The following is a 55,638-nucleotide window of genomic DNA, read 5'->3' as shown; positions in this document are numbered from 1 at the left end:
AGCAGTGTTTCTCAACCTCTAACGAATCGTCGCCCCTTCAATAAAACCGTTACGTTTTATCGCCCCCTTCACTACAAAATTCCGATGCCGAGGGACAAGGCTAACGCCAAATTTGTACTGCATTGAATAGACTAGTGACTAGTATAATGTTATTTGTTTAATTATTGTACGATATAACGAATAAAATATCTAATTATTCTTAATATAATGTTTTACTATATCGCCCAGAAAATTGTTTTTCGCCCCCAAAATATAAATTGTTACTAATCGCCTCTTCAACATGGAAAAACGTTCACATGGGGGAGATATCGCCTCCGTTGAAAAACACTGATCCATAGAGTCGACAATGAAGATGGTCGGGCAATGAGGACGAGACCCAACATATCCGAACTGTTCACACTCAAAAAATTTCTGGGGTTTTTCCACTCGTTCTCGGATTTCCATGAGCGGTGGGCTGACGTCTTAACCATCTTGGCTATCCCGCCGTCACCTAGCGTTAGTTGTAAATTTTTGTATTTAAATACTGTGTAATATAGTAATCGCTCTAATTTTACATTATGTACAGTACCGAATGCATTTCTGATCCATAAAAACAGTAGCCTCATCAAATCGTGTTAACTTGATCGCGAGTGAAACCAATGATTAATCGAATTGTGGAAACAATTCCTCCAAAATACTTGACTGTAATTAATATAATGTTTCAATTGATGTGTTAACGCAAAAATTAATATTTAGTTTGTCTTCGTTTTTCATTTCACTGTACTTCATTTGTCACGAGATTTTACCTTTTACAGCGGCGTATTTCTTCCTATCGGCGGGTTTCGAAACTAAATTTTTTTCATTGAATCTTTCCCCGTACCTTGATAATATATATAAGCACCAATTTTGTACGTCCCAATCGTTCGATAGACTTCCAGAAAATATTGAATAGAAAACAATTATTGTCAACTGCATAATAATATAAGAGTGAAAACACGGATAAAACTTTTAAGTTAGTAGAATTGGATTGTTTCTTGAATTCAACATAACAAAATCATACTTCAACTTCAAACATAAAACAGAGTTTAATACACATCTTACTTTGTAACTGTATCATAGACAGAGATAGGGCGCAGTCCATTAATTAAGTATAGTTTAAGGGGTCGCAAAAAGTACATTTATTGTAAAACATGGGGAAAAAAGTCAAAATATTGTCTACGAAGTTATTCCTTAGTGGTGTTAGTGGCATACGAATTTGTTTTTAAAAGTTCAATTACGAGGGAGGTCCGTGAGCTATTTGTTAACATAATTGAAGTAGAGAGGACTTGCCAAAAAATACACTATTGTACACAACTGGGAGGAAAGGAGTCAGAAAGTGTCAAAAACTGTATACATAATTAATGGACGGTTCCTGGAGCAATAATTGAGTTAATATTTTTAAATATTTTACATCATTTATTTTTTAAAACGACTTCTGTTTTGTTTTGAATCTTTGACATCTGCTCGAAATTTCAATAAACATCAGAAATATTGAATTTACTACATTTCTTTAGATTAAAACTTCAATTTTTTTTTATTTTCACGTTCAAAAAACTTCTATCATTCTTAATTGTAGATGAAACTGTTAGAACACTTAGGCGTAATTTATTTTCTACGAATTAATGTAAACCTTAAGTTGATGACGATTAAGAAAGTTTGACATCAGGCTCCAGAAAGGATATTATTTTGAAGATTTCTTGATTAAAGTAGATTACTGTTTTATGGAAAGTCAGGTAGAGAAATAGAAGATTACTGAAAATTAAAAAAAAATATATATATTAATAAGCAATTAAATAATTTTATCTAAGTGATTAAAACAAATTTAACAGAATTAAATTTGTTGTAAAATTAAATTCAATAATAAAAAATCACATTTCGATAAAATATCTAATTAACTTCAAACAATTAAAGATATTAAAGAATAAAAATTCATGTAAAAATTCCATGCATACAATGTTTTGTCTACTTAAATTATTATTTACAGTATATCAGGAATTCCCAACATGGTCTTAAACGACCTTAAAGAGCTCAGTAGATTTGTCTGGAAGATATATAGATTACTAGGGATCATTTGGGGGTGAGCGGACAAAATCATTTTTATTTATGATGCATAAAAATTGTTGATGCATAAAAATTTTTGCATTTTTATGCATCAACAAAAAAATTTGCTCGACATTTTCACGATAAAATTGATGAAGATGTAAAATGGCTTTGTGGATGCATAAAAATGCAAAAATTGTTTTGTTGGCCTTGCCTATTATTTTCAAATGAAATTAGTGTGTGGAATAAGAGTAGCTTTGACGATTTAAATAATTTGAGTAAAGCTCGCAAAAGACACGAAAGTCGTAAAACTCACATAAATTCTTTCGTAAAATTGTAGCAATTTGGAAATCAAAACAGAATAGAATTTAACATTAGTAAACAATATAAAATAAATATTGAAAATTATAACAAAGTTACGGCTAATAGATATATTATATCTAAATTAGTAGATGTTATCGAAGCAAGAATTGGCATTTAGAGGGCATAGGGAATCTATTGAATCTAATATAACAGAGGTAATTATATTGAACTTGCTTATTTATTAATTAAGTGCGTTAGATAATCTATTAATTAAAAATACATTTAGAGAAGTCTACGGTTTTTACTGGCTTATCGAACAAACGAATACGAATTGACCCTAGACCAACGCTGGCTGATTGCCCCTGGAAGTCGGCTTCTTACAGAAACGCAGCTTCCCTATCATCAATTGTCACGGCACGCCACTGTTCTGTGATGCTTCTCACATGAAGTGTAATACTGTCTTTCGAGGCTGCCAAATTTTTAACATCTCGATAAACCACACTGTTTAAGTGCTTCCACAAATAAACTGCTTTTTCGTTGCTTTTAGCGCTAAAAGTATCATAGTGGAGTGTTTTGGTACTAATTGCTTTTCACGGAAATTCTTTCCGAATGTCCTAAAATGTCATTATATCAGATTTGGTTACATTTGGTCTACTAAACATCTCTCTAGGCAGCTTTGAATGAGGGTATTTTATTTACATAACATAGTCTAAACTATATTTATTATACCCTAACAGTTAAGAAATTTAATTAAAATTCAACCCCCTAAATTGTCTAGAATTGGACAGTGCATTCTATTCCTAGATGCACGGAAACGTTTTTGGAAATAAAATTATAAATATTGTCGAATATTGAGCATGAGAAAGTGGCGATCGAGTTCATAAGTCGATAGTTTGAACCAGGATGTAGTAGTCAAGATTCTGATTTCGACAACGGCATCGAACACGAATGACAACGTAGCAACAGAATCAGGTTAATTATAAAAAGAGTAAATATTTCAAATGTTGTAGCTATAACCTATACGTACAGCCAATAAATGGTTTTGATAGTTCTAAACCTTAAGGTATTTCAGTTTTTACCACCAATCGTCTTCTGTTGCAAGGAAATAACCCCCCCNAACCGCTGAGAAATGTTACGTGTGTTTAACAACGGGTTCGGAAAACTTTGAAAATGTTAACAACAGGTTCGGCCGAACCTGTGCGAACCCGCTGAATATCACCACTGCTCCTTCATACCTCTAAGTTGGACAGCGGCCGGATGGCCAAGCGGTCAAGGTGGCAGCCTACTGCTCTGGGCCACCCGGGCTCGAATCTGAACGGGTCGAAAAATCCCCAGGAATTTTTCGGGGGTGGTCCGTTCGGATATGTCGGGCCCCGTCCCTCACCACCCGGCAGCCCCATTGTGGGCCTGGCCGAACCCATAATGAGCTTGCAAAAAGAGACCCTCTTAGTGCCCACAGGGCGGAAAGAGTTTAAAAAAAACCTCTAAGTTGGTAACACAGCAGGCAGTACGGTTTTATAAACAAGACAGTCCTCTCAATTATGAACTAATTAAAATATTTGGTATTGTAATTCTGTTTTCTTATTTCTGTTATTAAAACAATTAAAGATAGAAACTATTTTGTAAAAACTACTGATTTTTAATAGAAAGTCTCCCAATCTTATAATTTCTGGTTTCCTTGCCGGCGTCATTGCATAGGAAAATTAAGGCGTTGACCTCCGTTCTGGAGATCAGGGCAGGCCGAAAATCAAAGATATTTTCAGGGATGGTCTATCTCGGATACGTCGATCCCGGTCCCTCACTACCTGGCCGCTCCATTGTGGGCCTGGAAAAAATCCTCTTAATGCCCAAAGGGCAGAAAGAGTAAACAAAAGAATTTCCGGTTTCCAATGCGTATGTCAACTGTCTTAATTAATTGATCAACGTTGTCAAAGCCAGGGAAGACGAGAGGGGGGATGATGAGGTAAAATTCCCCAAGCGTGGGATTCACAGAGACCGAACACATCCCACAATTTCTTTTTTATTTTTTTACGCGCTAATTACTACTAAGGTACTATTGTAGTATAAAATGTTTAACAATAACTATTGTTTTTTTTTGTGAAAAAGCAGTACTTTGGGCCCATGTAAATTTTTCCTTTGGTCCGGCGACGTCTCTCGATCCCCCTGGTCATAGCTGACTATAAGCAGCGGCGGGGCAAGATCTAAATTTGATGTGGGCAAGGTACATTTCGCGAGGTCCTCTGGTGGCGCAAGAAGACTGATTTTATAAAATAAAAAGCAGTTGAAGCTGTCAAATTTTTATTCCTAAAAATGCAAACTATATTCTTTAACTAACATTAAAAAAAATTAAAGAAACATAAATTTCCTGCTTTTAGCCTTACCGAACTCCTTAATAATTGTATCGTAATTCAGCTTATATGCTATATATGCTTCAATAGATAAAACTGCGAAAGCTGAAAGTCTTTCCTGACCCATTGTATTTCTTAAATAATTTTTTATTACTTTTAATATTGAAAAGCTCCTTTCAGCGTAGGCAGTTCTTACCGGTATTGTTAACAAAATTCGAACAGCAATGTAAATATTTGGATAAATTTTTTCAAGTTATTTTATGTTATGTATTGGAGCAGCTGTTTCACATCTTTAATGAAGTTGGGTAAATTTGGGATCATTGTTGTAATTCTTCATAAAATTCGTAAGGTTGTAAGTCACTGCTCTCACCCACTCGCAGGACTGAATGTAAATCTTTACAGGTTTTTTAATATTTGCTCTTTTGGAATATTTTTTAACTTGCTTAGATCATAAAGAAAACCAAAATTTTCAAAATGTTGATTTACAGACATAAATCCCGAATCCATATTGCTTATTATAGAATCAATCATGGTGTTAAAAAAAATCTGTTTCATGGTGTTCTCAAAATCCGTTTGAGACTGTATAGGTTGATCGCTGCCATCATCATCGAACATCCTTTACTTTTTGACTACCCTTTCGTTTTTAAAGTCTTTTGGCTATTCATAACTGCTATTCTCAATAAATTGACGAGCGTCAGACAAGCATTTTTCGAATCCAGTTTGTCGATATTTTTTGATCCAATCACAAAATGTACGCAAATGTATCGTGCTTAAATGGACTTGTAAAGATTGTCATAATTTGCTTATGATATTAACACGCGATAACAACTCATACCATACATGTAATGATATGATAAATTCTAAACTGAGTATTTCGTTTAAAACCGAATCACAATCACTGAGTGTGTCTGATTGTTCCGTTTGATTTTTTAAGCTTTCGATGCATTCAACATCAAATTGAAATAATACGGCCTTCACTGCCTCGATTCTGCTTTCTCATCTTATGTCTGATAAAGGCTTCAAAGTAAGCTTTAATTTGCCTTTGATTAATTCCCAGCGTTTGCTGGAACTTGAAAATAGCAAATAAATTTTCTGAATAAAACCAAAAAATGTTTTTGCTGCCACAGAAGAATTAGCTGCGTCTACCAACAGCAGATTCTAGCTATGACAACCGCAAAGTGTAAAAAATGTCCTGGGATTAATATTTAATATTTGCGTTTTAACTCCACTATTTACGGGATACTTTACAGCGATACTTTGTATCAAAGTATTGATGGGGATTTCCCATTGTATTTGATACGTTACTTTCACGATTCTCAATGGCTAGAAAAGCCATTGAGAATCGTGAAAGTAACGTAAACAAACACAATGGGAAATCCCCAGCTCTGGCTGGCAAGGATTCCCCGCGATAGCAACCCAACGCCAGCAAATGTTGCTAAACAAATAAAAACAAATTTGGTATGTCAATATATTTATCGTTTTATGACGAGTAAAATTTTTTCGTTGTGTTTACGGCTTTTATGTAATGCATAAACCTCCGAAGCGCGAGGCCGTAGGCGGTCGCCCACGCCTTACGCCGCCTCTGACTATAATAGAAAATAATTTTGTGAGTTTGAGTGAACATCGTTGGTGTGCCGTATGTCCAATAACTGCATTGCCAACGACGACAAGCGCTGTAGCCGAAGTTAAAGTCGATAAATGTGTACCTGATCACGATGTCTTATGTTTTTCCACTTTAGATCGGGAAAACTGGAAGCAATGCGCTTTCTATGAAACGATGTAATAAAAGTGTTATTGAATTCACGGGGACCACGACACATTCGTACAATGCAATCTTAAAGTCCCTGCGCAGTGGGCCTCGCCCATGTGCTCACCCAAGTCATAACTTATTTTAACTATTTCGACTGTCTGCGGTCTGCTATGACATCTATCTACTCTGTTCATATGGAGTATGCAGCACCTGAGGCTATGACTCCGAGAAACGATGATGGACGCATGCGTCCGATGAGTCGGCCAAAACTTTCCTGTCTGCTTGGCCATATGTGAATGCGAGGGAATAATGCCTTCCGGGAGGTCTTTTAAGAAAAACTGTCTCTTATTTAGTTTTCCGGGTTTTCTCCACGTCATGAGAAAACCCGGAAAACTCCATGTGGCCAGCTCATCCGAGCGCAGCGCGAATCCACGACCGAACTCCCAGTGGCCAGGGCACGGAACCTCTTGGCCACTAGTGGGCTATGATATCATTACTTGGTTCCCCGCCCACTGCGGAGAGACTTTATGATTGTACTGTACATATTACATATTAACCGATATTTTGCATTTTTGCTAATGGAACTCGCTAACATTGAAATGTCTATCCTCGTGAACAGGATAGCAAATATACTTTGCATAAACTGATAACGTATTAACATATTAAGGTTTGATTGTATTTACGTCACAAAAATTCAATATAATTATTATTTAACAAAACAATATTAATAAAATATCTTGAGTTAAATTTCGAACGTAACCTAATTTAAAACATAAGAATCAGTGTAGACGTTTTGAAAAGTGTTCTGGGTGTTAGGAAAGGTGTTAGCTTCTTTGACAAGGATACGTACATTTTATTTTGACTCTCCGTCCTGTAGGTTCTAACAAGACTTTTTCATGCCCTTTGGGAATTCGTGGTTTTTAAACTCTCTCCACCCTGTGGGCAATAAGAGGACTTCTTTTAGCAAGCGCATTATGGGTTCGGCCAGGTCCACAATGAGGCGGCCGAGTGGTGAGAGACGGGACCCGACATATCCAAACGGACCATCCCTGAAAAATTCCTGAAGATTTTAAGACCCGTCCGGATTCGAACCGAACGGGTCCTCCAGAACAATAGGCTGCCACCTTAAACGTTCGGCCATCTGGCCAACCCGCCCATTGGAAATTCGGTCGGATTCTCAATGGGATCGACCGGGTGCTCAGAAATGGAGCCTATATATCCATGACTTACTTCTGAAAGAAAATTCTTGGGTGGCGGATTCGATCTCAGATCCTCCAGAGCGCTTGGCTGGCACCTAACAGGCTTGTCCTTCCGACCGTGGCAAATCTCTTTATTGTTATATGCACCAAAATTCGACTGGATAAAACCATTAAACACTAGTCGTGGATTAGCACCGGACCACGTGGAGTTTTCTGGGTTTTCTTCATACCTAAATAGGGGTCAATTTTCCGTAGAAAGTCCTCCCAGGAATCATCTTTCCCTTGGTAGATCGTGTGCCAGTCGCTGTATACAAACAGCAACATTTGAGGATGACACAAAGTTAAATAAAAGCGTTTAAAACGTGTGTTGCAACGAATAGTACATGGTATATTCGGCCTCAGGCCGAATACCGAATATTCGGCCAGGAGCGTGGCAGAATAGCCGAATATTCGGCCAAACTATTCGGCTTGATTAACGCACGTACGAAAATTGGCGCGCAAACCGCATTGTGGCAAGGACCCTGCTCTCTATTGACCCACTGTCACTACGCTTCGCCAATCGCGTTAATTCTTGACAGTTCAGACAAGAGAGTCATGGCAGTATGTGATAAGTGATGATAACTAATGTGAATAACAACGAAATGAGCTACACTGTAAATAACGGAAGAAGAACAGAGAAGGACCGCAAAGTGAAAATAAATATGAAATTGAGTTGAAAACATAATCGAACAAGTCGATTATGTTATCAACTCAATAAGCTGCCTCGAATAAGTCGAGGCAGCTTATTGGCGCGGAATTCGCGGCCGTGAATGCAAAACAATTGTTGTCATAGACTTCGGAAAGCTAAATGCTTGTAATGAAAGTCACTTAGCGTGCATGGGGTCGTTCGGGCTACCAAGCTGTTTCGAATCTGTGAAATCATAACTGTGACTTATACCGATGTATTATCTGTCTCTTTTCTCCGTTATCACCAGGCTACGAGTCACGTAATTGTAAAATGGGAAATCTACGACGGAAAAGTGACGAATCGAAAGTATCGTGAGCGCATATTATGATGTATGCATAGGCATACGTGGACTAGAGAGATGGAGGAAAGAGAAAGGGAAGAGCAAAGACGAGCGCTTAAAAAGAAGGATAGGCAGGGTCAGACTCTCAGATGTGCGACGATTCTCGAACGAATAGGTGTATACTGTACTGTACAGTACGTGTGCTGATCTTTGTAATTATAAATTGTGAATACATGTGACTAATATCATTTTCTTTTTTATGTTGTGAATGTTATAAGTTATAAATAAATATAAACAAACAACGCTAACCCGATAACATTAAATCTAAATACCAAAATGATTAATTTACTGTGTTTTTGTTATTTCTTACTCCTGTTTTTAGGTATTCTGTATTCGGCCGAATAGTGATTAAATATTCGATATTCGGCCGAATAGCAAAAAATAGGCCGAATACCGAATAGTAACCGAATATTCGTTACATCACTATTTAAAACTCGTTTATATATATTTTACTCTTTCCACCCTGTGTGCACTAAGAGAGCCTTTTAGTCAATCTATAGCAGTGTTTCTCAACCTCTAACGAATCGTCGCCCCTTCAATAAAACCGTTACGTTTTATCGCCCCCTTCACTACAAAATTCCGATGCCGAGGGACAAGGCTAACGCCAAATTTGTACTGCATTGAATAGACTAGTGACTAGTATAATGTTATTTGTTTAATTATTGTACGATATAACGAATAAAATATCTAATTATTCTTAATATAATGTTTTACTATATCGCCCAGAAAATTGTTTTTCGCCCCCAAAATATAAATTGTTACTAATCGCCTCTTCAACATGGAAAAACGTTCACATGGGGGAGATATCGCCTCCGTTGAAAAACACTGATCCATAGAGTCGACAATGAAGATGGTCGGGCAATGAGGACGAGACCCAACATATCCGAACTGTTCACACTCAAAAAATTTCTGGGGTTTTTCCACTCGTTCTCGGATTTCCATGAGCGGTGGGCTGACGTCTTAACCATCTTGGCTATCCCGCCGTCACCTAGCGTTAGTTGTAAATTTTTGTATTTAAATACTGTGTAATATAGTAATCGCTCTAATTTTACATTATGTACAGTACCGAATGCATTTCTGATCCATAAAAACAGTAGCCTCATCAAATCGTGTTAACTTGATCGCGAGTGAAACCAATGATTAATCGAATTGTGGAAACAATTCCTCCAAAATACTTGACTGTAATTAATATAATGTTTCAATTGATGTGTTAACGCAAAAATTAATATTTAGTTTGTCTTCGTTTTTCATTTCACTGTACTTCATTTGTCACGAGATTTTACCTTTTACAGCGGCGTATTTCTTCCTATCGGCGGGTTTCGAAACTAAATTTTTTTCATTGAATCTTTCCCCGTACCTTGATAATATATATAAGCACCAATTTTGTACGTCCCAATCGTTCGATAGACTTCCAGAAAATATTGAATAGAAAACAATTATTGTCAACTGCATAATAATATAAGAGTGAAAACACGGATAAAACTTTTAAGTTAGTAGAATTGGATTGTTTCTTGAATTCAACATAACAAAATCATACTTCAACTTCAAACATAAAACAGAGTTTAATACACATCTTACTTTGTAACTGTATCATAGACAGAGATAGGGCGCAGTCCATTAATTAAGTATAGTTTAAGGGGTCGCAAAAAGTACATTTATTGTAAAACATGGGGAAAAAAGTCAAAATATTGTCTACGAAGTTATTCCTTAGTGGTGTTAGTGGCATACGAATTTGTTTTTAAAAGTTCAATTACGAGGGAGGTCCGTGAGCTATTTGTTAACATAATTGAAGTAGAGAGGACTTGCCAAAAAATACACTATTGTACACAACTGGGAGGAAAGGAGTCAGAAAGTGTCAAAAACTGTATACATAATTAATGGACGGTTCCTGGAGCAATAATTGAGTTAATATTTTTAAATATTTTACATCATTTATTTTTTAAAACGACTTCTGTTTTGTTTTGAATCTTTGACATCTGCTCGAAATTTCAATAAACATCAGAAATATTGAATTTACTACATTTCTTTAGATTAAAACTTCAATTTTTTTTTATTTTCACGTTCAAAAAACTTCTATCATTCTTAATTGTAGATGAAACTGTTAGAACACTTAGGCGTAATTTATTTTCTACGAATTAATGTAAACCTTAAGTTGATGACGATTAAGAAAGTTTGACATCAGGCTCCAGAAAGGATATTATTTTGAAGATTTCTTGATTAAAGTAGATTACTGTTTTATGGAAAGTCAGGTAGAGAAATAGAAGATTACTGAAAATTAAAAAAAAATATATATATTAATAAGCAATTAAATAATTTTATCTAAGTGATTAAAACAAATTTAACAGAATTAAATTTGTTGTAAAATTAAATTCAATAATAAAAAATCACATTTCGATAAAATATCTAATTAACTTCAAACAATTAAAGATATTAAAGAATAAAAATTCATGTAAAAATTCCATGCATACAATGTTTTGTCTACTTAAATTATTATTTACAGTATATCAGGAATTCCCAACATGGTCTTAAACGACCTTAAAGAGCTCAGTAGATTTGTCTGGAAGATATATAGATTACTAGGGATCATTTGGGGGTGAGCGGACAAAATCATTTTTATTTATGATGCATAAAAATTGTTGATGCATAAAAATTTTTGCATTTTTATGCATCAACAAAAAAATTTGCTCGACATTTTCACGATAAAATTGATGAAGATGTAAAATGGCTTTGTGGATGCATAAAAATGCAAAAATTGTTTTGTTGGCCTTGCCTATTATTTTCAAATGAAATTAGTGTGTGGAATAAGAGTAGCTTTGACGATTTAAATAATTTGAGTAAAGCTCGCAAAAGACACGAAAGTCGTAAAACTCACATAAATTCTTTCGTAAAATTGTAGCAATTTGGAAATCAAAACAGAATAGAATTTAACATTAGTAAACAATATAAAATAAATATTGAAAATTATAACAAAGTTACGGCTAATAGATATATTATATCTAAATTAGTAGATGTTATCGAAGCAAGAATTGGCATTTAGAGGGCATAGGGAATCTATTGAATCTAATATAACAGAGGTAATTATATTAAACTTGCTTATTTATTAATTAAGTGCGTTAGATAATCTATTAATTAAAAATACATTTAGAGAAGTCTACGGTTTTTACTGGCTTATCGAACAAACGAATACGAATTGACCCTAGACCAACGCTGGCTGATTGCCCCTGGAAGTCGGCTTCTTACAGAAACGCAGCTTCCCTATCATCAATTGTCACGGCACGCCACTGTTCTGTGATGCTTCTCACATGAAGTGTAATACTGTCTTTCGAGGCTGCCAAATTTTTAACATCTCGATAAACCACACTGTTTAAGTGCTTCCACAAATAAACTGCTTTTTCGTTGCTTTTAGCGCTAAAAGTATCATAGTGGAGTGTTTTGGTACTAATTGCTTTTCACGGAAATTCTTTCCGAATGTCCTAAAATGTCATTATACCAGATTTGGTTACATTTGGTCTACTAAACATCTCTCTAGGCAGCTTTGAATGAGGGTATTTTATTTACATAACATAGTCTAAACTATATTTATTATACCCTAACAGTTAAGAAATTTAATTAAAATTCAACCCCCTAAATTGTCTAGAATTGGACAGTGCATTCTATTCCTAGATGCACGGAAACGTTTTTGGAAATAAAATTATAAATATTGTCGAATATTGAGCATGAGAAAGTGGCGATCGAGTTCATAAGTCGATAGTTTGAACCAGGATGTAGTAGTCAAGATTCTGATTTCGACAACGGCATCGAACACGAATGACAACGTAGCAACAGAATCAGGTTAATTATAAAAAGAGTAAATATTTCAAATGTTGTAGCTATAACCTATACGTACAGCCAATAAATGGTTTTGATAGTTCTAAACCTTAAGGTATTTCAGTTTTTACCACCAATCGTCTTCTGTTGCAAGGAAATAACCCCCCCCGGGATTTAACGGAGAAAATACGGTAGTTGATATATCTTTAAATTTTATTAAAATAGAACAAAATTTGATTTTTGACTTTATAATAATTATTTTATTAAACTTATTAAGTATAATATTTTATATAATATTTCATCCTAATTTATATCTATTCAATCGAAATCAAATAAGAAATCAAATTTAAAAGTTTTAAATTACACATTCACACTGGAATAGTTATTTAATTTATATGATAAATTGAATTTTATATTACAATAAATTTATAAATATTAATTAATTAGCTGGCCAGATGGTCGAGGCAGTTTGTTTTTTTAAATTCATTTCGCCCTTGGGCACTTAGAGGACCTTTTTATCAATACCATCGTGTTCAGCTAGGCTCACAATGAGAAGTGCCGAGTGATGAGGAACGGTGCCAAAAATATCCGGGACGGCCCATCCCCGAAAAATTCTTGGAGTTTATCGACCCGCCCAGCTTCGTTTCTGATTCTCCATAGCGGTAAGCTGATATTTAACCACTCGGTCACCCTGTCATGTTATTAAAAATCTAATATAGGATTGTAGGATTAACGGGATAAGGCGTCGCAACACATGGATGATCTGTCAAGAGGTGAATTCCGCCCGGAAAAACTTTCTATGTGAGCCGGCTCTTATTCAGTTGTTAGACACAAAGAAAACCCGGAAAACTCCATGTAACCATCCCGTCGATGAGGCACGAACCCATGATCGGTGTTTAGTTTAATCCACTCGGCCACTGGTGGGTCCATAATAACGATAGCCAAATGGTGAGGTACAGCACCCTTGTCCAAGACATTCGGTATTATCATCAAAATTTTTTCACATTCTGCAAATATTCGGCAAAAAACCTTTGATACATGAACGGAAAACACTGTTGCTAATTTGTATTAAATTCACATAAATTTATAAACATGAAAAACTCACAAAATGATGAATAAAAGTTAATTAAAATTAATATTTTAAATTAAGTTTCAACGCCTTAAAACTCGATGTTTGATTCTTTAGAGTTAATTGTTTGAGAATAATTAATTATTTTTAATTAATAAAAAATTCAAATTTTATTTTATTTTCAAATATTTTTTGCAATTTATTTTACAATTTTATTGCGAACCTACGTAGTTTATACAGAAAAGCATAATTTACTTGAATTTACAGTCATACAGGCATAAACATGCTAAGCATTGGATTGAATTAGGTTTATGGTTTAAGAAAACGTGACATGTGTACGATCTGCCAAGGGGTTGCCTCCTGGGAGGACTTTCTATGGAAACTGGCCCTATTTACATGTTAGACACGTGAGGAAAATCCGAAAAACTCCACATAGTCCGTTAGTGCAAATCTACGACCAACTTCCAGTATTCAGTAGTTTTATCCCTCGGCAACTGGCGGGCCTTAGTTTCCATCAGGAGCAATGCTTATAGTGCAAATGATTTCTCAAGGAATTTTTCGGAGGCAGTCTGATCCGGATATGCCGGGTCCCGTCCCTCATCATTGTAGATCTGACTGAACTAACAAAGGGTATGATAAAAAATGGCCTCTTAGTTCCTACAAGGTAGAGAATTAAAATTGAAAAAAAATCAAGAAAGTAATTTTATTCTAAATTAATATTTTAAATCACATAATAAATTATTTTTTCTATCATTTTAATTCGTTATGGTATAATTCGCCGTCATTGGCCACATCCGAAACGACAAAAGCATCGATAATGGCCTAAAAGAATGGAAAATCGTATAACTCCATCTGCAATGGTTGCTGTCCGAATTTTACATTTTATAAGAAAACATTCCCAAAAAATATATTTACGATAAAATATAGATCTGAAACAGAACGATGGAAATTTCTGATACGAATCAGCTGGCATCACAAAAATTCGGAAAGTAAGAAAGTTTGCAGATTAATAGGAAGTGAATAAAAATGAGCTAACATCAAAGACAAGACAGAGCGGCTGGGTTATATAAGGACACGCGGCCTGATTTTATTTCCGTATCCCGTTGGGAAGAAGCTCAGCTGGCAAATGGGTGGCAACGACAAACGCAAATCGATTCAAATACATATGCTCGAACGGTTTGCATATTCCATACTCGTAATTGCGGTTTTCTGTATGTCGGGATTCAAAAGTAATAGCACGTGCAGTATTTTTCACCGCTTTCATTTGAAGTTCCATTTAAAGTTTAAAAAGATGTAAACAGAAACTGGAACATAAGAGGTTACAAGTGAAAAAAGCATATGTGATATTCACCTATTCAAGCATTCAATGCTCATTTATAACTGAAATGGATATAGCACGAGTTAAAAATAATATTAGGATGTTAACGGATCGACAGCAAAGTCGTTCTTTAGAATCGCAAACCGATAAACTAGCAGACAGACAATAAAATTTTATTTATATTCAAAAAAATTTTGCATTTATCGAGTTTTATTCTATGCTGGTCACTAAAATGTCACAATTGAATATACAATAAGTAATCAGATAAAAGGAATAAATAATGTAGATTGAATTCTCCCCATAATTGTGTACGTTTTCATTTTTGGCACTTTCCACCCTGTGGGTACCAACAGAGCCGTTTTTCCAGGGTTCGGTCATACTCACAGTAGTATATCTAGAACAGAATGTAAGATGTAATGGAATAAGGCAACGCACACATGATCTTCCAAGGAGACAGTACATCCCGGAGGACTTTTATGGGAAATCGGTTCTTGTTTAGTTGTTAAACACATGAAGGAAATCCGGAACTTCACGTGGCCAGCCTTTGGTGAGGTGCGAACCCACGACCAAGTATCAGTCAGTGTCCAGTGGAGTTATCTGGTGGGCCTCTGGTGGGCTTCCGGGATAGATCACATCCAAAAATTCCTGAGGTTTTTCGACTGTCTGGATTCGATCTCAGGCCTCCAGGAACAGCAGACTAAGATTATTATATAAGAACTGTAAAATTTCAATATGTTTAAAGTAACATTCTGGAGGTTCGGAGTCTTCTTTCACACATAATAATCATATTCTAGCACAATAGCAATACGTTCAGTGTCGGATTTCTCGTAGACGCGTAAAGCACATGCCTAGAATTCCAGGTCTCGGGGGTACCGAAATTGGAGAAAAATGAGCAATTTTACCGTTGCAATCCTATATAATAATTTATAAGTAATTCTACAGCCACAACTAGACGTTATTATTTTATAATTTCGTAAGATTAAGTAGAGAGACTCCTCCAATCTTCTATACCTAAAGGGATCCTGGAAGATCTTAATTAATCTTCCACTGACTGTATCATAGCTCGATGTAAAGACGAAATTAGATTGGATTGATGGAATAAAGCAACGAAACACTTAGGACAAGGGGGTGCTTCCCAGGAGGACTTTTTATGAGAAATTGGCTCTATTTTAGCGACACATGTTAAAAAAAATAATAATTATAAAATTTTGTATATAAGCCTTTTGACAACACTGCGCGTCAGGACTACGTGGTTGTTATGTAATATAGATGGTTAATAAAAAACGTAAAAAAGATTAAATGGTGTCTTGTTGATCCTTAAAATCTTAATACACACTGAAAAGTCAAAAAACTCCACGTCGCCAACCCTTAGTTAAACACGAACCCACAAAATCAACTATCAGTGTTCCGAGTGGATAAAATCACGATAGTTGATTTTATCCACTCGGCCACTTATGAGCATCTACAACGATATTAAATAGTTTGAATAGAAAATATGATTTATTTTTTGTAAAATAAATGTCAAATAACGTATAATTTATGCAAAAACTAGTTTAAGAACAAACTTTAGAGATCTAAAACAGTATTTAGTAGAAATTGTGCAGAACTACTTTATAATGCAACCATTTTAAAATAAACATAATTAATAATGAATAACAATTTACAGAAGTATTATTTCGAGATACTAAGCAAAACAATTTATTAGAATGATTCATAACTTAAATTCATTTTATGTCCCATTATGCAATTTAATATTGCTGTATAAAGCATATATAGTATGATCCAGATATGTTACATTATCTAACATAGATTAAATATAAACTACATAGAATGTTTTCCATATTTTTGACTTTAAATTAGAAAGAGATCACCCAGTGTTTTACAGGTTATATCGAGTAAAGTTTTTTGTTAGCGATTGTTTAATTGCTAACAAAAAATTTACTGGTTATTTGTAGGTAATGTCAAAAATAGGTGTATAGATTCACAATTCTAACAAAAATTTGCACTAACTGCAGAAATTTCATGCATTAAAAATTTAATAATAATAGTAAATTTATGGAAATAAATTGAAATAATCAACGAGCAATTGTTTATTGACAAGTTTTAATCCTATTTTTAATTTATTTAATTTAAAATATATGCTCTCCACCTCAAATTAGTAGAGACTTGCCCCTGTACATCATACTTTTCCTTTAACAGTAGAGTCGTGCCGGTCATCTATTAACTGCTTTCAGGGAAAAGTTTTGAATTGAAATAACATGACTTCCGATCTGCTTCGGAAGTTCATATATAGGGTTTCCTGCCCCTAAGGTTTCCATATCTGGTCTCGTGTTTCATCTATCTAACTCCGTTCTTGAGATTAAGGAAAGACGGGCGGGAGGACGGGTGACAGTGTGACGTGTGAAAAATTATACCGGTGTGTCTACCGATATAATTTTTTCAAATTGTAGCCCAATAACTTTTTACATTGAGAGAAATATTGATAAAAATATCTGCATTCATTCATAGTCTGATTCTTTTATTCTTATTAAGACGAAATTGTACGAATAGGTCGTTACATAATACATATATAATTTGAAATTATTAAATATTTCGAAATAATTCAAAACTTTGCCACAAATTACTAATAATTATCGTTAATTTTTGATATTTTAAACCAAACTTATTTTAATCTATATTTAACTTTTATTAACTGTCTAACCTTTTAATCAAACTTATAGAACTTTAGTAAAGTTGGAAAAAAAAATTTAAATCATTATTACTTGTAAAAAGTAGAAATTTAAAATTTCTGCTTGATATACGTCGACAAATATGCCTAATAATTCTTTCAAATGTAAAATTCATTTTAGAAACTTTTGATAATAGTTATTTCAGAATCGAGGCGAGTAATCCTAAGAAATTTTCATGAGTTTCCGTCTCTCACTGGTCTATCCACGTTTTCTAGAATCTCACTTCTCTAAATCTTTACTTACCCAACTCCTGTTTTGCCGTATCTAGCGCTGCGAGGGATGCAAGTGCACCGCCTTGCATCCCCTCGCTCAAAATGTAGAAATGAGAAAAAAATGAATAAAATATAATGGAAATTGCAAAGTTTTGGCTTGAAAAATTTCGTTAATTTTGCATAATTAATAGGGCAGTAATTAATTTCAATCAATTCGTACAATTAATTGCCCCATTGTGCACCCCCTGAAATAAATGAAGTAGAATTATATAATGTTATTACGTAAAATTTTCATTTCTTAAAATATTTTTTTTGTAATTATTTTTAGTACTAAAAAATCTATTCATTCTGAAATTCCGTTTGAATTTCATATGGCCTAAAGGTTTTTTCTCCCAGATAAATCACATCTATTCACAAAACCATTTAAATATTTAAATGACAAAGCCAAAATTTTATTTAAAAAATTCTACATTCAGTCCTAATTGTAGTGCTGTTAATATTTAGATACACTATTAATTCTTTATAGCCTACCATAAAACGAGAAACGTAGAATGGTGTGCTATTAAATTTTAAAAAAACCTTAAAATTTTAATATTTTATTTTGTATATAGATAACAATATTATAGCAGGTTTCGATACTAGTGTATCACTTTTCTTACAATGTATTAATTATCGTAACTTAGTTATTTGAATTGAATGAAGCATGATAATGTGACTCGGATAAGATTTGAGGAAACGGCCTAACTCCTTCATCATCCGGTCATGTTATTGTGAGCCTGGTCAAACCCACAACAGGCATGGAAAAAGTCTCTCTTAGTGCCCACAGGGCAGAAAAGAATGTATTGATGGTAAAAGGCAACGCAATAAATGGGCGACTGCCAAAGGGAAGATGCCCCATGACTTTCTTTAGAAACCTGACCCTAGTTAGGTGTTACACACATGAAGGAAACTCGGAAAACTCCACGCGGCTAGCCTATTGGTAAGGCACAAACCGAAGACCAGTGTTAACTGGTTTATCCATTCAGCCACTGCTGGGCTCACAAGGCAGAGAGAGTTAAAAATAAAAAATAAAAGTTTCCCAGAAAAGTTCGGACCGAATTAATGTGCTTATTCAGAATTAAGAATATATTTTAAAGTTTCCTGGCATGATATTTGTAACGTATTTTCTTACATTTTATTTCTATTTAAATAATAAAGGGAATTTCAACAATGATTACCATAAAATGGGGTGAATAGAAAGGTTATTTAGAGAGAAATATCTAAATACATCAATAACGCTAATGACGGTACCTCATGAGTCTGAAAAATTGGTCTTATCCTCTAACAAGTTCAACATGGAATAAAAGAAATAAGGTTAATCAAATACTCGCTTCTTCTTTTCCTTTTTACTTGACGTTTCTTTTCACCTCAGGTTTGTATGAATAGAAACAGTAACTTAAAAGCCTTTACAATAGAGAATTGAAAGGAAATGCTTTTTCTTTGCAAAAATTGTTTATTAGTTATATAGACCTTATATTAAACATATTAAAACTTACATAGAGAGAAACAGAACTTTTCAAAAAACACTGCTCAAGTCGCTCAGATAATCTGGAAAACTGATTACATATATAAAAATGGAACAGCTTTTAAAAAATACTGAAGTCACTGAAGTCATTGGGTAAACTTATCACATTTTGAAGCATACTGAAGACCTGGTAATGGGAACAGATCGTTTCCTAACAACACCTCCCATACGTGAAGTAAAATTCCTGACATGTTTCCAAAAATTTGTTTGTGGTGTAGAAAGATCCTCGCATATCTACTCGTACTGTACATTCTTCAATTTGACAGACTTTGGCAACATACAGTCTGCTCGTGTCCGTTTACTTTCCATATACATTCGAGAAATCACCAAGATTAAGAGAAGTGTCCTCACTAAAATTAAGACCAATACGGAAACAAACGAATAGATGAATTTAGCTACTGTATTTCAAGGAGCTAGGTCTCAGATTTCTTCAAATTTTAAAAACTGCTAATGAAAAAAAGTTGTATAGGATGAAGAGAAACAGTCATTTTTTGTTGTTTTTATTCATCCCGCGACTTCAAAATCATTACATTGTAAAGAAATCAATGGACTATAAAAATATGTGTGATTTCAAGGAAAATTCAATGAAAGATAATGCCAAAAGATATAGAAAAATTTCTGATGTGCTAATTTGTTTCTTTGTCAGACACGTACAAAATTTTTCTTTCTATTTTCTACGTACAAAGTTTTGTTTCTAATCATCCCACTTCAAGGTACAGGTAATTGACAAATTGATTAAAAAATTAAAAATTAAAATACTTTTATTAAAAAAAATAATAATTGATTATGCAAATTAATTTCTTCTGAACTCGTAAAACGCACTGAAATTTATTTCATATGTTAATCCTAAATATACATAAAATATACATTTTGTAAGTTAAAAATAAAAATTTGTAACGTCAACAATAATTAAAATATTAGTTTAAACATTTTATTGATTCATTCCGCATACTTTAAAAGCCACGTATACAGGCAAAATAATAAATTACTAATGCTTAAAATCGATAAACTATATGTAATTAAATGATAACTGGACTGGATTAGATGGATGACATAAGGCAACGCAACGTGTGCGATCCACCAAAAGAGGTGCCTTCCAGGAGGATTTTTATGGGGAAACTAGCCTCTATTTAGGTGTTAGATACGTGTAGTAAACCCGGAAAACTCTACATGACTGTTGCTGAGGTCCAACCCGAGTTTCATTATAAATGTTCAGTAGTTTTATCTTTTCAGTAGTAGACCAATTGGATATAATCCTTGATTCTGGATTCAATATAATCCTATAAATGAAAATTATAATTTGTAACTATAACTTTGATAAGTACAGAATATAAAATATATATATAATTTCTTTCTTAAGATGTTTATTGGTCGTTACAATGGCCTAAAAGTAACTATTGACTTATAATTCAAGACTGTTTTTCGGTGATATTAATATAAAAGAGTTTATATGGAAATGTTAATTGTAAGATAAAACTAATAACTGCATATTCTATTACTATATTTCTTATAAAAGTAAAATATGCAATATTTTATTTTTTAAATTATCATATTTCTTGCAGGAATATATGCATATTTCAATGTCTATTTATTAATTCCATATTCTAGACATTAATTCATTTTACATCTTTAATTTTTTATATCATTTAAAAATCTTAAAATTTAAATTGCCGTACTGTGCGTTATTGTAAATCAGCACTTTAAATAATATATTAGTTTAAACTGAAATTTCTTGCTTTAAATATACACTATATAGTTTTTTTCTCTTCAGCTCTAAAAATGCGCTATTAACCACGCCTTTAAAGCCGCAGGCTAAGAATATATTTAAATCAAATTTAAATATTTGATGTTTGCAAAGAAAATTTCTTTGTAAATTGCATTCATTATTATATTTTCAATTTAAGCGTGTTTTAACAGAAAACAACTCTTCAAATTTAAAGAATATTTTCAGCTCATATCTACTGTTTTTCTGTCGATTTATTTCATTTCAAGAGCATTATACGAATTTAAACTAAATTTATGTTTTTGTGAACAGATTGCAATTGTGAATCAGTGTAAAATTTATTAAATATCTGCACGGAATTGAATTGGATTGATGGAATAAGGCAATGGATCACATGAGCAATCTCTGAGGGTGGTGCCTCCCAGGAAAACTCAGAGGAAAACTTTATATGTTGAACAGTGTAGAAAATCCGGAAAACTCCAAGTGATCAGCCCATTGTTAGGCACGAACCCGCGACCCCCGTGATCAGTGTTGGGTTGTTTTATCCATTCGACAATTGGTAGGCTATATGCAAGGGAAAACAGAGAAAACAAATAAAGAAAAAGTTTTATATGATGAATTAAGAATGTTTAACTTCAATTGATGAATTTTAGTTTCGTGAGAAACTAGCACACAGCAGATAATATATGGTCAATTCGAATGTAATCCGTTTGGATAGACTCATTATTCTCAGTACGATCAACTAGCTTAGGCAGGAACTAATTAAAAAAAAAAAAAAAAAACTAACAAAAGAAAAATCAAGAATGTTTCGAAAACTTGAGCTCGAACCGTAGCGATCGGAATGATCATCTTGATAGGATTCCGAAGGATTTAAGCTTGATAATGAAAATCTGGAGATTATAACACCAAAAAATTCAGAGAGAGAGAGAGAGAACATAACATCAAATTTTTCAAAGTTAAACATGTTTTAATTTGAACAAGCAAGAATACATTTATGTAAAACAGATGATAATTTTTGCATAAAGAATCTGTTTCTCTGTAAAAGAATTTGGAGAAATGAAATTTCTTGGAACAATAAAAAGCGTATCAAACTATAAATGAATTTCTTTCAATAAATGAGAATTTCTAAATTATCTAAAAGCTAAATCATGTATAATTGTGTATAAATTCTTAATTTTACCAGTGTTTTCTTTTCACATATCCAATCAAAATGATCACCGAGAAATATACTAAAATTAAAGCATTAAAATAATTAAAATTTACCGTATTACCATATTTCTGTAAATTGTAGCTAAATTTCTTAGTATTTTACTTCAATCGATCCATATAGACTACTTATAATTTTCTTTAATAAAAAACTACTACTAATAATAGTAATTTTTTAAAAAAGTTCATTAATTATTAAAAACTAACTTCCAGAATATATATGAATAATAAAATTGTAAAATATAAAACCACGTAGCATGACTAGATTTAAATTACTTTTAAAGACATGCATTGGAAACTAACACCTCACTGCATAGTCATCTGGCCTACGCAAATTAGCTTTAATTATATTATAGATTGCATCATGGGATAAGTATCGTGTTATATTTTTTTAATTTTAAAAATAGCAAAGATTAATATATAATAATAATAGTAATATGATACAGCCATTAAAACATAGTAAAAGTAAAGGTGAAAGATTGTTGATAGAATAAGGAAATGCAACACATTGGACGATCTGCCAAGAAGGAACGCCTCCCGGGAGGATTTTCCATGGAAACTATCCCCACTGTAGGTGTTAGACACGTGAAGAAAACCGAGAAAACTCAACGTGGTATGGTTTTGAGCCTCATCCTTTGGTGAGGCTCAAAACCGCGACCATCTTGGCCATGGTGGCACAATAATAGTGAACGATGTAAAAACAATAATTTAGTCGATTACTCGTACAGTACAGTACATCAAAGACTCTCCCATTGTGGAAAGAGTTTGACTATCACACTGATTATAATATCTTGAATTTGATGGCCGGATATATCGGGTTCCGTTCCTCACCATCGGCATTCCATTGTGTATCTTGATTTAAAGGTCCTCTTATTATCCTGTGGGAAGAAAGAATCCAAAAGAAAGAAAATCGTTAAATGGTCTAGTCCAGGGACGGCGATATGATAGAAGTAACAACCAGAATAAGTAGATACATACGAAACAATAACGATTTTAACCTTAAAAATTGTTACTCTTAAGATTCTACTAAAATGGAGATTAATGAAAATATAACAGATTCAAATTAAAAAAAAGGTAAAATATATCTAAGTGAATAAAAGAAACTCATTCACTTTTGATGTAGTCTGAAAAGAGCGATAAAACCGAAACGTGTTACTACTTATATTTTAAAAGTCAAATAAAAAGGAGTCTAAAACAAGTGATTTCTTGGCTGAGATGTCGGATATCAACGAGTTATACACTATGGATTCGCGGACTGTATAAAATTAATGAATCTCTCTGAAAAGAAAATTGTTTATAAATTGCCTTTCTATTTTCCTTAAGATATAAAATATCAGTATATGATAATGGGCGTTTGCTCATTAGTTAGATGTTCAAGTAACAGCACGATTCAGAGAAGTTATAAATTTCTATGTTTTTTTCAGAGAAAACGTAGAATATAAGTTGAAATATTGTTATTTTTTATCTCCGTTTTTCTCTACCATTCATGGAAATTTACGATAGACAGTCATCTCTATATTTTAAAATTTAAATGAAATTTTTAATAACTTTTCTTTGTTCAAAGCTAGATCAAATAGATCAAAGCTAATCAAATTTTTCTACGTATTTAATTAAATTTCAAACAGATCATTATTTTTAAACGTTTTTATTTAGCTTTATATATTCTCAAAAATCTTACAACCCAAATTACATTTATTTACAATCGAGATAAAAGACTGAAACTGAGAACATACTTATTCAAGGATAATGCATTTTAATGATGTTTTAGGGAGTGCGCCCACCATTCTCCCCACATCGAAACCCGATAAACATAACAAAATTTAGAATTTAATCATGCTATGTGTGTGTGTAAATGCACTGTAATGAAGTATACGGTGGGGTGATGTCACTCCACCATCCCCTACTCCCAATTTCAAAAAACATGACCAATAGCAGCGTTTTATTTAAAAATTTAAAAATATAGTATATTAAAAGTATTATTATTAAGTAAAGTTTACCTCAAACTTGCTTTAATAATATATTTTAGTTATATTTATTAATTATATATTTGAATCTATCAATATTATCCTAATTCCTGTAACCGATGTAATAGATCAAAGCTACCCGTATTAGAATGTGCGAAATCGTCCACTTCGATCCTGTAAATATTTATTAATTAAGTTATATTTATCTACCCATAGGATGAGTTCATTTGTAAGACACAAATGAACTCATCCTATCTCTACAGATTTCGTGCATACTCTTACTTATCTTCTATTTTGGTAGCAGAAACTAAAACTCATTTATCATATATTTTAATCCAAATCCAATAGTTTAATTTTGAATCTGTTAAAAAGATGATGAATGAGTGTACACTATATAATCAAACTAATAGACTAAATCTTACAAAGAGAGGGCCAGACTTAGCCCTAAACACAAATATCTTGTCCAAATAATAGAACAAGCATTTCCGAAAAACGGGCCTCTGAAAATTGAGTGTTTAGTTTATAAGACTTTGGAGTCTTATAAGCTAACACTAAACAAGCTTTATATGTATATTAGCACATGAGCCCCGGCGTTGCTCGGACAAAAAGTAACGATAGCAAAGATTAAGATTATTAGATTATAGCCGATCTTACCCGTTTTCACCGAGTGCAAGAATTAAGTCCCTCTTCTTCCGAGACTAATTTGAGAATTTTTAGATACCTGCTTACCACACCGGGATAACGATAATTAAGACACTGCAACCACTAACAGGTGCGTAGTACCTCTAAGTGATAAATACTAAACGTTTTCGTAACTCTTTCTGGGTTCTTCTTCAGGTTTAATAAATTCGAAAAATAAGCTGGATCTTCCAGAATCATTCATAAATATAAATTCGAACATTAAGACGAAGAGTTCGAATAAAGCGAACTTATGTGCATGCGCTCCCCGTGTCAACTTTATATACAATGAAACACTAAATATCGTTGAGAATTTTTAGAAGGGTCTAAAAATATGTTCGATTTCCTGCATAAATGCAAAAAAAAGCATCTAAAATAGTATAATAGAAGCCGCGTTCTTCACGGTAAGCCTTAAACCTGTCCCTCTTCCCTCGTGGAGGGATTTCGAAAAATCCCTTCTTATTGTACGTTCTCATGACGTCCCCAAACTGTTTACCAAATTTCAACTTTCAACTCCGAACCGTTTGGACTCTGCGCTTATTATTATTATCAGCCCATCTCGATTATAAGATGTAGGTTCGAACCTTCGCAATTTTACTTTTTTAATGTGTAGGAAATAAGAAAATTATTATATTATTTTACCGTATCATTAGCCTTATTATTACTATTATTGTTCCTCACGTTTAATGCTTATAAAACAAGAGATTAAAAAACGTGACGACATGTCCTGTTTAGCGAAAACAAAGTCTGTAGATTTAACTTTTGTATGCCGTACAGGCCTACAGGATGTTTGATCTTGTTCCAGGGTATATCTATTGTAAGCATTGTTTGACACAGATCAATTGTAAAGGTGCCCGTTTAAGTTAAAAACTTGGAATTTGGAAAAAAAATTGCAAAATTGTGATTTAGTTCATTTTCCTACTTGAAAAAATTATAAGGAATTATATTATGGTTGAAATTTTAGGAAATATGCTACAAATATTCGAGAATCTATATATTAATTGAAAGAGGGTTTCAGTTTTTCCGACTTAGTTTGAATAAACGGCCAGGAATAAAAAATATGGTTCGGGTATCAAATTAAAGCTCTTATCCTGTAGATGCTGCTGCTGAAGAGAGATTTGAGAAAGCTTCAGTGGTTCAGGCGTGGCGAAGTTGCAAAGATACACTGTTAAGCCTACAGAACAAACATGTCGTGGTCCTATCCCCGTAAACTTTAGCCAGAGCAATTTTATTTTTGCTTTTTAATTTCATTCTTGTAAATGCTGAGGTCAATAAAGGCACTGTATATTTTAGTTACCAAGACTATTGTTTCTATCATCCTCTCCCAACTCAACCTCGCCAATCTCCCATCCCCTTAAAAGCGCGAGCAACGCCGGACACGTGCGGCTAGTTATTATTTAAATTTGAAAACCGATTTGAAGGATTCAAGGCAGGCAAAAGTGAATTTTTAATATTTAGTGCTCCTTCTTTTAATGCCGAAAAAAAACAAAAGAAACATCCTAATAGTATTGATTGAAATCTAGAGCAACAATGCTAAAAGATGAAGTTAGTGTTCCAGACTTTTAAGACGTGAATTCAGCCGTTCTCACTCGAACAGACAAACAGACGTGAATTCGAAACTAGTCTACATACCAGGTTTATCCTGAATATATATGTAAAAAGTTTTTTAAAAACCGTTTCAGCTCTTCTCGAGTGATATTCGAGTAGGCAAAAATACAGATATAATTTCAATTTTATACCACATAGATTAAATTAAATACTATTTCAATTGTTTATACTATTTAACAAAAATATCAAGGAAGTTATCTGTATATATAAATTACAATAATTTCTGAAAGAATACGAATTATTCCATATTCACAACTCAAAAAATTCCTAAATTTGTTTTTATGAAATGATCGAGTAGATGTATCAAAGTGATACTACATACAGGCTAATTTTGAATCCAGTTTTCAATGAAATATTTTATAATTTGTATCCATCAATCGTCTTCTTATAAAGTTATTAACATTTTTCTTATAAAGCCGTTAATAATTTAACAACTTTATGATTCTTAAAATCTAATATGTGAAGACCCTTAGAAAATTAAAACTAAATTGACGGAAAACAAGAAAAGCAAGATAAAAAAAAATAATAAAATTATTTATTTGAACTTACGTTAATGTTGTCGACTGTTGGAATGTTGTGTATCGTGATGACGTCGAAGATCCACTTTCCTCTGGAAAGCACGCGGGCATATATCGCAAGAAAATGGTTTATATCCAGTATGTTTTCGACTATGTGTTATTAGATTCGACGATTGGCTGAAGGCCTTTCCGCATACACCACATTTGTGAGGTTTCTCTCCTAGAATAGAATAGAAAACCTGAGTTATTCCTCAATTTTCTTTGTACTTGTACTGTACATTTCTAATAGGCCTATGTCATGTAAACTCACAATTTCATACAAAATCAAATTCGCTAAAAACATAAAATGCAATGTTAAAGTAATTTAAATTCGCAGGATCTCAATAATTTACAATTTAAAATCGAATACTGGCGAGAACACGAAAAAACTCTAAACCGCTGTTTAGAGGTTATTTTACATGCATTTCAAAAAGAAACGTTCTTGAAAAATGGCCTTCGCTGTTGAGAGGTGAGAGGTTATTGTAGTTTCGACTGTGTTTGAAATCGAGTAATGATAATTTTAATTAACAAAGTTTGATATCTGATATGACAATATATCACATAATTACAAAATTTATTATTTTAAATCAGTGTTTCTCAACCTCTAACGAATCGTCGCCCCCTTTACTACAAAATTCCGATGCCGGGGGACAAGGCTAACGCCAAATTCGTACTGCATTGAATAGACTAGTGACTAGTATAATGTTATTTGTTTAATTATTGTACGATATAACGAATAAAATATCTAATTATTCTTAATATAATGCTCTACTACAGGGCTTCTTAAACTTTTTTTATTCACGACCCCATTTATAATTGTGATTTTTTTCGCAACCCAAAAAATATAAAATAAAGATATATACAAATTTGCAAAAACAATAATGGTGTACTACCACAGTTCACTCTTGTGTTACCATGGAACAGAGACAACTGAATACACTGAAAAGCGACAACACTACACTACTTCACACTACTGTTGCTGAATCGTTGTGTCGCTGCACCAGAAGTGATACAAAGCGCAACTCACGAAATCAAGGGCCATATTCTGGTCACTGTCTCTGGTCTCTCGTAAGCCGGTCGCTGATTGGCTAATCCAAATGATTAGCCAATCAGCGACCGGCTTGCGAGAGACGAGAGACGAGAGACAGTGACCAGAATACGGCCCCAACACAAAGCGTGCCATTTTCAAACTCTCACAAATTATTTTCAAATTTTGCATTAAAATCTCGCGACCCCAAGATTTCGCTAAGCGACCCCAAATGGGGTCGCGAGCGAAATCTTGTTTAAGAAGCCCTGCTCTACTATATCGCCCAGAAAATTGTTTTTCACCCCCAAAATATAAATTGTTGCTAATCGCTCCCTGAACATGGAAAAACGCCCACATGGGGGCGATATCGCCCCCGTTGAGAAACACTGTTTTAAATATACAGAAAAGTTAGGACGGTTAAGGCGTGAGCTTGCTGTTCTGGTGTCCCGAAATCAAATGAGGGAGGTGAATAAACCTTAGAATTTTTCTTCGGTGGCCAGTCCTGAATAAAATCCATAACCATTCAGTTCCTAACCACAATAGGCGTTGCTGAATGGTTAGAGATGTCGAGCTCCATCCCTAAGCAGTCCGCAACCTCCATTGTTAATCTTGATAAACCCATGATGGGCATGAAAATAAGGCTTTTTATTGTCCACAAAAATTAAAAAAATATACAGAACATCATATATAATCTTAATTTTTTGGAGGAAAATATGCAAAGATCATATTTTAATTTAATTTCAATACTAAATTTTACATATGAAATTATCTTCATAGTATATAATAGAAAAGTACAGATAATTGAAAGTACAATGCCTTTAAACAATATTTAGAGTTTTTAATTTGATTAAAATAAATCACTAGTTCAGAATTAAGTAATTAATTTTTTATTAAGTTACTTAAATTAGAGTTATAAAATAGATTGCTTATTTACTTATTAGTTAGTATTTTTCAATATTAGTTTATTCAAATATTGGATTTACTTTATTTAATTAAAATTAAAATTATAACATCGTTTTTAATTGTAAAACTTTATATATAAAACGTACAAAAATGAAAAACTGAAATAATTTTTGAAGCGGAGCGTTAGCGAAGTTTCTTCTATGAGACTTACAGAATTGTGTTCGTTCTCAAAATCCGTTCGATAGATGTTGATTAAACTTTGCTATTTTCCATTAATTGTGATGCGGAATCCAAAATGCAATAACAAATCAGAGTTCGTGACTTCATTTTCGAGATATAAGGTCGTTTCACGAGCGCGCGCGACTTTGTCGTGCGATGTTTCACGGTCGCTAACACGTCTTTTACGGGCTTATAGAATCGAGTTCGTTCTCAAAAATTTAATGGATCGATTTTCATAAAACTTTGCCATTTTTTGTTAATTGAGACGAGAAATCCAGAATTTTGAAAATACGAATTGTTTTATAAAAAGTTATAAATGCTAATAACGAGTAAAATCGTTATTAAATCCTATCCTACTGGAGATAAGACACACGACCACCCTTTATCACCCCACTCCATCTACCATAAACCACCAAAATTTAATAGCATGAATCTTTCTAATATACAAACCTTCCTGCAAAATTTCAGAAATTTTCGAAAGCACAGGAGTTAATTAATTAAGCTTCAAAGAGGGTAAACAAAATCGTGCCACACAAAAAACACATAAACACACTTAACGTCCATACATACAGAAAAAACTCTGAATGCTTTTTGCATTTCTCGACCTTTCAAGGTCCCCTAAGTCCAAAAATGTAAAAATCTTGGGAATAATTTTTGACCGATAGCCATACTTTCTTTCTGTTATCTATAACAGAGCCAGGAAAGTAAAAATAGGAGTCTATGACTTCGTTTTCTATATACAAAGGTATTACAATGACAATGTCAATGCTCTCTGATGAGGCTGGCTCCATGGAGTTGCCCTGGTTTACTTCACGTATCTAACATCAGTAGAAAGTCCTTAGGATGGTCTCCTCGGCAGAAGGCCCTTATGTTTGCGTTGCCTTATCCTAGTAATACAATCCAATCCATTTATTCTTCAAATTACAATATTAGAATTTGTATATAGATTGTATTGTTTTTTGGGCTGCAAGTTGAAAAAATTGTAGACCTATAAATTCTCACTGCCGTCCGTCCGTCTGTCTTTCATTAACCTCGAGAACGGAGATAGATGAAAGACGAGTCCAGATATGGAAACCTCGGGAAGGAGGCTCCGATTAACTACATATGAACTTCCGAAGCAAACCGGAAGTCACGTTATTTCAATTCAAAACTTTTCCCCTGAAAGTAGTTAATAGATGTCCGGCACGACTCTACTGTTAAAGGAAAAGTATGATGTACAGGGGCAAGCCACTACTAATTTGAGGTAGGAGCATATATTTTAAATGAAATAGATTAAAAATATGATTAATTAACTAGGACATCGCACGACTTTGTCGTATCGCGATAGAATTGAAGCGGAGCCTAAAGGAAAGAAGCGACCCTGCACCAGTTAGGCACAGAAGAGGCGATTCTAGTACAGTACCTGACGGACGCGGACAGGCAAACTTTGCACTTGCCTCCCACCACAAAAACGAGTATCCTCGTACTTGCAGGCCATTGGAAACACGATCCTTGCACTGGCCAGGTATGGAGAGACGATCGAAGAATAAAGCAATCGATAGCAATTGGTTTGTTCTTGTGTTTTGTTCTTTTTTCACGCCTATTTTCAGTTATGCGCACGTAATACTGTTTTTATTTGTGACCCCCTAGACCCAAATTCCGTTAGGAGCACGTCACAGTTGATCAGACACAACCCAGTGTCTGGAATGGTAGATTCTGTCTTGACTTTCGTTTATTCTTCAATAGTGTTATCCACTCGGAGTAATAAATGGATTATTAATAACTAACTTTACAGCTTGCTATGCTAGTCAGAATAAATACTAAAACAAGTAAAACGGCAAAACTGTATTTGGGACAAGACTATGTCATGGAGACGGAATCACTTTGATGCTCAAGGCAGGTCTCGTTCTCATTCTCCTACCTTCTTTGACATCGCTGCTTTTGGGCGCGATCGTTCAAACTTCGCCGGCCACATCCACGATGCATCTTCAATGAAATTAACCTATCTAATTTCGAAATTTCTCTCCGTTGCGTGTCGGCCCGGGTTGAATTTTTGTCGATGCGTAACGAAAAGTTCCCATTTTTGGAAAAAATAATCGTGGATATTGTATCGTCCGAAATTATTTTTTTTTTTATTTTGCACAAACAATATAGCCTACAGTTTAACCCGATTATAACGTCATCGGATGTAACGACAACCCTAATATAACGTCAAATTTTTATCGGTCCTACGATTTTACTATACTAGATAATGTTAAAAAAACACACTTGTAACAACATAAAACCGTTTTAACGTCATATGTGAAGCACTCCCAAATTTACAAAATTAGATTACAAATTTTATTTAACATAGAAGAAACTACGTGTTCGGTCCTAAGGTCAGAGTTCACTTCTTAGAATGACTGCGGGTGGTACTCGCCCCTACCTGACTTCGGTGGGGTGAGGTGACTGTTTTGCCTGTTTGTAGAAGAGAGTCGCCATTTTGTATTTTATTTTAACTCGATTCTCGGTCCCCCGACTACCTACGAGTCTGGATTTTTTTACGCGCAAATGATTTGGGCACCTAATAATCTGTGCCAAATATCAACTCTCGACATGTACTCCTTCATACATCTATGCTGGTAAGAACATGAGGCAGTACGATTTTATAAACAAGACATAGTCTTGTCAATAACAAAATATTTTATTCAGTGATAACAATAGTAAACTTTCTGTATGAATTTATTGTATAACATAATTCGTAAACATAAAGTAAATTAAAAAAAGCATTAAGATTACAACAGAAATTATTAGGCTATTACTTAAAATATGACTGGCTGAAATTTGAAAGAAATCTTTTGTAAAGGCAATAACAAAGAACTCTATGTAGTCAGTTCTTTCTTTAAAATTTGAACTGTTATAGATGATTTTTTGTAGATTTATAGATGATTGTTATAGATGATAGATAAATTTGAACTGTTGTATGTTATAGAATTGCAGAAAGAAATTTATAGTAAAAATAGAGAAAAAAATTATTAATATGTTTAAGATTTTTTTATTGTACACCAAAACAAAGACAAAAGAAAAACCAAGGGTTCAAAAGACGAATTTAATTTTGTTGATTAACACGAAGCATCTACACGTTAGGCTATAGACCACATTCGTGGTCATTAATTTTATTATAGAAGGACTTATCCCTCAATTGGAATGCAGAACGACGCATGTAGTATGCATGAGGAATGCAGAACGACGCCAGATCCGCACTGTCCTTGATAAATTACGGACCGCCATAGTCAATGGCATAATCTCCCTTAAGATAAGACAATGCCTTGCTCCCATTTCTAAAGGGTCTTGTAGTAATTTCAGTTGATTTGTGTTACTATCTTATGAAGCAAAGTAACACACACATCGCACTTGTTAGCCTCTAAAGCTTTGATTCCACTCGCAAGTTTCCAACGGTAGTGGCGAACGTTTAATGGCAAAGATATAGAACCTTATTAGATTGAAAGCGATAACGCTTACGGTTATGCAAAGGAGCCAATCGGAAATGCTGACATAACAATCAATTAGATGCACCGTCACACTTTCGAGCCTAGGATAGTTTCTATATATTCTGACGTCACTATACACAGTATCACTTTATTGGCTATCGAAAGCGATTAGTCATAGCGGCAGCGACAAATATTCGACACGTCGAAATTTTTCTTAGCGGCGCGGCGAGTCGCTAGAGTAGTATATATGGGAATGTTTCCATGGTAACCTCCGCCGCTTCTTGCTATTGCTGCTGGAGACGTGCAAGTAGAATCAGATCTTAAGTGAAGATCAAACGACGTCGCAATCGAAAAGCAATACCATTACAGATAGCCAGTTATATTCATTATCAATAAGGATTATGTAAATATACAATATTTGCATGGCCCAGTTGTCTATTCCTTAGCACAACAGAGACCAATTAGATAAAACCAGTGATCACTGACAAAGCCAGCCCGGCTTTATGGAGTTTTCCGGATTTTCTTCACGTGTCTTACGCTTAAATAGGGGCCAGTTCCCATAAAAGTCCTCCCGGCAAGCATCTTCTCTGTGGCAGCTCGCCCATGCGTGTGTTGCCTCATTCCATCAAAGCAACCAATCACCACAACCAATCTATCAATATCCTCCAAATTATGATTTGCACTCATTTACTCAGAGGCTCCCAAATTTATTTTACCCTGGAGCCCGGAGATTCATAATACAGTACGTTACTGCTTATCGTAATTTATTATCATATAGATGAGTGGCAAACTGATTGGTTCACTGAAAACTTATAATTTATTAATTTGTTAAAAAATAAAATTGATTAGTTTTAAAAATAAAGCGTGTTCAACAAGACATCAAAATTTTGGTTTAATTTATTAAATGTAAATAATTAACCCTATTAAAATTACTATTATACATCTTACCCGCGGCAGTAAACGCGCACCTCATGTGCACTTACTATATGATAAACGGTAAAAAAGCAGAATCGTTTGCAATTTGTAAGGAAATGTTTTACTAAACGAGGAATTATTTATTGTGACATCGTCACAATACCGGGCTGCAATTTTTAATCCTATTTTTAATTTATTTCATTTAAAATATATGCTCTCCACCTCAAATTAGTAGAGGCTTGCCCCTGTACATCATACTTTTCCTTTAACAATAGAGTCGTGCCGGTCATCTATTAACTGCTTTCAAGAAAAAAGTTTTTAATTGAAATAACGTGACTTCAGGTTTGCTTCGGACGTTCGTATATAGTTAATTGGGTCCTCCTTCCCGAGGTTTCCATATCTGGTCTCGTCTTTCATCTATCTAACTCCATTCTCGAGATTAAAGAAAGAAAGATGGACGGACGACAGTGGAAATTTATAGGTCTACAATTTTTTCAAAATGTAGCCCAATAAAGTAATCCACTTGAGCGATGTTCTACAATAAAAATTACTATATACACTGTAGCAGGCATCTAGACAGTATGCTTGAAAACATTATTCCGCTCAAAATGTGGAAGTAATAAATTTACGCCCACTCTGCACTTTCGGCCGTTACTCGGCTGCACATGAATAATTCTTTGCTGTTTTGTGCCATATACAGTCAGCTATATACATACAAACAGCAGTATAAAATCTAGTACAGGTAACCCCCGTATAACACGGTAGTTACGTTCCAAAAAATTGCNCATATTCTAGACATTAATTCATTTTACATCTTTAATTTTTTATATCATTTAAAAATCTTAAAATTTAAATTGCCGTACTGTGCGTTATTGTAAATCAGCACTTTAAATAATATATTAGTTTAAACTGAAATTTCTTGCTTTAAATATACACTATATAGTTTTTTTCTCTTCAGCTCTAAAAATGCGCTATTAACCACGCCTTTAAAGCCGCAGGCTAAGAATATATTTAAATCAAATTTAAATATTTGATGTTTGCAAAGAAAATTTCTTTGTAAATTGCATTCATTATTATATTTTCAATTTAAGCGTGTTTTAACAGAAAACAACTCTTCAAATTTAAAGAATATTTTCAGCTCATATCTACTGTTTTTCTGTCGATTTATTTCATTTCAAGAGCATTATACGAATTTAAACTAAATTTATGTTTTTGTGAACAGATTGCAATTGTGAATCAGTGTAAAATTTATTAAATATCTGCACGGAATTGAATTGGATTGATGGAATAAGGCAATGGATCACATGAGCAATCTCTGAGGGTGGTGCCTCCCAGGAAAACTCAGAGGAAAACTTTATATGTTGAACAGTGTAGAAAATCCGGAAAACTCCAAGTGATCAGCCCATTGTTAGGCACGAACCCGCGACCCCCGTGATCAGTGTTGGGTTGTTTTATCCATTCGACAATTGGTAGGCTATATGCAAGGGAAAACAGAGAAAACAAATAAAGAAAAAGTTTTATATGATGAATTAAGAATGTTTAACTTCAATTGATGAATTTTAGTTTCGTGAGAAACTAGCACACAGCAGATAATATATGGTCAATTCGAATGTAATCCGTTTGGATAGACTCATTATTCTCAGTACGATCAACTAGCTTAGGCAGGAACTAATTAAAAAAAAAAAAAAAAAACTAACAAAAGAAAAATCAAGAATGTTTCGAAAACTTGAGCTCGAACCGTAGCGATCGGAATGATCATCTTGATAGGATTCCGAAGGATTTAAGCTTGATAATGAAAATCTGGAGATTATAACACCAAAAAATTCAGAGAGAGAGAGAGAGAACATAACATCAAATTTTTCAAAGTTAAACATGTTTTAATTTGAACAAGCAAGAATACATTTATGTAAAACAGATGATAATTTTTGCATAAAGAATCTGTTTCTCTGTAAAAGAATTTGGAGAAATGAAATTTCTTGGAACAATAAAAAGCGTATCAAACTATAAATGAATTTCTTTCAATAAATGAGAATTTCTAAATTATCTAAAAGCTAAATCATGTATAATTGTGTATAAATTCTTAATTTTACCAGTGTTTTCTTTTCACATATCCAATCAAAATGATCACCGAGAAATATACTAAAATTAAAGCATTAAAATAATTAAAATTTACCGTATTACCATATTTCTGTAAATTGTAGCTAAATTTCTTAGTATTTTACTTCAATCGATCCATATAGACTACTTATAATTTTCTTTAATAAAAAACTACTACTAATAATAGTAATTTTTTAAAAAAGTTCATTAATTATTAAAAACTAACTTCCAGAATATATATGAATAATAAAATTGTAAAATATAAAACCACGTAGCATGACTAGATTTAAATTACTTTTAAAGACATGCATTGGAAACTAACACCTCACTGCATAGTCATCTGGCCTACGCAAATTAGCTTTAATTATATTATAGATTGCATCATGGGATAAGTATCGTGTTATATTTTTTTAATTTTAAAAATAGCAAAGATTAATATATAATAATAATAGTAATATGATACAGCCATTAAAACATAGTAAAAGTAAAGGTGAAAGATTGTTGATAGAATAAGGAAATGCAACACATTGGACGATCTGCCAAGAAGGAACGCCTCCCGGGAGGATTTTCCATGGAAACTATCCCCACTGTAGGTGTTAGACACGTGAAGAAAACCGAGAAAACTCAACGTGGTATGGTTTTGAGCCTCATCCTTTGGTGAGGCTCAAAACCGCGACCATCTTGGCCATGGTGGCACAATAATAGTGAACGATGTAAAAACAATAATTTAGTCGATTACTCGTACAGTACAGTACATCAAAGACTCTCCCATTGTGGAAAGAGTTTGACTATCACACTGATTATAATATCTTGAATTTGATGGCCGGATATATCGGGTTCCGTTCCTCACCATCGGCATTCCATTGTGTATCTTGATTTAAAGGTCCTCTTATTATCCTGTGGGAAGAAAGAATCCAAAAGAAAGAAAATCGTTAAATGGTCTAGTCCAGGGACGGCGATATGATAGAAGTAACAACCAGAATAAGTAGATACATACGAAACAATAACGATTTTAACCTTAAAAATTGTTACTCTTAAGATTCTACTAAAATGGAGATTAATGAAAATATAACAGATTCAAATTAAAAAAAAGGTAAAATATATCTAAGTGAATAAAAGAAACTCATTCACTTTTGATGTAGTCTGAAAAGAGCGATAAAACCGAAACGTGTTACTACTTATATTTTAAAAGTCAAATAAAAAGGAGTCTAAAACAAGTGATTTCTTGGCTGAGATGTCGGATATCAACGAGTTATACACTATGGATTCGCGGACTGTATAAAATTAATGAATCTCTCTGAAAAGAAAATTGTTTATAAATTGCCTTTCTATTTTCCTTAAGATATAAAATATCAGTATATGATAATGGGCGTTTGCTCATTAGTTAGATGTTCAAGTAACAGCACGATTCAGAGAAGTTATAAATTTCTATGTTTTTTTCAGAGAAAACGTAGAATATAAGTTGAAATATTGTTATTTTTTATCTCCGTTTTTCTCTACCATTCATGGAAATTTACGATAGACAGTCATCTCTATATTTTAAAATTTAAATGAAATTTTTAATAACTTTTCTTTGTTCAAAGCTAGATCAAATAGATCAAAGCTAATCAAATTTTTCTACGTATTTAATTAAATTTCAAACAGATCATTATTTTTAAACGTTTTTATTTATCTTTATATATTCTCAAAAATCTTACAACCCAAATTACATTTATTTACAATCGAGATAAAAGACTGAAACTGAGAACATACTTATTCAAGGATAATGCATTTTAATGATGTTTTAGGGAGTGCGCCCACCATTCTCCCCACATCGAAACCCGATAAACATAACAAAATTTAGAATTTAATCATGCTATGTGTGTGTGTAAATGCACTGTAATGAAGTATACGGTGGGGTGATGTCACTCCACCATCCCCTACTCCCAATTTCAAAAAACATGACCAATAGCAGCGTTTTATTTAAAAATTTAAAAATATAGTATATTAAAAGTATTATTATTAAGTAAAGTTTACCTCAAACTTGCTTTAATAATATATTTTAGTTATATTTATTAATTATATATTTGAATCTATCAATATTATCCTAATTCCTGTAACCGATGTAATAGATCAAAGCTACCCGTATTAGAATGTGCGAAATCGTCCACTTCGATCCTGTAAATATTTATTAATTAAGTTATATTTATCTACCCATAGGATGAGTTCATTTGTAAGACACAAATGAACTCATCCTATCTCTACAGATTTCGTGCATACTCTTACTTATCTTCTATTTTGGTAGCAGAAACTAAAACTCATTTATCATATATTTTAATCCAAATCCAATAGTTTAATTTTGAATCTGTTAAAAAGATGATGAATGAGTGTACACTATATAATCAAACTAATAGACTAAATCTTACAAAGAGAGGGCCAGACTTAGCCCTAAACACAAATATCTTGTCCAAATAATAGAACAAGCATTTCCGAAAAACGGGCCTCTGAAAATTGAGTGTTTAGTTTATAAGACTTTGGAGTCTTATAAGCTAACACTAAACAAGCTTTATATGTATATTAGCACATGAGCCCCGGCGTTGCTCGGACAAAAAGTAACGATAGCAAAGATTAAGATTATTAGATTATAGCCGATCTTACCCGTTTTCACCGAGTGCAAGAATTAAGTCCCTCTTCTTCCGAGACTAATTTGAGAATTTTTAGATACCTGCTTACCACACCGGGATAACGATAATTAAGACACTGCAACCACTAACAGGTGCGTAGTACCTCTAAGTGATAAATACTAAACGTTTTCGTAACTCTTTCTGGGTTCTTCTTCAGGTTTAATAAATTCGAAAAATAAGCTGGATCTTCCAGAATCATTCATAAATATAAATTCGAACATTAAGACGAAGAGTTCGAATAAAGCGAACTTATGTGCATGCGCTCCCCGTGTCAACTTTATATACAATGAAACACTAAATATCGTTGAGAATTTTTAGAAGGGTCTAAAAATATGTTCGATTTCCTGCATAAATGCAAAAAAAAGCATCTAAAATAGTATAATAGAAGCCGCGTTCTTCACGGTAAGCCTTAAACCTGTCCCTCTTCCCTCGTGGAGGGATTTCGAAAAATCCCTTCTTATTGTACGTTCTCATGACGTCCCCAAACTGTTTACCAAATTTCAACTTTCAACTCCGAACCGTTTGGACTCTGCGCTTATTATTATTATCAGCCCATCTCGATTATAAGATGTAGGTTCGAACCTTCGCAATTTTACTTTTTTAATGTGTAGGAAATAAGAAAATTATTATATTATTTTACCGTATCATTAGCCTTATTATTACTATTATTGTTCCTCACGTTTAATGCTTATAAAACAAGAGATTAAAAAACGTGACGACATGTCCTGTTTAGCGAAAACAAAGTCTGTAGATTTAACTTTTGTATGCCGTACAGGCCTACAGGATGTTTGATCTTGTTCCAGGGTATATCTATTGTAAGCATTGTTTGACACAGATCAATTGTAAAGGTGCCCGTTTAAGTTAAAAACTTGGAATTTGGAAAAAAAATTGCAAAATTGTGATTTAGTTCATTTTCCTACTTGAAAAAATTATAAGGAATTATATTATGGTTGAAATTTTAGGAAATATGCTACAAATATTCGAGAATCTATATATTAATTGAAAGAGGGTTTCAGTTTTTCCGACTTAGTTTGAATAAACGGCCAGGAATAAAAAATATGGTTCGGGTATCAAATTAAAGCTCTTATCCTGTAGATGCTGCTGCTGAAGAGAGATTTGAGAAAGCTTCAGTGGTTCAGGCGTGGCGAAGTTGCAAAGATACACTGTTAAGCCTACAGAACAAACATGTCGTGGTCCTATCCCCGTAAACTTTAGCCAGAGCAATTTTATTTTTGCTTTTTAATTTCATTCTTGTAAATGCTGAGGTCAATAAAGGCACTGTATATTTTAGTTACCAAGACTATTGTTTCTATCATCCTCTCCCAACTCAACCTCGCCAATCTCCCATCCCCTTAAAAGCGCGAGCAACGCCGGACACGTGCGGCTAGTTATTATTTAAATTTGAAAACCGATTTGAAGGATTCAAGGCAGGCAAAAGTGAATTTTTAATATTTAGTGCTCCTTCTTTTAATGCCGAAAAAAAACAAAAGAAACATCCTAATAGTATTGATTGAAATCTAGAGCAACAATGCTAAAAGATGAAGTTAGTGTTCCAGACTTTTAAGACGTGAATTCAGCCGTTCTCACTCGAACAGACAAACAGACGTGAATTCGAAACTAGTCTACATACCAGGTTTATCCTGAATATATATGTAAAAAGTTTTTTAAAAACCGTTTCAGCTCTTCTCGAGTGATATTCGAGTAGGCAAAAATACAGATATAATTTCAATTTTATACCACATAGATTAAATTAAATACTATTTCAATTGTTTATACTATTTAACAAAAATATCAAGGAAGTTATCTGTATATATAAATTACAATAATTTCTGAAAGAATACGAATTATTCCATATTCACAACTCAAAAAATTCCTAAATTTGTTTTTATGAAATGATCGAGTAGATGTATCAAAGTGATACTACATACAGGCTAATTTTGAATCCAGTTTTCAATGAAATATTTTATAATTTGTATCCATCAATCGTCTTCTTATAAAGTTATTAACATTTTTCTTATAAAGCCGTTAATAATTTAACAACTTTATGATTCTTAAAATCTAATATGTGAAGACCCTTAGAAAATTAAAACTAAATTGACGGAAAACAAGAAAAGCAAGATAAAAAAAAATAATAAAATTATTTATTTGAACTTACGTTAATGTTGTCGACTGTTGGAATGTTGTGTATCGTGATGACGTCGAAGATCCACTTTCCTCTGGAAAGCACGCGGGCATATATCGCAAGAAAATGGTTTATATCCAGTATGTTTTCGACTATGTGTTATTAGATTCGACGATTGGCTGAAGGCCTTTCCGCATACACCACATTTGTGAGGTTTCTCTCCTAGAATAGAATAGAAAACCTGAGTTATTCCTCAATTTTCTTTGTACTTGTACTGTACATTTCTAATAGGCCTATGTCATGTAAACTCACAATTTCATACAAAATCAAATTCGCTAAAAACATAAAATGCAATGTTAAAGTAATTTAAATTCGCAGGATCTCAATAATTTACAATTTAAAATCGAATACTGGCGAGAACACGAAATAACTCTAAACCGCTGTTTAGAGGTTATTTTACATGCATTTCAAAAAGAAACGTTCTTGAAAAATGGCCTTCGCTGTTGAGAGGTGAGAGGTTATTGTAGTTTCGACTGTGTTTGAAATCGAGTAATGATAATTTTAATTAACAAAGTTTGATATCNTTTCTGCATTATTTTCAGATTCATGCTTTACCTTTTGCAAAAAGTGTATGTAATTTTAGATTGCTTGCTTCCAGTTAAAAGATCTTTATAAATTTCCTTATATGGGGCTAAGCACTTATGGAATAAGGGAAAAACATCTGGCAACACAGAAGCAAAAGCGTCGAGATCTGGCGAAATCGAAGCAATTTTCGCGAAGGACCATGTGTATGGAGACGAGAAAAGAAAATTTACACACTGAAGTACTAATAGTTCACAAAAATAATAATTTTCGTGAACTATTAGTACTTAAGTATGTAAAAATTTATTACATTTCATGTTGTACGAGGGTTTTACCTATTTCTCGAACCGTGTCAGAGTGAATCCGTGCTATAAAAGTACCGTGTTATACGGGGGTTACTTGTACTGTCTCTGCGTTGTTCAGAACCCAAAACAATGGCAAGAAAGGCGTCAGGATGGCCGGTACGTGAGAAGATCCCCCCAAAAATTGGAATTACTTACACGGCACATTTCTTGGAAATTGTGTTTTAACGAGTTTACTGTCAGTTTGTTTATCAGACACTATGAGGAAACAATTCTACAGCGCCTGGACGCAATAATGGTAGACCGCCAAGACTGCTGCCAGAGATCAAATTTTGTGTAACCTCGTCATGAAATACCGAACTGGTACGTTTACCTGGCAGCAGAATTGTGGAGAGGACGCAAAGAACGTCCTGTATCTCGACGAACTTCTAGTAAAGTTCGGTTTACATTGTCATACGAACCACTGCAAACGAATGAAACGAACACTAACCGAAACGAAATATTTGCCGCAATGTACTACTCGACACAAACTAAGTTAGAATGTGATTGACTAAAAAGATTTTGAACACTAATTGTGAAAAGTTACTTGGTCGAACGAACCGAAGTTAGGCAAAAGTTGAGATATTCTCAACTCCTAACAAACTGGTCGAACACTCATTGAAAGAGGACAACCGGTAGTTCGTATCCACTTCATAGTGGATCCTATGCCAATATGAAGCATGAGTGTTAGCATTGGTTTCAGCTTACTCTTGTACAGTACGAACAAGAGTAAGCTGAAACCCATGCTAACATCAGTCCAGAACAGAAAGCTGTTGCATGGGCCAGGTACCACCATCTGCCTAGATATCAGATGACTATTTGGTATCACGAGTCGCCCTTTCCAGTACTGTATGAAAGTTGTGGGTAGAGAGTCATTAGATACGGTTCAATGAAAGGTTTGCCCAAAACTATGTGAAGAAAAGTTTCCAACCACGATATAACTGTGGCGGTGTTTTGGACATTCTAGTATTAATGATTTAATTCCTTATGATGTCAATGCATAACACTACCAGGCAATTTTACACCTGCGTATTTTTGCCATATGTAGCCGAGCTATGTTCGAAGAAGATGCGATTTTCCAACGAGCATTCGCCAAACAGTGTATTGTAAGCTCCATCACTGCTTGGCATCGCCAAAATCGGGCCTAAGACTTGGAATGGGCCTCAAATCCGTTCAATATGAATCCAATGGAGGATCTGTGGTGTGTCCTCAAGAAAGATATGTGAAAACACAAACCCGAACAAAAGATCAACTGAAGATGGTACTTCAAGAAGCGTGGACGAAAATTCCACAAAACCTTTATTGTGACTAAGTGGATTAGGTCACATCAATGTCTAGTTCGATCGAGTTGTCGATGCGCATGAAAGACCCACGAAGTGATGATTGTATGCGAATGCAAAGGGTGTATAAATTTATTGTCTCTACGTTTTGAGCGAAATAATGTTTCTAGGCATACATCAAGATGCCTGTCACAATATACTGTACGTACTAATTTTTATTGTAGAGCATAACTCAAGTAAATTACTTTGTTTAGCATAAAATTTCCTTACAAATTACAAATAATTCTGCTTTTTTACCATTTATGACAGGTGCACATGAGATGTGAGTATATTTACTGCCGCGGGTTAGGTATAATTAAGTTAATCATTATTGTGTGTAAAATTCATGTATAAGTATTTCGCTCTTTTATGTTGGTACATGGCACCACAACAAATTTCTTCTTACAGGTAATAGTTGAAATCACAGCCATTAAATTTATATGATTTTACTCTATTCTTATTTAAGTATTTTAACTACAAAGATTTGTTAATGTTTATTAAATTTTAAGTATTTTTTTAAATTGAATTATTATTAATATGTAATTTGAAGTCCCTTTTATTTCTTATCCACTACTCGTGATGATGAATTTCACTACAGGCCAAGAACCTGTGATGAATAAACTTTAGACTGTCATGTTTGATGTGCTATTTCCTGGCATTAGTCAAATCTAATCGGAAATATATAAAGCTTAAAAAAATAATTATGGAATTTAAACATACGTTAACTGATTATATAAACCGTATTTTTGCACATTAATGCTGAGATACAAAACTAATTTCTCTGACGTGACACTAGTTCAGATTTTTTCAATAGTCAATTAACTATTTTATTATATTATCTAATATTTATTTAAATATTTTAGAATTCTAAGTCTTTCTACAAATAAACAAAGTCGTTTATGTAGCATGATAATGTTAAAATGCATCAATTTACTGAAATTATAATTCGATCTAATATGTCTAACGAGTAACGCTGTTTAGTAACGTTCCTGCTGCATTTTTCAAATTTCAGACCTATACATTTCCACTGTCATCTGTTCGACCTTCGTTAATCTCGAGAACGGAGTTAGATACATGAAAATCGAGACCAGATATGGAAAGCTTAGGGACCGCGTGCCACGATTAACTTATATACGAGCTTCCGGTCTAGACTGGAAGTCACGTTATTTCAATTCAAATTTTTATTCATTAAGAAGTTAGATGACAGGCGTAACTCGATTGTCATCACGAGTGGTATGATGTATAGGCGCAAGACTACTAAAATGCAGACCAGACAGTAAACGTCGGGGCCGGAGACCCCGATTAACGATTACGAACGTCCGATCCGAACCGGAAGTCACGTGATGCTTAAAAATTAAAATTTGATTAAAGCAGCCTAGAATTGTGATGATGTCACAATAAATAATTGCTCGTTACTTTTAGCCTTAAAACTACTCTACTAACGACTTGTTTACGGATTAATGGATGAACAAAAGAGAAAGCGCTGTCAAATTATGCCTGTGAAGTTTCGCTTAAATATCGTTGGCGTTTTTCAATAACGGACTGTTATGGAAAAAAAATCTACAAGAAAAAGTGAAATTGTATTGCCAGTTTGTTAAGCTGAATATTCAATGTGATCTCCAATAGGTACTGATATACAATATTTTTACAATTTTCATTATTTTAATAATATTGATAGCACAAACGTTAAGATGTACAGTACAGTACATTGTGAGATATAAAATTTAAAGACATAGTTGATCGATAAAAACAAAAAAACAGTCTAAATTCTTAAAGTTATTATTAATACTTAAATTTATATATATATAAATTTATAGTATTTGTATCAATTATTAGAAATAGCTTTTCAGTATTTTTTGCAACAAAATTCTGTTAGTCTTCTATTCACAATGTATCAATAAATTTATCCTCATTTTTTTGCATTCAGCCATGGAAACAAACTTAAATGTTTAAATTGGAACAGACAAAAATATTATCTCGAACGCCTTAAAAATACTAATATCTGTAATATAAAAGTATAACATTGAAATTTTGAGATAATATATTAAGGACAAAAATGTATAATAGTACCTAATCATATAAAATAAACTTTCAACGATTTACTTACATTGACAACTAAATTTATCCTGGGAATAAAATGAATTGAGGGCATATGGGCCTCCTGGAAGGACTTTTTATGGGAAGCTTGCCCCTTCGTACATGTTAGACAGATGAAGAAAACTCGGAAAACTCCACTCTTTCGTCAAGACTGCTACTAGTATTCAGTGGTTTTATCCAATCGATCATTGGATAGCCAATCTTCGGAAGCCAATAGCCAAATTTTATTCGTTAGACCGAAAGAGACGCAATAAAACGCCATCAAAAAACACGTCGCTAATTTATATTTCGCTAAAAGTTCTTGATAACTTAAGATCACTTAATGAGTTAACAAGAACTTCAGAACTAGGACAAAAAATTGAATTATTCAAATAATTTATAGTCTTACAACCATCCAGAAGAAGGGGTTTTGGGATTTTTTCCCGCGCCCGGAGAAAACTTAAGGGTCCCACCCTTATACAATTAATATCATTTTTACTAAAAGAAAATAAAATCTTTAAGACTGCTTTCTATTAATAAAGAATCGTTTTACACATTTCATTTGTTAAAAGGAAGATGGCTAAAGGGGCCCGCAAGGGGCGCATCTTTTCTTAGAGTTTTATAAAATTCATTAAATTTTATGGTATATTACCATAGTACTATTATAATATTTAGACTAAAAGACAAGCATTTTTGTTTATTTCAAGGAAACATTTTTAATAGTTCTATTGCGTAGGTTAGTGGTTTTCAGACTGCAAAGCGAAGAAATTATCATCATTAACTTATTTTTGAGTACAACTCCATCAAGTACTCGAAATCCGTTGGTTTCAATACAATATAGCATTAAAATACTTCAATGCAATAATATTAACGAAATAAACATGGAAGTTATCATTGCGGTTAGTCATTACATCATCAAATTTTTTTATTTCATTTAACAGTAAATATCTTAGTATATAATATGTAAAATAGCAAACAAAGAAAATCTTAGTTTTATTATACTAAAATACAGCCTAAGAAAATTACAGTTCAGTATTGTACTAAAAAAATCACAGAGGACGCAAGAAAGTTTATTTTTATAGGTAGGAGTCTCTTAAAAGTGTAATTATACTAATATTAATAAACATTTGGGATATAATGATAAAAAGACAAATCATTGCAAAAGGATTAAAAAGACGGATTATGATTAAAAATATATATATATATATATATATATATATATATAGGCTATATGTTATATGTTCTGTACAGTGAGACCTCTGAACAAACGGCCACTGACGGAAACATAAAAAATGACTGTTGTTGAGAGTGGCCACTGAAGTTTATTGGGCTGTAATTTGAAAAAAAAAATTGTAGTCCTATAAATTCCGGCTGTCGTCCGTCTGTCTGTTTTTCTTTAATCCCGAGAACTGTGTTAGACAAATGAAATTTAAAAGCAGATGTGGAAATATGAACTATAACTATAGGCCCTATATGAACGTCTGATGCAAACAGGAAGTCACATTATTTCAATTCAAAAATTTCTACTGAAAGGAGTTAGATGACCAGCACGACTCCATTGCTAACATAAAAGTATAATGTATGTACTGTACAGGGGCAAGCCACTACATTTAGTATAATTTGAGGTGAGAGAATACATTTTAAATTAAATAAATTAAAAATATGAATAAAAATCGCAGCCTGGCATTGTGATGATGTCACAGAATGTTCGTTTGGTATGCATTTCTGTTCAACGTTTCTGAAAAAATGGTTGCCGTTTAGAGATGGCCGTTATTGGAAGTTCGATTGTATATACAGTAGAGCGTCGATTATCCGAAAGTCAATCATCCGAAAGAATTCCAGTCGGCAAATTTAAATTTTCGCCAGTGCTGTGGCGCTGCAATCTTTGGCTATGTCTTGGGCTACTCAAATATTTTACGTTTTTGATACTAAATTAACTTCTGAAGTATAATTTTTTATTGTGTTTATATTTTTCAATAAATTTATTTTGTTCGTACAAAATAAAAAAATATTTTTTAACGATACAATAGTCTTCGTTAGGCTTAACATCGACGAAAATTCAACGCGAAGCGACACGCAACGAAGAAAAAAGTCAAGATGGGATAAATTAATATATTTTTTCGCACATAATCGGTTATCCGAAACATCGATCTTCCGAACAACCCCAGTCCCCAATTGATTCGGATAATCGACTCTCTACTGTATTTTAATTTTTTTTATCTTCACCACCCATCTTTAAATCGATTATTTTTTCATTAAACTTCATGTAATTAATGTGTAAAATAATATAAAAGTTCAAAAATTTCGAATTTTATTTGGGTATGTCGTTTCTAATTGTATACATTAAATGTTTTATACAAATTATTGCTTTAATGTAAGTGTACCATGCATCTAACATTTCTAATATTAAGTAAGTAACCCATTCAAAACGCTTTTATTGCAAATAATCTAATTGTAAACATCCTTTCTGAAATGAAAGGAAATATATGATTAGATTATTTTCAAGAAGCAATTCTACTGAATTATATTAATGTTGTAAATATATTACAGTAGAGCATCGATTATCCAACTCAATTGGGGATTCAGATTGGTCAGATAACTGAAAAAACGGATAACCGAAAAGTATGAAAAAATACATTATTAGTATAGTATATTATTATATCTCATGTAATTAGTATATTAGTATATCGCTATTAACCTACTTCGCGTTGAATTTTCATTGATGTTAAGCCTAACAAAATTTTTTAAAAATAATAATCGTCGCTATTGTATCGTTAAAAATTATTTTATTGCTTACAAAACAAACAACCACTCATAATTAGAAAATTAAGCCTCGTTTAAAGGCCTCCCTTTCATGGTCGAGCCAGTGCTGCCAGCTAAAACACCAAAAATTTAACGAAAATAATATTAAAGTAGCCAAGACATAGCCAAATATTATAGCGCCGCATCACCAGCGGACATTTGAATTTGCCGACTAGAACGCGGTCGGTTAACCGATGTGGCGTTGATCGGGGGTCGGATAATCGATGCTCTACTATATTATGTACTATAAAAAACATTACATATTACTATAGTAAAGACATAAATGGGATGTAATAACGGATGTAGATGTGTATATACTATGTCCTGTATACAAAACAAATTATAGAAACATAATTTATAAGTTTTTATAATTTTTGTTGTGCATGATGTACAGTACGAACTAAAAAAAAATCTATCCATTATAAATGTTTGAGATATTATAATCTTAATAATTTGTTATTAATAGTTTAAACTAAGTATAAATAATTCGAAATGTTTAATTTATGCTTTATATTTTCTAAACTTAATACACAAATTATTATAAAGATGTCGGAAAAAAACAAATAAGAATTGATAACAAATTAAACGAAAAATCATACAAGCAATTGATTAAAAATTTAAATAAAATTATATCCTAAATTTTAGAAAATTTCTTTTAATCCGTAAACCATTATTTGGTTTATTTTAAAGACTAGATCAAGAAAGTGTATAGATAAATACAGTTGATAAAGTTTTGAACTCTAACGCAGGGGTCGGCGATATTTTATGATTGTTGTGCCAAAGTAAAATTGTGCGTTAGTTCGAAGCAGTAGCGTAACCAGGACAGATATTGGTAGGCCCAAATTAAAACGTGCAAACCTACATTCACCCAAGTACTACTACCGCTGTGAATGATGAACCTTAGCTATTGTATGTACAGTACAGTACAATACAATACGGGTATAAGCGCGTTTGTCACAATAAAATCCTTTACCTATACTTATTTGATTTTTTATTAATTTATTTATATATAGAGGTAAAGGACTTGGGTCCCTCCTTGATTACGCTTCAGGTTCGGAGTGCCAGTTTTATTTACAAAAAAGAAACTTGATGTTTAATTTTCTAAGATTCAAGAAAAAGTATTATATTTGGATATAGAATAACCCAACGTAACTTAAACGTTTATAAAACATGTTTAAACCAACAGAAATAAATTAATAATTTATAAGATTAAACCCATTGATGTTATTAGTAATTCAGATAAACTTTCCTGCGGTACAGTAGGCCTGTATATTTTCAAAGAAAGAAATATCATTATACATTATCATCATTTAATCACAAGTAGTGCATGGATTGGTGAATGGATTTTATAAAGCTCAGCTTATAAAGTCCATCTATGGGAATCTTTGGAAATCACCCAACGATTCATCTAAGGGTGATGTATTAAACGGATTTCTAATGAATCTAAACACGATAATTGATAATTTTTGAAATAGTATTGTAGAAAATGCACGAGAAAAATAATAAAAATAGATGAGAATATGTTTTAAATCAGTGGTTCCTACAGTGGGCGGTGAGTAAATCTAGGGAAGCGAAGAGAAGCAAATGGGCGGAAGGGGGTGATAGAGGCAGGGTACTGACTTAACGGTGACCATAGGCGAGAATTGGATCACTGACAACCTTTCCTTTTTCTCTGTTAAAACTGGTAATAAGAAACATTGCGTTTAATAGTTTCCAGATGTGCAAAGCGATGTACGATCAGGACACAAATAGGTTAGAGAGCGTTGGGTATAAGTTCATGGAACCAAGGAGATGGTGGTTCGAAAAAGTTTGGGAATCACTGCTTTAAACCGTCAAATAATACATTAATAATAATTCGCTGTTATTTTTCATCATTCAATTTTTCTGCGCAATGGACCCGGAACTTGCTGAGAGCCATTAAAAATCGCTCCACGTGCTTAGCACACGCGCCTTCCGAGTTTAATGAATTAATATTAAAGAGTTAATCATTCAACAGAAGATTATTTTAAATTACTTGAAGTTTTGTTAAATGAAGAAATGGCGTAAACAAACTTAAATTTATAAAATTAAGAATTTTCAGTCATTTATAATTTCGAAAAATTACACTAGCGTTATTTTTATTTATCAAAACCCTATTTTTTATATTAAAGTTATTGTTTAATCTGTTATTGTTATTTAAAGCAATTAAATATTATTGGACGGCAATTTTCAAAAATTGTGCACCTGTACATTTTCACTGGGTCTGCTGCCTGTCTGTCTGTTCTTCCTTAATCTCGAGTTAGATAGGTGAAAGTCCAGACCATATATGGAAAGCTTAGAGGCAGGAGGACTCGATTATATAACTATATAAATTCAAACCGAAAGTCATGTTATTTCAGTTCAAAAATTTTTTCCTGAACTGAGTTGGATAGATGACCAACACGAATCTATTGTTAACAGGAAAAGTATGATTTACAGGGGAAAGACCGTATAAAATTGAGAGCATTTTGATGAAAAATTTCAGCCCGGTATGACACAGAAATGTATTAATTAGTGAGAAATATTTTAAAATAATTAGAATAAAAATTTATTTCAGATTAGTATTAATATTTTCTAATTAAAACGACGTTTCATTTGTAAAAAAAAAACAAAAAGAAAATTTCAAATAATGCTTCGTAATTATTTTCTATGAATAAAATTTTTTGTTATTGAAATTTCTTCCGCTAATTTCCGTTCTAAATGTTTTATTAATAGCAAAATAAAATACTGTATTAATTTGTACCAGGAGATTGAAATTTTGCTAGATCCTGAAACCAACATTCTGACAGACCTGATAAAAGGCCAAAAATTGTCATTAAGGATTATTTATTCCAATAAGATAAAGAGTTCTGTATTCTTCATATGTTCTCCGTAATATATATATATATATAAGTAATAAGAAATAAATATATTTAAAAATATATCACAAATGGCGGCATACACGTTTTGTTTACGTGATAAGAGAATTTAACTTTGATAAATTTGTAAATCAAAGTTAAATTATTTCGAAACTGCAAATTCTCTTACGTATATTCTTAGGAAAAGCAAGACTAATGAAGGAAATATTCGTGAAACAATTTATCAGAATTAGATTATAAAAAATGAATATGAAAGCGAATACAACAGACTATAAATCATGAAATAATATAAAATATACTACGCTATCCAAAGATTAAAGTTTTTGCTTATCAACTTCTTAATCACTAGCATAATTAGAGCGATATTAGGAAAGCCCGAATTAGAACGTGCAAACTTACATTCACCGCTGTACATGCATGCATGAAGAGAACTTAGTGTATATATATTTGAATATGACAAATGCACTTTTTCCTATACTTATATATTTATCACTTATTTAGTTTTTCCTTCCTTTATAAAGGTAAAGGGACCATGAGCCCTTAGTTATGTTACTGAGCTCGACATATTATCATCTCATAGAAATATTTAAAAAATAATAATAATAACTAACATTTAAAATATTTTATCGGAATTTTACGTAAGAATTGAATAATTTTATCCTGATTATATAAACCGTATTTTTGCACATTAATGCGCGACTTTCGTGATTATAACTAATTCCTTTGGAAAAAAAGATTGGACAAAAATAAAGATATCAATTAAAAAATATTACAAAATTTTATAAAATAAAACACAAATCTATTCTGCAAAAACAAGAGAATTATTCTTCTCGGTTATATTAAAAAAATTAATTTATTAAATTTAACATAATTATGATTTTCAAACGATTGATAGAAATTTTCTGACAAATTTTTTTTAAAAATGTAGAACAGAAAAATTACGTTCCTTCAAACTTTGAGATATTTCTCAGATTTTAAATTTGTTCAATTTACAATAAACATAAATAAGCTTTCTACAAAGTTAGGGTAAAAATTCTAAAATTTAAACTCTTTATTCATTAAAGGCTTCAGGAAATAAACATTGTTTTGTAGAAATTCGTCTCTATTAAAAAGTAAAAATAAAGTATAAAACTATTAAGTGAAGAAATAATTAATGTATACTATAATTTCAAACGAATATTTCGAAGAATTCTTACTAAGCTAAATAAAAGGTATATTATATTACGAATTTACAATTTGTATTATTAAATTAAGTTTCTAATTATGTTCGAATCATAAGAGAAGTTTTAAAACAGCTTTAACATCTGCGTAAAACTTGTTATTCAATATTTACCGTATGTTGTCCTATATATGCCGTAGGTTCATAAAAAAATAATTATAATGCTGTGAAAGTTATATAAAAGTTTCCCTATCTTATTTATAACAGTTATCTATTGAATACAAATAGAATCGTCAAGAGAGGAAGCTAGGGATTTTTCCCCTGGCCCAGAGAAAATTTAGAGGCGAGTCAAAATTCTATGCCGTTATCTTACGGGAAAAAAGGCAATTGCCTGGGACCTCCATCAATAGGGGCCTAAACCAATCTTTTATAAACTTATTACTGTAGTAATATCGAAATTTAAAGTTGGGCCCTATATAGCCGGTTTGGTGCAGGGTGCACTGGCGCAGCGCAGAACTTAACCTGCTAGAGATCGTGTTAAAAAACGAACAAGGATGCCGGGGGGGTTCCTCCAAAAATTCCTCCGAAGAAAAATGTTTGAAGTCAACATTGTACAGTACATGGGGCCTCCTAATTCAAATTTGCCTAGGAACCCATGAAACTGTAACGCGCCACTGGGGCCAAGTAGTAATTATTAACCTTATAAATTAAAGTTATTTTTACTAACAAAAAATAAAATCTTTAAGAGTGCATTTATTAATAAAAAAACTATTATTCGTATTTCATTTGTTCAATAACAAAAGAAAAAAAAAGACAAAAGGAACCTCTACTCCCGGGCCCCATACAAGCACTCGACGGCCCTGAATATAGACAGGCATAATTAATTCTGAAAAAGACTTGAACAACTTTTTAAAATTAAACTTGCATCTTACAGTAAAAATAAAATAAAATAAAATAAAATAAAATAAAATGAGAAGAATGGGTATCATTTCCGTAATTCGATCAGACTGGATGGAAACAAATATACAGTATAAATATTATTACATTTTTCGGGTTCTTTTAGATTAAAATTTCGTTTTAAATTGTAACAAAAAAATGTTTGATAATTCTCACGAGGATAGCAACATCGATCTGCAAGCCAATAATTACTTTCTTTAATGGATCAGTTGCGTATTTTTCCATCAAAATAGAATGTGAGGATTGGAATGAGGATCACGTCAGATGGGATCAGTCGTTAGCCGGCAGGTCGGATGACGACATTGATATTTAACGTCCACAACACTCCCGGTGAGAAAAATATTGCCTTCTAATACAATTTTCTCGGCAATTTGTAGAGATAAAGAAATTAAATTTCCGACCGGTGGCCCGATATGGCCAATGGGATCAATCTGGGCTCGGTGAATACAACAAAATCGTCTTTCCCAGATAAAGAAACACGTATGAGTCCTTTAGGTCAGACAACTGTTGGGCCAATTCAAACACCTGGTCGTTTCCCTTTCAAATCAAATCTGTATTCTCTCTATCCGACATCATCTTTAATGTATAATCTGACCAGCGAAAATAAATTTTTGTATATTATTATCCGTTTCAAATATCTTAAATGACAATTATTATCTAACAACTGAATAATTATATCAATATGTTATAAATTAAGCCAAAGCTGAAATATACAATTAGACCTACTCAAAAATACAAGCAATTTACATTCCTAAACTCAAAATCTTCACAGTTGTCTCGCTCTATTATCGTATAAATCCTAAAATTTATGATTATAAACGATATTTTAAGGTTTTTAAATTTATTTTTACTATGCTAGCATAAAACATTATTTTTAACCATAGACATATAGAGCTAATATATATAGAAAAGCAGTATAATATGCAAATATAAATATAGAACATATAGGTAAACACAATATTAATAAACTCACCTGTATGAATATAAGTATGCTTTTTCATATCAGATTTCTGATGAAATCTCTTGCCGCAATATTGACACGGATATGGTCTAGTATCGGAATGAATCAGCAGATGGGTAGAAAGAGTTGAAGATCTTTTAAAGCATTTTCCACATTGATGACATTGAAAATTTCTAGTAGAAGTATGCAAAGTTCTATGCTGTGTTAGGCTCAAGGGATGACCAAAGCTTTTATGGCAAACTTCGCAACAAAACGGCCTTTTTCCTAAATGAGAGCGTCGAGTGTGGACCTCTAAACCATGTGGAGTTCCGAATGTCTTATCGCATTTCATGCAAGAATAAATAAATGTCTGGCGATCTTTTTCATTATTTTCAGGAATTATTTCGGATAAGAGAGAGTTTCCATCATTTTCTAAGAAACACAAGAAAAATATATGAAGAGGAAAAAAATTGTTTATAAATTAATACTTACTTACCATATATACTGGAACTATAATAATAGGAGAACGCAGAACTCGGAGTGGGGATAATGGGTCTGGAAATGGCTTGTCCCGCTGCACAGCAGTACCAAAAATTAGTCTGGAGAGATTCCGAAGTTAAGAATGACATAGGAGTACAGAAAAGACTCCCGGCAGTTCCTGCGACCAAAAGAATTCTTAACGCATCAACGCACATTTAAGTTGAAAGTTTTCAAAAATTAAAAAAAGAAAAAAAAAATCTTACCGCACCAAGAGTATCTGGGAGTCACCACGCTAAAAGCGCTATTATGCACGGATTGTGACTTTTTTAACATTTTCATTTGCAACCAGCTACCGTGGCCATCTTGATCTCATGCAAACCATTTATTGACTCCTTTATATCGTCTTCCCTGCAAATATTTTGTAACTCCATTTCCCATTTAACCAATGGTCATCTTCCTTAGCCGAACTTGTAGTTTAACGAAAAAGCTCCCGTCGTCACGTGCTATTAAAACAGACCAATGGGAGAGCGTTTTTCAAATGTTATGTAGCTAGCGAACGGCAACCAATGTTTAAACATTTCAATAGTTTTCAACCTTTTGCAAAAATTATGGAGTACAAATATTTAACGACGCATTTCCGTTTTGTTAATTAGGATATTAGCTAATATAATTCTAACTTCTTAAAACATTCGTTAGTTAGCGCCTAAATTTATATATTTTTAAAATTTAATCAGACTCTAAAATTTTTTAACTCAAGTTTTTTTAAAGATTCGTTTGACTTTTTAATATTGTGATTGTAAATTTTAAATAAAGAAGTCCAAATAATTCCCGAATTTATTGATAGGACGCTAAATAATGACATAGAAGTTGCGGAAGAGCCGGAGGGAGGGAGATTCTCAAAGAGCCGAAGGTGGAGGAGGGGATCGAATTTGCTACTCAAAGAGGCCGAGTCAGTTCTACTATAAGGAGTTAGAAAAGGTGGGACAGCCAATTACCCTGCAAATTAGCTGAAAATCGAAAGAGCAGATGTTCCCCAGTCAAATAGAATTTCGTTAATCGACTGGAAGCCTAAAGGGGACACGCCCTCCATTTGTTCAATTTATGATAATCGCCTCGTCCCTCGATCAGTCGCTCTCTTCTCTATGAAGATGCGAAATCCGGTTCTTTAATTCTGAATAATTAATTAAATGAATTATTCATGTATCTAGCCGACAAGTTGCGCATTCGCTAAATAAATTAGCATCGTAATGCTACATCTGGGTCTACCGGCTTTTGCTAATTTTTCCTTTGTAATCGCGAAATTTATAATCTTTTTTATTATCATTATCGTTCATTATTTAAGAATTTCTTTAAACTTTTTCCGAGTTATCCTATATATATATATATATATTTTTTTTTCAGTTATAAATAACTTTTGCTTTTATATTCTATATTATTAAGTATAAAAACTGTTAACTAATAAACTATAGTGTAACTAATCTCCTTATTAAATAACTTTTAAATATAAATATAGAAATTATATACAGAAAATATAGAAATTAGATATAATAA

At 32.9% G+C, this 55,638-nt stretch overlaps 1 protein-coding gene across 1 annotated transcript; it reads right to left on the bottom strand.

Annotated features, from left to right (window-relative positions):
* Positions 1–10,298: 10,298 nt before the first annotated feature.
* LOC111622176 (zinc finger protein 239-like) lies at positions 10,299–54,646 on the bottom strand. The gene is made up of 7 exons (XM_023364522.1): positions 54,351–54,646; positions 54,104–54,265; positions 53,641–54,039; positions 40,604–40,777; positions 27,432–27,454; positions 27,153–27,360; positions 10,299–10,993 (listed from the first exon to the last, which is right to left on the bottom strand). Exons 1-6 carry the CDS (start codon positions 54,424–54,426, stop codon positions 27,154–27,156), a joined length of 1,041 nt encoding a protein of 346 aa, XP_023220290.1. The 5' UTR covers positions 54,427–54,646; the 3' UTR covers positions 10,299–10,993; position 27,153.
* Positions 54,647–55,638: the final 992 nt, after the last annotated feature.

The sequence above is a fragment of the Centruroides sculpturatus genome, unplaced genomic scaffold (genome assembly GCF_000671375.1).
Source record: "Centruroides sculpturatus isolate CEXI.00-Female unplaced genomic scaffold, Cexi_2.0 scaffold306, whole genome shotgun sequence".
Lineage (NCBI taxonomy): Eukaryota > Metazoa > Arthropoda > Arachnida > Scorpiones > Buthidae > Centruroides > Centruroides sculpturatus.
The sequence above is the reverse complement of the archived record's forward strand: the minus strand, read 5'-3'. Positions and strand labels throughout refer to the sequence as shown.

Coding starts and splice junctions, on each gene's coding strand:
- LOC111622176 (XM_023364522.1), bottom strand. CDS start 54,426: ATGAAAATGTTAAAAAAGTCACAATCCGTGCATAATAGCGCTTTTAGC. Junction 54,040..54,103: donor TTATAGTTCCAGTATATATG/GTAAGTAAGTAT, acceptor TGTGTTTCTTAG/AAAATGATGGAAACTCTCTC. Junction 27,455..40,603: donor CGATACACAACATTCCAACA/GTCGACAACATT, acceptor TTATGTTTTTAG/CGAATTTGATTTTGTATGAA.